The sequence below is a fragment of the Haliotis rufescens genome, unplaced genomic scaffold (genome assembly GCF_023055435.1).
Source record: "Haliotis rufescens isolate VD_foot unplaced genomic scaffold, xgHalRufe1.0.p SCAF_102, whole genome shotgun sequence".
In the NCBI taxonomy this organism is placed as follows: Eukaryota; Metazoa; Mollusca; class Gastropoda; order Lepetellida; family Haliotidae; genus Haliotis; species Haliotis rufescens.
In genome coordinates this window covers 654,062-720,879 of record NW_025963783.1, presented here as the reverse complement: position 1 = coordinate 720,879, position 66,818 = coordinate 654,062, and the positions used below count along the sequence as shown (strand labels likewise).

General features: G+C 39.7%; 7 protein-coding genes across 9 annotated transcripts; 3 read left to right on the top strand and 4 right to left on the bottom strand.

The window, feature by feature from the left end:
- Positions 1-15,930: 15,930 nt before the first annotated feature.
- Positions 15,931-32,937, bottom strand: LOC124119680 (deoxynucleoside triphosphate triphosphohydrolase SAMHD1-like). Of its 2 annotated transcripts, none has more exons than XM_048391929.1 (18): positions 32,919-32,937; positions 26,449-26,488; positions 25,732-25,750; positions 25,419-25,437; positions 25,021-25,181; positions 24,769-24,878; positions 24,545-24,615; positions 23,761-23,898; positions 23,299-23,364; positions 22,924-23,100; positions 21,662-21,753; positions 21,348-21,404; positions 20,717-20,832; positions 19,947-20,056; positions 18,696-18,773; positions 17,917-18,021; positions 16,468-16,590; positions 15,931-16,315 (listed from the first exon to the last, which is right to left on the bottom strand). In XM_048391929.1, the coding sequence occupies exons 2-18, from the start codon at positions 26,474-26,476 to the stop codon at positions 16,259-16,261; spliced, it is 1,527 nt and encodes a 508-aa protein (XP_048247886.1). In that variant the 5' UTR covers positions 26,477-26,488; positions 32,919-32,937; the 3' UTR covers positions 15,931-16,258. The 2 variants fall into 2 exon arrangements, with proteins under 2 accessions (XP_048247886.1, XP_048247887.1); XM_048391930.1 differs by having other exon boundaries at positions 15,935-16,315; positions 19,947-20,050.
- A 2,310-nt stretch (positions 32,938-35,247) lies between these two features.
- Positions 35,248-37,209, top strand: LOC125377873 (protein wech-like). Its single transcript, XM_048391946.1, has one exon. It carries the CDS (start codon positions 35,248-35,250, stop codon positions 36,910-36,912), a length of 1,665 nt encoding a protein of 554 aa, XP_048247903.1. The 3' UTR covers positions 36,913-37,209.
- A 1,642-nt stretch (positions 37,210-38,851) lies between these two features.
- On the bottom strand, positions 38,852-57,651 carry LOC125377863. 2 transcript variants are annotated; one of them, XM_048391926.1, is made up of 4 exons: positions 57,404-57,651; positions 43,595-43,617; positions 42,426-42,717; positions 38,852-41,614 (listed from the first exon to the last, which is right to left on the bottom strand). In XM_048391926.1, the coding sequence occupies exons 3-4, from the start codon at positions 42,715-42,717 to the stop codon at positions 39,990-39,992; spliced, it is 1,917 nt and encodes a 638-aa protein (XP_048247883.1). In that variant the 5' UTR covers positions 43,595-43,617; positions 57,404-57,651; the 3' UTR covers positions 38,852-39,989. The 2 variants fall into 2 exon arrangements, with proteins under 2 accessions (XP_048247883.1, XP_048247882.1); XM_048391925.1 differs by lacking the exon at positions 57,404-57,651 and having other exon boundaries at positions 43,595-43,655.
- LOC125377872 lies at positions 49,528-50,406 on the top strand. The gene has a single exon (XM_048391945.1). The coding sequence runs from the start codon at positions 49,528-49,530 to the stop codon at positions 50,404-50,406; it is 879 nt and encodes a 292-aa protein (XP_048247902.1).
- Positions 51,879-53,647, bottom strand: LOC125377864. The gene has a single exon (XM_048391928.1). The coding sequence runs from the start codon at positions 53,645-53,647 to the stop codon at positions 53,057-53,059; it is 591 nt and encodes a 196-aa protein (XP_048247885.1). The 3' UTR covers positions 51,879-53,056.
- On the bottom strand, positions 53,523-57,498 carry LOC124110334 (E3 ubiquitin-protein ligase TRIM56-like). The gene is made up of 3 exons (XM_048391927.1): positions 57,382-57,498; positions 55,533-55,824; positions 53,523-54,714 (listed from the first exon to the last, which is right to left on the bottom strand). The coding sequence occupies exons 2-3, from the start codon at positions 55,822-55,824 to the stop codon at positions 53,660-53,662; spliced, it is 1,347 nt and encodes a 448-aa protein (XP_048247884.1). The 5' UTR covers positions 57,382-57,498; the 3' UTR covers positions 53,523-53,659.
- A 1,931-nt stretch (positions 57,652-59,582) lies between the features above and the next one.
- On the top strand, positions 59,583-62,761 carry LOC125377871 (E3 ubiquitin-protein ligase TRIM56-like). Its single transcript, XM_048391944.1, has 4 exons — positions 59,583-59,668; positions 60,014-60,137; positions 61,238-61,529; positions 61,698-62,761. Exons 3-4 carry the CDS (start codon positions 61,238-61,240, stop codon positions 62,759-62,761), a joined length of 1,356 nt encoding a protein of 451 aa, XP_048247901.1. The 5' UTR covers positions 59,583-59,668; positions 60,014-60,137.
- The last annotated feature ends 4,057 nt before the right edge of the window (positions 62,762-66,818 follow it).

Below are 66,818 nucleotides of genomic sequence, written 5' to 3'. Positions count from 1 at the left end.
GTTATAGTAATAATGAAAATAAGTGAACTTACCTTATGAACACTGTTTCATTAATCATTTCTCCATATATTCCGTTTGAATTAACCATTCGCTCAGTTCATATTTGGTTTAATCATATTTATTCCATCAATTGTACATGTATTTAGCAAACAAGCCGAGCTGGCTTATGTAAATGCTTCTCCGGATTACATATATCATATATAAACATAAATCAGTCGGGATCAATTAATATATACTGTTAACAAAATCACTAACTTGCCGATCGCTTCCCTATACAGTGTATGACACAAGAAAAAGCTCAGAACATAGCAAATTAGAGTTTAACAATTACTGTTCATATTTCATCTCTTGAGCTCTACAAATGCAATAAATTTATTAAAATTGTCAACGTTTTCAAGTTTCATTATATAGCACCATCTGAAATCTTATATATATTTTTCAACATCCTCAAGTTTTTACTCGTATGAGTTTCGTAATATCTTCGAGTTTTACTGTACATGAAAACAGTTCACGAAGCGAATCGTTGGCGAGTAAATCACACTTCATGATCCTATTGAATTTTCTCACATCCACTTTTTAGTTCTTTGTTTTATCCTCGCGTTTTTCTTGTACGAGTTTCGTAATATCCTCGCGTTTTACTGTACACGAAAACTGTTCACTAAGTGAATCGTTGGTGCGTAAAACACATAACAGTGTTCTATTGAATTTTCTCACAACCACTTTCTTGTTCTTTGTTTTTGAATAACGTTTATATTTTCTGCAGAAGGTATGTTTTCTTCTTGCCACTCTTCTTGCCTTATTTCGAAGTTTTTCTTTTCTTTTATAATAATCATCTATTAACGTCTGAGCTTCCAAACAACGAATTTGTTTTTCCACTAAAGCACTGGTCGATTGTTTGGTTCAGCGGTTTCACTTTGTATTCCAAGTGACCTTAACAAAACCTCTTTAGACGTCATTTTGAAAAAAAAAATTTAATTTCTGTTTTCGAAGTACCCCTTGCTGTACTAAATGTATAGCTTAACTATTCCTCCGCTCTTTTATAACGACTACGCTTTATACTTCTCTATCATACTTTTTTTTTTTGTCCTGTGTGGGAAAAGTAAATTTTATTCATTTTCAAGCTGCAAACATATGTTTCAACACGTGTGGGAAAAGCAAATAACATTAACTTTCAATTTGTATTTCTTATTCTATACAATTAGTAGACCAGAGTCCATTCTTTATCTGTTACTATTTACTAACGGCGACGGTAGGCTGCTATTATTTATCTTATCCATCGAAATCTGACAATTGATACAATGTCAAGATATCCCCAAGCAGAATACGTTCGAATACGATTAATTTGTCACGCACTTTGAATAGCACCGGTGTTCGTTGTGTTAGAAAACCACACAATGTTTTACAGATTCATATATATATATATATATATATATATATATATATATATATATATATATAGTATGCGATTTTTTTTTTTAGTATTCAGCTGTCTTGTCATGCCGTTCGAAATCTCTATTAAATCTGATTGGCCATATAACATCGAATTTTATAACGGAAATATTCTATTAACGTGTGCAATCACCTGAAACCAATTTTGAAATCTTTTTTAATTTATATTTTAGACGAAATTTTAATTTATAGAAATAGCTTTCACGTTCATAACGCTTTGTTAACTAATGATATTTGTTCAATACATTTTACTTTAAACCGGCAGACTGAAGTGTTAACTGTAAATCAGTCAAATGGTCAAGTGCAGCTGTCAGTAGGTGAAATTCGGGATATTATTTCATCTATAAGTCTATTGGGGCATTTTTTCCAAGAACGAGTGTTTCAAAACAAATTCTGAAAAGGTAAGTTTTTATTTTATTATTTAATTTTAACTATAAGCATTGCAATCAGTATTAATAGCACATTGTGTAACGAACGTAAATCTATCACCCATTCACAACTTTATTACATGTTTACGGTATGCAATGAATTTATAAGATTTTAGATGTTTATATATGTTGGCCAGGACAGAATAGGCGGTTGGGGTGAGGAAAAGACTAACTGATAATACATGTTTTACAGCAGTCGCAAGGAAATAATGTCTATACCCTATATTCACTGAAACATTTACATCTCGAACACTCTACAAAATGTTTTCATAGTCGCACACATTCATATACACAATGGATGACCTTTCAACTACAATATTCCATTCAGACGTCACATTCTTTAAATCTAGCAGCGTGCGAACTTTTTTTTTTTTCACTCTGCTTGTGAAAAATGTTCGTTTCGTTTGTTGTGAGAAATCCCACTCGCGCAACTAATAATTTCTTCTTATATATCATCATGTAGTAAACTTAGCTGGAAAAACAACGGTGAAACCGTTCGGCTCCACCAGATGCCTGTAAACGAACGGCTTACCGGTGTAAGGGAGGTAATACACTATTGACAGTGAGGAAACAATGAACGCTGGTTGGCATGAATACATACACCGAAAGACGGGTGAAGCGAGCGACCTGCTCTCGTGATCCAAAGGAGGTAACTCGTATCACACTAGTGGCTCATATCACATTGATAGACCAAGAGAGGGAATAACTACGAATTGAAACATAAAACATACATACATTCTGATTTAAAATATGCTTTTATATCAGAAAACACAGTGAGATGCTCGCGTATGTGACAATAATATCCGCGATGCAATCTACGCCGAAGCAGTCTTTTCCTTTCTCGTCTCACCGAGCATTGTACCCCTCGATGCCTGGAAACAAAGGGTGAATTAATAATAATAATAATAATAATAATAATAATAATAATAATAATAATAATCCAAAGCACTTAAAGCAGATGTAATAATATCATAGTAGAGTGTGCAGTACCAAAACTGATTCCCAAATGGTTGTACACTACTGCTCCCAGATAGTCACCGTTGTGAAATACACTACTTAACGAAGGTTTATGACCGTGAAAATGCAAATACAGTGCTAAAGTCATTATAAACTACTGCATATGCTTTGTTCTGAATGAGAAAGTGTAGTAACCGCGAAATATAACCAATGGCTAACACGTTATATTTATACTCACTCTGCAAGTAGGGTGATTCAGCATGTTGTCACTTTCTCACGGGAAAAACTACTTCATTATGTTGCCTTATTCTTTTCAAATGGTATCAACTGTTACACCCCGCATACAAATGGTATATACATTTACTTCTGACTCGCTATACTTTTACGTACACGATTTTTAATTAGTACGTTTTCTAGATACTCCCCTGTGTGACCAGACAGCAGCCCTATTGACTTATCAAGAACGAATCCACAAAGCAACCACTTGTTACTCTCTCCTTTTTAATCAATATCGAGTTTTTAGTAACACACTCTCTATACGGCTCTTTCATTAAGTGTATCCCTTTTATGTAGTCTTTCATAAAGGAACACCTGTGCTTTTAAAGTGTCACGTTTTCAGAACCATCCCATGGTAAACATTTTCTCAAAAATATTGTATAGCTTGTGTACTCGGTCAAGGTGATTCAGCAGTTCTTAGTACTACCCTATTATACACCTGCTTGTTACATCTGTCTTGAAGCAATCTGAAACTGTTTTTGAATAGCATCCAAACCACTTATGATCATTGTGTGCAGCTATTTACACTTAAGTTTGAACTTATATTTCTATAGAGCTCCAAAATGTATAGTTTTGGAATGAGAAGTCCGTCCACTTTATATTTTTCACCATTTCCGACTGAGGAATTGCCAAGGCAACATCAACCAAAAGTGTACAGGAAACGTTAACCATTAACGTGCATCCTTAGGATAGGAATCTCCAGCAAAAGAGCAAGCAAGTACTCCACTTTTACTGCATACTTACACTTATACATTTGTAAGATTATTTAAAACTTATACACTTGACGTATTATTTAAAACTTAATATCACGACATAATACTTAAAACTGTTAGTAACCATTTTAGTCTAATGCTTAGTTGATGTTCGTTTTGTTTGTTTTCAGGTAACTACCAACTCATACACACTTAGTTGGTGAATACCTATAATGACTATGTACACCACGTGTAGAGACTCCTACTGTGAAAATTGTCACACTTGTTTTGGTTATAAAAGAAATTTAACAAGGCATCAACAAATATGTGGGAAATTTGGGGGGCAATTTTCATGTCAGTATTGTCGAAAATATTTTTCCAGAAAAGATAGTTTAAAACGTCATGTGAAAAGCTGTCAAAAAGTAGACAATCCTTTGGTTTGCCAATGTTCACTGTGCTTTCAACACTTTACACATGAACTTGCTTTTCAATCACACTTACCACATTGCCTAAACATGACTTCACAATATGATTTTTCTTGTCAGATTTGTCATGGTGTTTTCCCAAATTCAAAAGCATTGCAGTTGCATGAGTCTAGAACAGGACATGATATGGGGAGCTGTAGCAAAAGCAAGCTATGTAGAAAAAAACAACATGGCTACAGTTTCCATACCTCCTTACACCTCATCACCACCTCCCATTCCTTCCTCCTACCCCCCACCACCGCCCATCCCCTCCCCTGATGTTTCTCCTTCTTATCCCGATCCTTACTTCATAAACGAGATTTCACAAAATGATGTATCCTGTCAGACTTGTCAGACAATGTTTCCAACTTCAAAAGCATTCCGACTGCATAAGAATAGAACAGGACATGATATGGGGGTGTGGTAGCAAAGGCAAGTTAAGTAGAAAATAACGGCTACAGTATCTGTACAACCATCCAACCCTTCTTTGCCTCCCATTCCCTCCCCACCAGGTACTCCTTCCAATCCTGAACCAGTTGGTGACACTTCTGATCATGCTCGCCCATGTACTAGCGATGTGAGAGAGCATGAGTTTAAAGGACAGGGTGCCTTCACATCAGAATGGTTAAACCTACTGAAGATGAAACAGCTAATATTCATGAGGCCTACTTTCGAAGCACAATGGTCATAGCTACACTGGGAACCAATTTGGCTGATCAATACCTTGAAGCCATGCACAAGATATTGCGTTCACTAGATAATTATCAGGGTGAGCATTCTAATTTAAACGTGGTAGACATTGCAATGATGAAAGTGATCATCGTTAAATTTAAGCCTTTTAAAGGCGGTACATACATCCCTCTTCCCAAAGAAATTGCACACAAAACTAAAAGCATTGTGAATGTAGAAAACAAAGATGAGATGTGTTTTGTCTATAGCATTTTAGCCAAACTGTTTCCCGCTCCCATCATCCAACACGAGTGAAGCATTATCAACCTTTTGTAAACAGATTGAATTTTGATGGGTTTACTTTTCCGATGACACTCAAACAAATCCCACGGTTTGAACGAGTCAATCAGTTGAGTATCAATGTGTATGGCTTGGAAGATAAAACTCTCTATCCACTTTACATAAGCAACGTATCCAACATAGAACCAGACAGACAAATTGATTTGTTGATGCTTTCACAAGAGAACGAGCCCAAAGATTTCGAATGATTCTTAGGCTTAGAGGGTCATGAACTTATGGATGTAGAAACGAAAGCAGACACCCGTTTTTGTTTGATCACTAAGTTGATTTTTTTGGTCAAAAACCCTGAGAAAAAACGTAGTAACCAGTATCATATTTGTAGAAAATGTTTGTGGACATACAGCTCGCAAGAAAGGTTGAATAAGCACAAGGGGTATTGTTTTGTTAAGGCCCAACGTGTCAATATGCCTAAACCCGAGAATCAGTCTATCAGTTTGGTTTACGATCCGAAGCTAAAACAGAAAGAGCTAAATTTCTTATTGTGGCCGATTTTGAAAGTTTGCTGTTGCCAGTCGAAAATCATGCTTCGCGTTTGAACAGACATGCTCCTTGTGCCTATGCTTACAAAGTTGTTTGTACGGGAGGAGCGGTATTCGTAATCTGTTCAAACCTATGTAGGTTCAGATGCAGCAGAACACTTTATTCAAGACATTTTAAGAGAATATGATGAAATTAAGGAGATCTTTGCCAATGTTGTTCCCATGCAATTATCTCATCGGGATAGGGCAACCATAGCAAACACAACTCATGACCATCTCAGCGGTGCTTTTAGACAAGTATTACACAAAAAGTGTAACCTAAATTTCCAGTTGCAAAAAAAAGTGTATCTGATGTTGCACAATTCAGAGCGTTACGATACGCATCTTATTCTTGAAGCAGCGCGTAAATTTGGAGAGAGAAGTATTCAGATCATACCCCATAATTCTGAACAGTTTCTGTCTTTTACTGTGGACAATGATCTGGTCTTCCTAGATTCTTGCAAATTTTTGCAAAGCTCTTTAGATGCTCTGACTAAGAATCAGATGAATAAAGGATTAGACACATTTGTTTTCTTGAAAGAGCAGTTCCCACAGCATGTTGGTATAATGACCCGAAAGCTTCCTTTTCCTTATGAGTACATGGATTCTTGGGAAAAATTAAATGACACACAGTTGCCTCCTAAAGAATCCTTCTACAGTTCCTTGAGTGATGAAGGCATTACTGATGAAGACTATGCATTTGCCCATGAATTGTGACATACATTCGCATGCAACACGATATCTGACTTTACATGGTTGTATGTGGTTGTAGACACACTGTTGTTGGCTGATATTGTTGAAACATTCAGAACTGGATGTTTAGTAGATTATGGACTTGACATCTGTCACTACTATTCCATGCCTGGGTTTTGTATTGATGCAGCACTGAAAGTCACTGGGGTCAAGCTTGATCTCATTACTGATGTAGATAGTCACAATTTTGTGGAAAATTTCATTCAGGGTGGCGTGTCCGTCATCGGTAAGAAATTTGCCGAAAGCAACAATAAATACATGTCTAATTTAAACCCAGAAAAATAAGCATCAGTGCTTCTGTACATGGACTTTAACAGTCTTTATTCTGGAGTTATGCTGGAACCCCTACCTATTGGCAACTATCAGTTCATGTCAGCACAAGATTATGAAACTATTGATTGGGTTACAATAGATACCCAAGAGGATACAGGTTACATTTTGGAAGTGGACTTGCACTATCCTAAACATTTACATAAACTTCATGCTGCTTTCCCCATGGCTCCTACCCATGACAACATTCCCTTTGAGGACTTTTCACCTTATCACAAAGAGTTACTCAGCCAGTTCTATACCCCCCAGTGTCAAAAACCCTCAGGCAAGAAATTGTTTGCTACTTTAAAAGATCGCTTGAACTATGTGGTTCATTTCAAAACTTTGCAACTGTATTTGAGACATGGGCTAGTCCTCCAACACATCATAGGGTGTTAAAGTTCAAGCAAGGTCCCTGGTTGAAACCCTATGTTCAGTTAAATTTGGAAAGACGCAAACACGCAACTGATGCCTGTGACAAGGACCGATATAAACTTATGAATAATTGTGTGTTTGGCAGGTTCAGATGAATAAACGCAAGCGGCAATCCGTGCACTTAGTGACCCAAAGGCAGCAATTACGCAGTTATGTAGCTAAAACCAATTTCAAGCAGGTGAAAGTGTTTTCAGAAGATGTTGTGTCCGTGGAAATGGAGCAAGTGTCTGTCCTTTTAGATCAACCTATCACTGTTTGTTTCAGTATTTTGGATTTAGCCAAAATTTCAAATCCTTTCTTTCTATTATGACGTCATGCAACGGCAATATGGACCAGAACGATTGGACTTGCTCATGACAGACACAGAGAGTCTCTTTTTGCACATTCATGCCCCTCCACACGAGTCTTTGCTTGATCCCTACATATTTATGAAGCAAAATTTGCATTTGTTTGATACTTCCAATTATGATCAGAATGATCCTAAAGGATTGTATTCTAATGAAAATAAAAAAAGTCACAGGAAAGATGAAGGATGAAGCTGCAGGAAAGATCATTTAAGAGTTTGTAGGGTTGAAAAGCAAAATGTATTCCTTTTTGATACAGTCAGATGTGAACACTGTTTCAAACCAAAAGACAGCTAAAGGAATAAAGAAATCTGTCATTGCCAAGCAATTGACCCATAAGAAATACAAAGACAGTCTCCTGGAGAGGAAACCTTTTTATTGTTCCTATTCACTCATTCGCTCTCACAATAACACTTTATACACTGAGTCATTGAGCAAAATAGCATTATCCCCCTTAGATGATAAACGTAATGTACTAGAGGATGGTATACATAGTTTACCCTATGGGTATTCACCAGTCTAAGAGTATCTGGTAATGCTGTTCAAGTTCCGCATTTCAGAGATGGGTGATAGATACAGGTACCCTCCTTTTTTTTCTTTTTTTTTTGCTGAATGTTATCCATTTTAATTTAACAATAATAATTCTAATATCAATAGTAATAATTGCTGTTATCATCACACTTAAGTGTTTCACTCATTTGAGAAAGTCATGGTAGCCTGAAGGAACAGCACCACGATGCATCACAGTAAAACGAATGAGGTCAATAACGTTAGTTCCGATGAATGTCAATAGCCACCAGTAAATAACGCACGCCATTATTCTCCTTGCATGCTGTAACGAGTCATGTCGGTCAAATCTACATCAAACATTTCATGTATAGAATTCACCCGAACTCTCAGCCTTTTGAATCTCTGTTTGGGTGGCTTGTGTAAACTGTAAGCGTCCTGTTTGTTCAGAAAAACGTTTCACAGTGCGGACAAATCTACATCAAACATTTCATTTATAGAATTCACCCGAACGTTTCACAGTGCTCAGTCGGAGATCTGGTTGACGAGCTAATTTCAGAACACTATGAAGTTTCTCAGGACCATAAAAAGCTCCCGGTTCAAGCGGGTTAAAATAGTAACTTTTTAACATCTTCTCCTGTTTCTTTGTTACCACCTTTCTCTGTTGTGGCTTTATGTTGAAATGAGAGAAGCTCTGACAACCTATTTAAGAACAACCATTTGATAACTATCAAAAGAAGACAAACAAAGATGTAAGCATAATTTATGTTTTATTCATAGTATGGACATTGCTAAAGCACACACACACACACACACACACACTTACACTTACACTGGTAAGGTACTAAATGGAAAGCAGGCATTGTGCACAGATGTGGATCATCAGTCACAAGTTTCATCCATTTTCCTATTACCAGTTCATTGTCCGCATCCTCAAGTGCTGCGTTTAAGTATTTATCCACCTGCTCCTGCTCCGTCATGCGACAAGAATGTTCTCCCAAAAAGATTGGATCACCTTCTTCATTAAACAGACAAGGAATACACATTTCACACACGAGCTGGCTGATCGTTTTACTCACTTCTTAAGAGTAAATCAACGTGAGAAGATCCTCTGCTTGTTTCAGTTTTGTATTCATATTGAAGATTTCGTCTTGTTGACAAGATCGCTGTTTAAGCTCGAATGAAAGCTTCAACAGTTAAACACTGCTTAACTTCTATAAAGTTGAATTTCATTAGTGTACTTTGACTTCCTTTAGCGTTTCATTGGTTACTGAGTATTCATCGCACCATACATTCTATGAGTGGTTGAAACGTTAATTCTGGAATGTTGTTGTTAACTTCTCTTGTGTGAAAGGTATTGACCGGCCTCTGTGGTATGCTTCACAAGAATGCTTTTGTTTGTTTCTTTACTCTACGCTCCATAGGAATGCTGCTCCACAGGAATACTTTTGATGGAAATTCAACGCTCCACAGGAATGCTTTTGTTGGAAATTCGACGCTCCACGGGAATGCTTTTGTTGGAAATTCCATGCTCCACAGGACTGCTTTTGTTGGAAATTCCTCGCTCCACAGGAATGCTTTTGTTGGAAATTCCACGCTCCACAGGACTGTTTTTGTCCGGAAGGTAACAGGAATGCTTTTGTTGGAAATTCTATGCTCCACAGGAATGCTTTTGTTGGAAATTCCATGCTCCACAGGAATTTGTTGGAAATTCTATGCTCCGAAGGAATGCTTTTGTTGGTACTCCACGCTCCACAGGAATGCTTTTGTCCGGAAGGTATTACTTTCTATCTACTCCTGGTTTGGGACCATAACATGTTAAAATGGGTGGGGGATACAGATAACTTCGTTGACTATACGCTTGTTTCTTGTAATTTATCATTTGTTTCCATAAAACAAACCGACAGAAAGCTTTACTTTCCACTTCATATGGATGCGACCATGGTGGATCTTTTGTTGGTAAACAATGTATGCTTCTTAAAGAACATTCAACTCTTGACTCATAAACAGAATTGCACCTTTACTTGTGGTTACTTTACAGACAGCTGCCGGGGGGACATGTCATCTTTCTGAGGACTGTTGTTTAGGTTTTGTCTGAGGTCAAAAACTGTACCTGTGTTACCACGATGTCTTTGTTAGTAAACTTCAATCACTACTGACCAATATCTTCTTTATTTGTTGTCAAATGTTTGTTGCATCCGACAACATTGGTATCACCCAGCACCTATGGTCAGTCGTCCCATATGATTTTAAACAGCGCAGCAAATATATTGCAAATATTGGCCAGTTTCCTGCCAATTACTGCATTTATCGTACACTAATCACGTGTGTTAGGTTCCGTTGTTTGGTCAAGTATTAAAATCACAGTCACTATTTTAGTTTAGGTGCTGTTTCTGCTTTACCCTTGCATTATGACCTTTATTGTGTTTGTATTTTCGAAAGACCCCAGCTCGATGTTTTCTTTCTAACGTATCGAGTAGGTGAAAATCACATATCATTAAATTAGGTGGTTTTTCATGCAAAAGGATTTTCTTATTCTGAATTTCCTCCTTCTACCTGTGTCTACCTTCTACGTAGGTACTTCCGAAAACGCCAGGAACATATATTTTGTAAGATAAAGTCATATCGGCGAAAGATTTTGAGCGTTGGAAGGCGAATGTAATTCTAAGTTATACTCAAGATAAAGGGCAAAAGAGACATTATGCAGGACCTCCAACCATACATTGTAGACTTTGCACATTGATACCAATCAGAAATCTGCAATAATTCACACACCAGGCACAATGTAAGCGACGTTATTTACTTTGGGTACTGTTTACATGAGTCACATGTAATGTATAACCTGAAGATAAGTGAACAAGCATGGCTTGTCTGTCAACTAAGTTTAATAATTGGAAGAGTTAAATTAGGTAAAAAATGGCGACGACATATCCTGTTGTCGAATTATATATTTTGCAGAGCTCCGTTCAACTATGATCCTATTTTATATAAATATTGCTTCGTGTTAATTTACCCATAAAAATAACATTGTAAATGTTTGTATGAACATGATAAAAATATATTGGTATGAAAGACAATCTTATCAATTATAAGGAGATCAATTCATAATTTATGTTCAACAGTGATGATTCATGAATTATTTTGTTTGTTCGACAGGATATTTATCAACAGACGGATTTAGCATTGATATTTGAATCTTTAGTTTGTGATACAGTAGAACGGTTAGAGTGGTAAAATCTACTCCTTAAGAATAATTAAGTTCCTGGTAAAAATAATTTGCCAAAACTGGCACCAATGGCACCTCACTGTTAGCAACGTCATCCTTTATAGTTTCTGTTTGTTCGCGGATGAATGTTTACTGTATTGAGGTCGCACATTTGCTAAGTCTACCAATGACAGAAGTGGCGGGCGCAGTAACTCTGGCCAGAAGAATTAAAATTATGCTGTAAAACATATCTTTAAGAACTGAAAAATTGAAACATACATTTCTCTTTTCTGTAAAATTAAATTAAATTTGGTCAATGTGAAAAGCTTATCCTCTGGTCCAAAGACACATTATGGTATTATTGCCAGTCAAACCATTCACATTTCTGTGTGTTGTGTTAACAGTTAGATCCCCGTGAAGATCTGAGTTAGAATTGGTCTTCAGCAACCCATATTTGTCGTAAGAGGCGACTAAAATGATCGGAAGATCATGCTCGCTGAAATGTTTCATGCATGTCGTCATACCGCCAATGCGTAGAGTAATGCGCACTATTTCAATCACTGGTCAAGTCTGGCAAAGAACGCCTTGATATATCTTGAATATTGCTGAATGGGGCGTTAACAACAAACGAACATACAAACATCAAATTTTAGAAGTAACATAGTCCTTGCTGAGCACACTTATATCATTTGAAAACTTGCTGATTGCCCGTGATAAAGTAAGATCACGTGGCCATACAATGAGTGCGGCGTTAAACAGGACATCCATTTAACATTTGGGAGGGGGGCTATTTCTGACATAGAATTTCGTTCTTCAGTTATAACCACCGCTTTCCTCTACAAGGAGGAGATAACTAATTTGTTCCCAGATCAACGTGTCTTGCAGAAACAACCTTAATTATTTTTTACCAGCATTATCTAACAATTTCATACTTTTTATATGAGAATTATCCCTGGTTACTCCGACCCCAATGGCATTGCAATGGTAAAAAATCATACCTTTTTATGATCGAGGAGAGTCGGATTAGAATTAGTCTTCAGCAACCTGTGATTGTCGAAAGGGGCGACTCACGGGATCGGGTGGTCAAGCTTGCTAACTTGGTTGATGCATGGCATCTTATCCAAACTGCGATCCAAAAAGGTCGATGCTCATTTTAGTGACGGGATTGTCTTCTTATGAACTACTAATTGGATATTAACGAAATTTGACTGGAAGCATCCCCAGGTGGTCGGGATTAACAATTGTACAAATGGTAGCGCTGACCCCCAGGTGATTGAGGGGCATAGCCAAATAGGGGTAATTTGGCTATATTGCTTTAAACGACTTCTTCTCTGGAACTTAAAGATAGATATTAATCATTCTTGGTTTGGTTGGAAGAATTCTCCAATGGTGGGGATTCAAATTGGAGAAATGGAGGGGCTGAAAAAAACCACCCTCCAGGGACTAAGGAGCGGGGCTAAAAAGGATGATTTTCCTGGATCATTACATTGAAACAGTTCAAAATTACGAAATATTTGCAGTATTATATACATGTACAATGCAAATGCATATATTGTCATGATTGCGTAAAAATCCGGGTGAGCGATACAGGCCCTATGGACCCCATGTTTACTGGCAGCTGTCATATCGCTGGAATCTTGCTGATAGTGGTGTTAAACAACAAACTAAACATCATACCTTTTAAGGCTTTACCTCACTGCTTTGGGATCTGTCAGTTTTTTTTGCACAAAATAATGAACAACGTTGACGATCACCCAATGATTAGTTCTTCTGACTACATTTGAGAAAAAAAACCCGGTTCCTCGGCCAGTCATCCAAGATAAATTTGTTATGGGTTGTCTTTTAACAAGATAAGGTCAAAGGTCTTTATGTTGTTGTGAATTAGCCTCTTTTATTAACTGCCTAGTGAGTGAGTAAGTATTGCATTTGCTCATCTTAATCATTCCTCCAAGATCACGGCGGGGAACTCCAAATGGGCTTCACATATTATACCCATGTGATGGTCGAGTTCGGGTCCTCGACGTGAAGACAAAACGCTTTTACCATTTGGTTACTCCCAGTGAGCCCAGTGGAAACACCCTGATGACAGCATTGTCATTGTTACAACAGAGATTGTAATTCTCATGTTCTAATTATAACAGAATACATTGGTGATCTTTGGAATAAGGTTCACATCAATTTAACTATGTAAGTGCAACAATCTTGGACAAGACGTTAAACAAAATTTCACCTCACCTCATCTCAATTTGGATCCCTTCGCTAACATTTAGCTCTACTGGGGCATATATATATATATATATATATATATATATATATATATATCATCAACGCCAGAGAATAACGAGTTTCGATTGCCTTCCCTTGAAATCTCTCTGTCAGAATCTTTAAGTAAAATTTGTAACTTGTAGCAACAAGAAAGACAGTGTTTACATCAATTTCAACTTTTTTTATTATATCTAGTCGATGTTTAAGTGTAGATACAAGAGCGTGTATCACGCAATCAACAAATAGAAAGTAGAGGATAAAACAGCTGGGGTTACACGAGGATAAACAAAACAAGAAACTGAAAAACATGATATTATTGAGATGAGTGCTTAATCAAGTCCTTACTACTTAACCATGTGTTCCCGTGTTTTTTTCAGGTGAACAATGGACAAGCCTGTGCATGTGTTTGTGAAGGATGTCACCGTTTCGCGAAAAACCTGGTATCATCTCTATTTGACAGTGATCATAAACACACACACCCACACACACACATATCATTTTCCACCAATTTATCAAGAGGTTGGAATTTGCTAAAAGTATTACAAAGATACAACAAATATATATATAGTGGATAGATAAATCACATTTTAAATTATTCGCAAAGACTTAAAGTTCGGACTTGTTTGGTATGTGTACGTTCGCGAATTTGTCTCTGATTTCCAAAAGTTTGGTCATAATGTTTACATTTAAGGCATGTACTTCCGCATTAAGCATACTACATCAAACATACTACACCAGGTATACTGCATTAAACATACAACATCAAACTTACAACATTTAACAGTACATTGCCACAGAGAAGCGTGTGCATGTGTGGGTGCTGTGTCTACATGGATAAACTGCTGTGACACCAACACTTACATTGCATTGTTGTCAAAACCTTTATTACTGGTATAAGGTAGTTTTTTTGTATTGCTTCTTCCTTGGCCTTAGCTGATGCTGTATGTTCGAAAGGCAATTTGGTAATATAATTAGAATAACAACACTGATTTCTTTTCATCAACCTGGGAGAAGAAATACCACAGAGTTGTGCTTTGACTGGATATATAAGACCGTGTTGTATGTGTGTATCATCGATTACTTAAGGTGGCAGAAATATTTTAATTGTATCATTTTTTTTCTTTCAGAATGATCGAATATACAGTTATAGTGGACTAAAGGTTCAATATTGTATTTGTTACGAGAATAATGATGATCGTGCTTATCTTGTACTGGTTCGTCTTTACATCTTTCATGTCACAGATTTGCAGTCAGGGCTTCAGCTTTCTTACAGGCTGTCGCTAATGTATTAAACCATCTGCTTTATTTATTATCTCACTTGGTACGTCAATGAAAAAGCATAAGAAAAACTATTCGCAACAAAATGATACTTCTTTAAAACAATGTACATGTATGTACCAAGAAAGATGTGAATCCAAGTTTAGGCACAAAAAGAACGATGTAAAGAACACATTAAAGTCTAACAAGCCTGAAAAACTCACATCCCCCGCCAATATGACATGTCGGGTGTGTGCAATGCTATAGCCCCATGTGAACAATGTTCACTGGACCTTTTTGTAAAGAAATATAGTACGTTTTTCAAAGATCTGCTCCGGAAACGAGGACTACCACCATTTTCAGTCTAAATCAAAGGCGTTGCCATGGAACCTCGAAAAATAACTTTTTTTTAAATCTCAAACTATCAAAAGGCACCAGTTCACCACTAGTTCTATCTATGTGCCAAGTTTGGTGAAGAAATATGGTACGGTTTTCCAGATCTGCTCCGGAAACGAGGACTACCACCATTTTCAGTCTAAATCAAAGTCATTGCAATGGAAACTCGAAAAATAACTTTTAAAAAAAATCCAAAAATATCAAAAGGCACCAGTTCACCACTAGACCTATCAAATTCGCAAAATGTGGTGAAGAAAAATGGTACGGTTTTCAAGATCTGCTCCAGAAACGAGGATTACCACAATTTTCAGTCTAAATCAAAGGCGTTGCCATGGAAACTCGAAAAATAACTTTTTTTAAAATCCCAAACTATCAAAAGGCACCAGTTCACCACTAGATCTATCTATGTGCCAAGTTTGGTGAAGAAATATGGTACGGTTTTCCAGATCTGCTCCGGAAACGAGGACTACCACCATTTTCAGTCTAAATCAAAGTCGTTGCAATGGAAACTCGAAAAATAACTTTTTTTAAAATCCCAAACTATCAAAAGGCACCAGTTCACCACTAGATCTATCTATGTGCCAAGTTTGGTGAAGAAATATGGTACGGTTTTCAAGATCTTCTCCGGAAACGAAATGTGACGGAAGGACGGACGGACGGCACCCATTCCTATATCCCCCTTCCACTTCGTGGCGGGGAATAATTAGTCGTGCTGTCAAACGCTTCATGAAACTGATCCGTTTCCTTCAGTGGAATGTGGTCAGTGGCAGAGATTTAGATTAGATCAGCATGCAGATGTCAACCAACTCTTACATATCTATCACCATTAAGGCACCAGCTAGGAATAAATACATAAAAAACACTATTATAATAATATGTGAAGATTGAATGTTACACATTAAATAGCACTAAGCCTTTGAAGGCCTTCGGATATCACCGTCACACGGCTTCTGTATTGTGAGGGCATTCCCATTTCACTGGTTGGAGACTCCTGGCATCTGGACTTGTTGTCCTGAATTTTCCGGGAACTCCTCAAACAAAAGATTTCAGTGGAAAGGTTACACAGTTAAAGTGGACATATTCTCCATTCAATGTAACATAGCCAAAACAGTAATCATGGATATAGCACATCGGTTCTAAATATGTAACCTGATGAATGATACAGACGTTCACCCAAATTTACCTCCATTTTTCGCTCATCGGACCAACGCTTGAAACGTCTGGCAATTTCTACCTCGAACTCCTTCTGTTTGGAATAGATAGAAATTCCACGCTCTTGAAATCTTTTTGGAAGCATCCGTGATATCTAGAAAATAAGTATAATTATTTCATCAACAATGATATATGCCTATTTGATAGTTTACTAAAAACAAGTTGTTTGAACAATTGAATGATTATAATTAGAAACACATGTACAGCCAGTCCCAAATTATAAGGTCGAACATTTATTTTAAGTTATAAGTGTTACATGAACAATATATTCATTCTTCTTGTAAACAATTTAGTCTCCGTTGCTCTATTTTTAGTAAAAAATACTTCTAGTATTCCATTTCGGTTTAAGATATTCTACATATAATGGCATTTTAAAAATATACATAAACTAGCGACAAAAAATAAGGGTACTATTCATTTGAATGTAGCTATCGTTCAGGTGTACATTTACAATACCGTGACGATGCACCTGAATGCAACATTTAATCACAATGATTTTTACATCATGGAGGAACAGCACGTAGAAGCCAAAGTGTGTACTCATTTCTCGGAAATCACAAATCTTAATGCAATGCAAATGACATATACACATGCTCAAAATGCCTCTGACACAATATGTCACTGAACAGACAATTTGAAGAGACAGGTCGATTTTGGGTACGACAGAGAGTGTCGGGGTTGGGGGAGGGTAGGAGAGGACGTGAATATCCCAATCTCCTGAATCTTTGGCAAATCAAAAATTGTAATTACTCGACTCTGGGAAACATACCGTCAAACGAGGGGGGTTGCAATAGGCGTGGCAGACCTAAACTTGACACCTTGACAAGATCGTCTTACTGCATTAATTGCACTACGCATTAGATTCAAATTTGCTCCTGTTATCACAAGTTAATTTAACAGGAGAGCGAATTTCAACTTCTGCCGTTAAAGTAGCGGCGAGAGGTATGCCAGGGCAACACGTCGTGACCATGATCGGTATGGGGGCGTGTGTTATGGTGTTGGGTGGTCTTCCCACCTGACAGCCGAACTGATTTGGTGACTGTGAAAAAACATTTGTCTGACCGTTGATATGTTGACGAAAATTTGCGTCCTGTTGTTAAAGACTCCCACGAGAAGTCATACAGACAATGGATTGGCCTGCTAAGTCCCCTGATATGTCCCCAAAAGAGCAGCTGTTGGATGTTCTCGGGCAGAGAGTGGAGCACAGACCCAGCATCGGGTACCACTTCAGGCTGATTTACGGGCAATACCAAGAGCAACCATACGCATGTTAATCAACAGTATGACATCAAGGTGTCGTGCATGTATAAGCCCAACGTGGTGAACATACAAGATTAACTTTGCAGACATTTCTCGTAATTACACCCTTAGTATCATTTCCCTTATTTTTTGTCTGTAGTATAACAAAGGGTCAACATACCTCATCAGCCGGCAAAGTGAAAGCCTTTGCAGGTTCGAATTTTCTATAAAACCATGCTTTTGTTAATGGATCATCTTTTTTCTTTCCATAATCGAAAGACGTCAGCTACAAAATAAACCAATATGAATCTTTCCAAATTCTGCAAGAGTGATCACTTTGCATTACGTTCACCTCTTGTTAGATCAAGTTACCCATTGTCCCCAAATATATGGAGTTATTTTCCAGAGATTAAGAACACAAACAAACGAAGATTCCATCAGATTTCATGAATGCGTCTACTCTACATACATATGGCCACCATATGTAAGTGGAAACAACCACCCAAACACACGTGACAGAGATGAATATCTCACAGCAGCAGCGGCACACTACGTCATAAAAAACGATATAAGACTACGTCCAGGAATTCAGCGGCTCCATATATGACCAAAAACAAAAGGTTCCATGAGGCGACAATGAAGAGAGTAAAGATATTAAATTTGTGTAATTAACTTCTGCACCATAACTGAACACCAATTTTCGCCATCTTATCTCGGCAAATTCAAATAACAATCATTAAGTGGAGACGGCAAAAAGGTTTTCACAGATTCCATTGATTGAATCAACCAATAAATATTTTTCCCTTGCGATTTTGGAAATTCAATGTGGAAAACATGTTTGACTAAAACTCGCATACACTCGGAAAACGAAAGTGAAACAGTAACATAAACATTAACTGGAGATAACCATACCAGACAGCCATCAACTATTTCGAACATGGGATGGTAAGTTGTACTTACAACGATTTCAAACTGTTTGTCATCCCAGGTCGCCATTGTAGGACTACAGATTTTTTCCCTAATACCTGGAATGTCATCCTGAAAGTAAAATGGGCAGTTACCCTTTTACTCAAATTATAAAGGAACAGGCCCCCGGTACAAGTAAATGTGCTTCAACGAAATGTACATACTACAAATGGGGATTGTACAATATAAATGTTCACTGCTTTTTCTTCACACAAAACTAATGCTCACTCATTTGAGCTCTGCAAAAAGTTACAGTTGATATATAGCTTAATTGTAAGCGACTCTGGTCAGGGTCTTATTATCCCCCGCCCCAACGTGTGTCCCGAAATCGCTTCCGGAGCATAACTCAAAACCCATTCAATACTTTCTTACAAAGCTTTGCATGTTTACCAGACACATACTGAGCTGGTGCCTTTTGCTATTTAGGAATTTTAGAAATCTTTATTTTTTTACGTTTTCATGGCAACAAGTTGGACTTAGGTTCTATAGGGTAGAGTTCGTTTCTGGAGCATAACTCTAAACCCATTCAATACTTTCTAACAAAACTTTGCATGTTTACCAGACACATACATATATGGTGCCTCTGCTATTTAGGAATTATATAATTTTATTTTTTTAACGTTTCCAAGGCAACAAGTTGGACTCAGACAACAATAAGGGTAAGGTTCGATTCCTGATGAGTGAGTGAGTACGGTTTTACGCCGCTTTTAGCAATATTTCAGCAATATCACGGCATTGTACCCATGTCGGGAATCGAACTCGGGTCTTCGGCATGACGATCGAACGCTTTAACCACTTGGCTACCTGACCGCCCATGGTTCCGGATGAAATTTTCCACATCTATCAGACACTTGCTGAATTGTTGCCTTTTGCTATTTATGAATTTTAGAAAACATTGCATGTCTATATATAAAGCACAAACTGAACTGGTGCCATTTGATATTCAGGAGTTTTAGAAATGTTATTTTAGAAGTTCCATTGCAGTTATTTTGACATGGGCTAAGAGAAATGTTGGGTCCTGGTTTGGGACCATAACGTGTTAAAATGGGCGGGGGATATAGATGACTTCATCGACTATACGCTTGTTTATAATCATTGATGCCGTGCACCAGGTTGGGTAACAACCAGTACCTAACGTGACCAGGGGATTGGATCACTGAAGTTAGGCTCTGTTGACAGGTGCTCCATCCACTATACAATGGAGGCAGTTTGTGAGATAACTGAGGTACAAAACTATCATCATACTTGTGTAAAAGGGTCAGCAGCAGACAGGGTGTATTGGCCAACACACTTGTACAAATCTCTTGTGCGGAGTCTTCTGATGATTGTTCTTGCTTGTTCAAGGGTGTCTGGAACTGATCCACATGCTGTTATATGTAACGCGTACAATTTTGCGACTGGTGGTCAAAACACCTTCATTTGTGATAATAAGATCCATATATTATGTTCGCTTCCAGGTCATTCTGATCACAGTGTCATCACACTAAAACAAGTAGAACATGTTTTACATAGAGTAATAAATGTGCTTACACATTCGGATAGTTTGGTCACGTTGAACATCTCAATTGTGTCTGGAATATTATCACAACCCAGTGAACCATAACCAGGCCATGGACAGCCTCCACTTGAGCTCAGCATGGCATCTTACTTTTTCTGCCTTGCTTAAATTCAGCAGCTCATTTCAGAACAGTTGAATATGAAGGGCAGTCATCCCAATTTGTACAGTTCATGTCTACAAGTTTATAATTTTGTGTCATGCCCTTTCTATATACGTACTGTTGCTCAGTTTATTTCCCCCTGGGAAATTCTCTAGTTGACTTCACGGAAACAGACGGACTTTACGCAAAGCAATATTTGTTTCAATTTCCCCATCGTACACAACATTATATTTTAATCATTTAAGAGTTTCATTCTGTTATTGCATATTACATATATATCATGCATTATATGCATATGCGAGGAGGGAATTCTTTGACATCCATTTAGAATTGTAACGACACTAAAATGGTATTCACGAGAATCATTCTCCGTCCCCAGGTTTATAGGATCTTCCACGAACTGTAAGATGCTGTCATTGAGATGGGAGTAGGCTGCCATGTCATTGATACATTCTGATATTTTTTGTTGTTTGCTGAAACAAAACACATTACATAAGTCTTGTTTTCTGATTTCGGAAAGTTATGAAGCATTGACATCGTTGTATATTTCCACTCAAATTTTTGCATTTCGATGTTTTACCTTGTATGATGGTGAATAGGATATATTTTAAGCACAGGGTTGGTTGGTTGATTTGTTGATTTACGCCACACACAGCAATATTCCAGCCATAGGACGGCGGTCTGTAAATAATCGAGTCAGGACCAGACAATGATTGATATCGTGAGTATTGATCCATGCAATTGGGATCGATGACATGCATCAATCAAGTCAGCGAGCCTGACCACCCGATCCCGTTAGTCGCCTTTAACGGCAAGCGATTCTACCCCGGATCTTCACGGATCCAAATCACAGGGAGATACATATGGAATCATATTAACAGTGTTGTAAAGCGATTACATCTATACAAATTATTATCCAATACAAGTAATCACATTCGGTTCTTCATAAAATCACATTCAAACAAATGCAATCGGAAGCTTCAGTTACCCATTACTTCCTGTTATCCGCACAGTTTCGTCAGCGAGCCTGAGCGCATCAACAATCCTGAAAATACACATGTTCAAAGTATGGTTGCAATTTATAATGTCAAGGTTGCCGCTTAATATGAAACGAGCTACATGTTCAAACGATAGGTATTTGAGTGCATTCGATACATAATCCTACGTTCCTTACATGTTCTTTTTATTTTGCTTGATTTGTCAGTATGTTTAGATGTACCATGACGTCTGTACACAAGCACCTGAGGCCTAAAGGAACTGAAAAACAATGATTGAAACGTGAAGATGTATGACTGTACATACATGAGTTCCACTCCACGGGTAACTTGGTGCTGGTATGCTCTTCGGTGTAACGTCTCCCGAGTGTGAAACATGTCGTACAGGTTGTAGGCCTCCTGCAGTCAACACAAACGGAACATGAATCTGGTCACACGGTTAGCTCACCTGCACAGCTTAGGCGTCCGGCGTCTGTTAATTTGCTTCTGTGAAACTCGTACCAAAAGGAAAACGTTTATGGTATCTTCAAGTGGCATTTAAGAAAGTTGCTGTATCAATACAATGAGTATCAAGCACTATATCTATAAACTATGGTGATGTTTACTGAAATTGCGATGACTAAAGCGACAAAACCCTTTCCATCTTCATTGGAGATCCCTGCCAAAAGCAGAGTTGGTTGTATGATTCCGACTTTACCATGAATACATGTTTCTGATTAAAGAATAAAGAAGCTGAACTCCATAAGTCAACGTTTGACGGACGTGGTGGTCACACTTCCTTCTCCGTGTTCTGTCAACATATAGCCCCCTCCAATCATACCATTATTTGTTCTGAACAATAATAGCAAACTAAGTTTTCACTGTTGTGATGACGTTCTTTTAAAAGTGAACAGTATCAAATACGAATTAATGGATAGTAAACATCTCCCGTTCCAAAGAGTCATGGAAGATGTCTGGACCTATTCATTATTTGCAGAGTCTCTAAATCTACAAATCCGTTTTGATGAAACCATTCATGGTGAAAGATGCACCAAGGGGAGATTTATTAATGAGTATGCTTAATAGTCACAAAGCCGAGTGATAAAACATTTCAGGAAGATGTAGCTGTTGTAGTCGGCGATAATAGGACACTTTACACTCTTGTAAATTTTACTATTTCGACTGACATTCTCCATTTAATATATTGCAGCAGGTATCAGAGGTCAATACTGGATCATAATAATGGCCATATAAATATGGCAATGAAGCATTATTCTCTGTGTTTCTACAGCTGTAGAACATTGTGTGGTTATTTTTAAGATAGGTGTTAACAGTAACAATCGTTCAGAATCAGCGCTACATTCGACGTGCAACGGTATCGGGATGGGTGTTAAAAGTTATAAATACAGAAAAAACCGAGGGCTTAATGTTTCGTTCCGATTACAAAATATTTGTACAATACCTTACAACCTGTTGTTGTTGGTGGTGGCTTTGACCGGAAAATTCAGTTACGTCACGTGACTTGATCTACCAGTTTTTGGTTATGTCCCTCAACACTTAGGCTATAGCCAATGCAGATTGATGGATTACCTTGTCTCTTGCACAGATCCGTGGCACTTTGCCGCCTTCTTCTTCGACGAAGATTATACGCGCCAGCTTCATGTACCTGTCGTGGTCGAAGTTGTTTTTTATGCCCAGCATGTGACAGTCGCGAGCAAAGTAGTCCCACTTGTCTACGTCAATTCCCGTTTCGGCGTTGTTGACAATCTAGTGATAAGATTTATTTGTTATATACTTATGTTAAAATCTTAAATTTCTAAAAAAAAGAGGGACTTATCACAATGGTCAAGTGTCGGAAAGTCTGCTTTTTTCTGGTAACTTTATATTTAAGCATTTATATTATTATCAACAAACCAGTTAAGCTAATATTACCGTAAATATTGATCTTGGTATTAAAATACTCACTTCATAAAGGAAAGGTTTTTCCCCCCTCATTTCGTGCACACCTCCTTTTGGCTCTCCCGCAGAATTCTAAAACATGACGACAAGGGATAAAGTGGTGGGGTGGGGTGACGTGAGATTAATGTCGGGGTCAAGAGTATTGCACTGATATAGTGACATACTATGTGTGTTTGTAGAGGTTGGTTACACTAGACTGATGCCACTATTATAGTGATAGCCCACTGAGATACCATTGCACAGTTAAACATGGATCTCTCACTCAGGCACACTATACTGACTGAGCTGACCAGTGTTTTTTTGTCCATATAATGCCAAGTGCCGTATTTTGATATGGCAAAGCCGGGTCCGCCCTTCTCATTTCCTGGCACACGCTCGATCAGGGTTAGGTTAGGGTACATACAAATGGTAAGAATGGTAAAGAACCCTTGATCATGCTACCTCCCTATGGAAGGAACAATACTTAACCTTCCTGCCTAAGATGAGGTCCTTTATGAGCTCGAGATGACCACGAGTCCCATTTTCATCAAATTTCTTAAAGGCTTCCTTCACATCCTCATTGGTGTTGATGAGGTGATCCAGCATATCGACTGAGGCATGCTCATGCTGAAATCATTGAAGTAAGCAAAACAAATTCTTTAATTTTGCTCATATACTCATTGTCTGTTCTGTGTGTGTTCATACACTCTCTAACAATAATTGCCGTACTTAATTATATGTCTTGTCTGTTCATATGTTCATCTGTTACATATTGTTGATTGTTTTAATGCCTTTATTAACATGCTTTCATGGCTGAAATGTGTTTTCACTCTTCTCACCACATCAGTGATTGTGTTTTGTGTAATGTCACTTTGTTCATTTAATTAATATCCCAACTTGTCTCAATGCTGGAGGACAGACCAACGAAACACAGGGTTTCTGCATATCCTCCGAAAAGTGGCTGCCACAATACATATCACAGTCAGTGTGAGTCTAGTCATATAATTAAAACATAAACAATGTGTTGTATGAAAAGGTGTACCATTTCAAATCATATTAAGATGTGTAATTTGGTGAAGAGCATCATCACATAGCAAACTGTTATTTAAGCTTCATGTTGTACTTAAGCGTGCTGATCTTTGGATTTTCATCATTTACAAATAAATTTATAGTAAGTATTTTTTAACAACGCCTCCTGTTAACGTTAACTGTTTAATGCAGGAATAGTCACATCCATCCCGTGACAGAAATGACCCCAGAGAACATTATTTACCTTCCACTCGCTGCCTGGCACCACACGAGGTATAAACAAGTTGTCAAAGACGTGTGAGAATGGGCCGTGTCCTTAAAAAACAAAAACGTACATCTAGTGCACATATTCGTGTCGTGTCAGTATCTTTCTGTTGATAGAAATGTTATTAACTTTCTTTCCTCTTTGAAACAACCTATTACGAGATCTACGCTTATTGTGATTTTGGAAAAAGGTTAACTAATTACCGAGATCGTGGCACAGTCCTGCTATTTCAATGCACGTGATTTCATCGTCCTTCAAATCTGGATATTCCTGTTGCAGAATCCGAGCAAATGTTCCAGCCAGATAGTAAGTTCTGTTGTAACAAACACAGAAAAGAAAGAAATACAACGCCGACTTGTTATGCTGTGTACGCAAGTAATTCATGTCCTGAGAATATGCTCTAGAAATGTTTTAATGGGCCTTACTTGTGACATCGCCATTGTGATATTACTTACCCGATGCTGTGCTCAAACCTGTTGTGTGCTGCGCCCGGATATACAAAGTAACCTCCCCCAAGTTGCTTCAAATACCTCAACCTCTGAAACTGCGGGGTGTCTATTATCTTCACACACAAACCCGTCACCGTTATAGTCCCATGAACAGGGTCCTTGAAGATCTAATAATAAAATAAAGTTGATCATGTGTGTTTCTTTGGCTTCAACCATAGATTGTATATGTTCTTAAAATGTCCGTTGATCGTTACCAATTTAGATCATTTATCATCCAATGGTTATAAAAAATCTCCCGAATGCAGTCTCCAAATGTTTTCGTATGTCTAGGACGCCTACTCCGTAATGAAAACTCACTGACATATAAAAATGTAAGGTACTCTGCCTGAGGTATCAATGCCTACCTTTGAACCGGACTCTTTTCTGCAGAAAGAAAACATTCACATATGTATAATACATGTGCATGCATAAACTGTTATTTGCTCATTTAATCTCAAAAGCATGTCGGCACGACTTCAAATGAATTTGTTACGTGTCTTCGTATTTACTTTGACAGTATACATCAAATAATGAACAGATTTCATAGAAAGTGAAAATATAATGCTGGTACAAAACTGCCATGCATTATTGTTAAGAGGACAGGTTAGGTTAAATGTAACATTGAACTAATTTACATAACTAAAAACATGAGTATATACACAAGCAAATAATACTCACACTGGGCCACGTGGTATACCTGTAAGTAATGATGACACAATTAATCGAATTTTCTAGTCAGTGAGTGAGTGAGTCTAGTTTTACGCCCCTTTTCGCAATATTCCAGCAATATCAGGGCGGGGGATACCAGAAAGTAAGTAGATGTAGCCAATGATCTTTTTATTGACACAACAGTTTATCTTATAGCACCATATGAAACTTGATCCCTCTTGGAGTATTTTGAAATGGCAAAAAATATTTTCCAAGACAATGACAGTTCCGTCCTTTAAATAAAGCAACAAAATCCTTTCCAAATTCAAGTCGATGGTACGATTCCGACTATACCATGAGCGTGTGTTTATGAAGCACTCTCAAATAGTAATGATACAAGGGGTTAAGTCAACTTAAATAACAGACGCACACATGCAGATCCATCTTACTGCGGACCTGTACACAGATAGCGTTAAAGTCTATCTGCATCACGGCAATGTGTTAACAATTGATTTCGCACAAAACGATCAATAGCATGACCAACGATCCATGCTGTAGGACCTGGGTGACTGACAGCAAATGTCACTCATTGGAGCCACTTTTAGTCGGCCCTTGCAACCAACGTGTGGTACAAAGGCCTTGAATGTTTCAACATGATAATGCACATACTTTCAGCTTTTCTGTCCGTTTGTTATTACTGTGCACATTGTTGCTTAGAACTTAGTTCCTTTTCAATTTATGACTCACCAGATTGATCTTCTTGAGGCGTAGACATGTTTTCATCTATCTGAAATTACATTGTGAACAGTGAATATTGTACAGAGTGCTTTGTATATGGTGCATTTCATTGGGAAGATTTTAGGAAGTCCCTTGTGTTACGTAAAGTGTGTAGTAAGCAATGGCCTGTGTACATTGTAGGTAATAAAGTGTACATTGTATGGTGAACAATGTAAAACGTACTGATTCAAGGGGAATACCAGATTGAAAAGCAGAGGTTAACCTAGTCCTGCACCATGGCCGTGGAGAATATATTTATTTTATTAAAAAATTAATCTGGAAATGCATACAAAAGCAAGTCTAGCCAGCTCAAGCTAGCTCTATTCCACAGTATCTGAAATCAGCATAGGGAATTTTGTTTTTTTTAGAGTCAAGAAGGATATTGTGTAATATAATATTTCAGAGACTAAATGTTAGTCTAAGGATAACCAAGAAACTGGTTGAAACCAAATTATGGAATCAGTAAACGACCACACACGGCATTAGTTATAATAACCACCAGCAGCAACAAGTAACCGGCCCTAGAATTACTGTTAATGAACTCACGAGTGTTCAGGATATTGGCAAGATTTATAATTCTAAAAACTTTAATTCTAAATATGTTTAAGGGTGTTTTAAGTCGTAACATGTTTAGATTATGGGGATGGTGCGTATAGGTGCTGTTTAGGTTATGAGGCGATAGCTCCTTCATGTATTAAGACGCTACGGGTGTTCAGATAGAACACACCAAATATGCTTACCTTATAGAATTGAAACACATTCCTTAACATGTCTAGTATAACGTCCTAACACATTACAGTGTTCTTTAAGTAGCGCATTATACTAATTTGATAAGTCATATTCGCTAATCTTCAGCATCTTCGTGCAATCTACCAGTCCGGATAATAAATTCGTTTTTTACTATCCTTCTGGATTGACGTGATATCGCCAGTAATTGCATAGAGATTGCATAGGTCAATATTTTTTTATCATGGCAGTATTGTTTTCTCAAAAAGCTTCAAGCTTTTAAGTGTCAGTGTCAGTGTGTTCCACAATCTGATTGGTCAGCCTCATTGATTATCTTTTGATTCCCACAAATCCACATATGCCTCTCAACTGCGTATGAATAAATGTACGGTACTATTTCTCAAGACATCTGTCGACCACATCGTGCACGTGCTGCCTGTGAAGTGGGCGAGAGAACGAAAAACAGGGTCCGGTAATGGCGATGTGTCACTTCTGGACGTAATAAACCGCCCTTACATAGAAACTAATGTGGATTTTTAGTGTCTTAAATGAATAAAGCAGTGCGGATTTTTCTGCTCACTTCCTTTATGTAGTATCAAGAGCCACAATGTTGCGATTGTATATATGCCGGATTGGCTTTCGAATAATTCCCACCAAATATTTTAGAAAAATATCAAACATTACAAAATGTTCAGGCCAAATTATAAGGATACATTTGCAATATATACTGCATTAATTCAGTACTAAATATCGTTGTTAGCGTCCATGTTACAAGTGGCAATAATTAGACATACTCCTTGATATACTTTTTATTACTATGAAGAATTGCCTCGGTATTAAAAACGTACATTGTAATTATTAACATTACTTTCTTTTAAATGTAAGTGTGTATTTTATCCATGTTTCTCAGTGGTATTTGTATTAAATTACAAAATAATGTATTTTGTTAAAAAATGTTGACTTGGGTTTATTGAATACCGCACACAGTTTCTTCTCATCGGTACAGAGTACACATCTCTATGGGTGGTGTCAAAGATTCGTTAAGTTGCATATATAGTTTGCTTCGTTACCGTAAATATTCCGATATATGGAAATATTCATTGACAATTAATACACATTTTCTATTTTGATGACCAGTCGGGGACCAAACTGGAATAGAGCGACCTTAAATGTACACAGTCAAAAATCGTAATAAACCGTAGCCAATGTCTAGTTCTTACAGAATTCACAATGATGCATTCCAACTGCTGTCGTGTTATATACTTTGTTACCTAGTCCAGTATTATTTTAACCCCTTAAAAACAACTATTCACCTTTTCCTTAATGATAAATACCATCTGAAAGTTTAAATACTCCTACTACGCGCGTTTTTTAAAAATTGTTCTTTAAAATATTTTCAAAATTATTATTACTTGAAAATTATTTTGTATGTACTATTTTCTTTTTGTTTTGTTCTTCAGATATTGGATACTCTTTTGGTATGTAAACAATCATTGTTGTTGGTAATAAGCATATAATCATTTTTTATACATTGATACCATACATCATATGCTAGCTCTTTGGATACCCAAATTTGAATAAAGTTTCCAAATGGTTTCTCAAGCCGCGACTATATAATATGGCAGGTTATTACAGTGATATATATAGAAAAAGAAATTCACGTTGTTTTCGACTTGGTCACAACATGAGAGATATAAAGGGCTCTCTTACATTTCCTTCTTTCAATTCAGCATGTATTTTGAATTCTGTTTCTGCAAACAGAGCTTTGAAATTTATGTATTTAATTGCGGGATTTTAAGTAAAAAATAAAAATACAATCGAATACTAATAACAACCGACCGAAATTTCAATGTACATGTTATGTGTTACTATATACTTGAAATAATTATATATGATTGTTATATTTCATTGAGATAAAAGAAAAACGTGCCAAAATACATTGTATACAGTCGTGTACAAGGTCGTGCCATGTTGTTTATTACAGCATCTATTTTATCATATATACGTTTTAGTATCAGAGACATATGTGTCGAAATAAAAAAAATAAATTTAAAAATAATCAATTCAGATTAAGACTTATCAGTCTCGTTAAACATTAGAGACACTATCATTTGTTGTTATTTTATATCACTCCAAAATGGATTTCAGCGAGGTAAATCATTACATGAAAAAGATATCTGTATTTTTTTGAGTACGAATATATCGATTGGGTAAATATTTGTGTTGGTGTGCTACATGGGACGTCCAAGGGATGCAGATGGAAAGACTCGCGTGGACAGAACTCAAGTCGAGCATCCTAAAGGGACGGATGTTGTTTGTCAAGTATGGTGATGGTTTCGTGTATAAATGATTCCATACTTTGACTTCATTTCGCTCATTCACATCTGCAGGAGCCCACTCGCCTAAACTTCTGTGTACGGTGTGATTGTAATTGTACACTAGATCGGACAGCACGTCCACATAGCGCTCGGTGTTCTTGTGTGTCAGATACCTCGCTATGTGTGACCTCAACGTTCGAATGACTCTATCGGCGTAATTCGCTTTAATGTCTTCGTTCTGAGTGACAAACAGTTTGATAGACTGGCGCTCTATAAAATCCTGGAATGCCCCTTTAAATTTCGTACTCTGATGGTTTGTGGCTTGCGACCGTGCGACAGGATGCCTTTGCATGCCTCGACAGTGGACTCGGGTTTCTTGTTTTTTAAAGGGGCTACCCATAGATAGCGCCACAATACATAGACATGGTTCTATCTATTTTCAAAATAGCACGTTCTGAAGTAAAACTGTGTACATCATGTTACACGGTTAAAACTCAAACCGTACGGTTTATTTGTCATCACGTTAAAAGGAAACGCTAGCATTGAAACATCAACAATGCAAGTCGTGACAGAGCTGAATAAGTGAACGCCCTCTATACAAATGGTTCACAATAGTACGCAGCGCGGGTGATTCAAAATCCGGCTGCCTTCAGCGTTGTAGTCAATGCAGGGTGACGTGACTACCTCGTTCTTGCGCGCTAAATTTAATTTTTTTTCCATACAGGTTGTCTAACGTTCATGGTGTACAACGTGTAGACCGTACAAGATGAATTTGATCCAGCTAGGAGTACATGTTTTTCCTACATTATCCGGCGTATATAAAGTTGACACAACCCGTCTCTATTGTGGTATGATGTACTTTCAACACACACCTTCCAGAACAAAGCAGCCCAAATGATCCTGAAATGGTATGAAAATACCAGCTGAGCTACATTAGGCTGAGTGCACACTCCTCGTATAAAGTGCGTATTCCAATGAAAGTTTTTAACTAACGCTAAATTTTCTGCTATTTATTTATTATACTCAGATACGTATGATAGATAAAGGGATACTGTTCCCTTCAACCCAATCGCCGCAGTTTGACAGTGTTTTACAAAACCGTAAGTTTACTGACACTTCTACCATAGTAGAAAGGAGCATGTGTCTTGAAATTGACACTGTACATATAATAACTCCATTTACACAAACAACATTGACACCGGCTATATGTATTTACTACACACATTGCTTTTTAAATCGCCTTTCAATACACCGGGGCACTGGAGCCCGGCACGCGAGCCAGACACGCACCACGCACACATTTATACACTGCTAACCGCCTTACTGCCGAGAACTCGCGACAGGTACCCATGTGCACAAAGAATAAAAACACATAACAGACAAATCAACATTTGTATTCACCATCAAACTATGCTTGAAATGATGAGATGCGGTATGTGGTTGTTCCCCATCGTCTAACTTCTTCATTCTCAGGAAGACACTTACAACAACCATCCTTAGTCTCAAAAACCAACAGACGGCTGTCCAAAAGCAGACGAACTTTTTTCTTATTCGCATCTAACCCGTTGAAGCGGGGGAACCGCTAGCAGACGACTAACGGGAAACCGCTAGCAGACGACGAGCACCTGTCTCAACACCTTCACTCTGCTTGTATCAATACCATTCTTTGTCCCCTTTGTTACCACATCTTTAGGGAGGTTGCAACGGTCTAACGCACTTTCAAGTACCCCCCTCCACTCGCTCACGCTTCATCGCTTTCCTTTGAAATTTGGGGGGTAAATGCTATTGTTGTCATGAACTACTAAGTTTTCCTCTACTAGTGTCCAAGAGTCGGGCCGGGCCAAGACGGGCAAACGTCATTGGCTAATTACTCCATTATCGACGACCATACCTACATATTATTGATGCAACAGACATACATGACATTTATGAACATCCACACACAAAAAACGAACAGCATAATGAAGTAATTGCCAGTAAATCGCTTGAACATAATAAAGTCGAGCTGTGTGTAAGCAGGGCTGGCTTATGTTACAATCGTTAAACGAAATAGGATTTGAAACGTATCAAAAACTACCAACTATCGTGATACAAGTTTCCATCTGTTGGCGAAGCGTTTACATGTATAGAATAGAACTATATGTCAATAAACACCACTTCAAAATGATGTTCATCGTATTCAAAGCAGAAACGTTGGTTAATTTGAAGGTATTTTCCCCATACTCTCAACTCTCAAGTGTTCGGTCCGACTAAACCCGGTGTGTCCAAATCAACTTATACCTTACAAATCACGATATGAGCGACACTCACGTTTTCGGTCACCAGAATGCATTACGTCATAAAAAATATTGCAATATCTCATGATACCTGACGTGAACAATACAAATCAATATTTTAACCGATAGACAAGCAGCTACATCATAATGTCGTCATTAAGTTTCTTCACGTCAGGTTTTTATATGAAGGGATTTGGGACATTTTCAACTAATTCAAACAATCGGTCGTCTGAAATCCTGAAGGAAAAGGGTAAATATTCACATGGACGACCCGGTACAATTCAATCCACAATTGAATGAATTCTGCCAGTGCTGAACAAAGTATGAAAATAACATGAATGAGTAATTGGATGCCGCAGACACGTGTAGATATAAATGATCATATCATACATTTCAAGTTGTATAATGCCCTTTTGTCAAGGACACCGCCTCCTTGGTAGAGCGCCCGCCCCGAGAGCGGAAGGTCCGGGTTTCGATCCTCGACCGCTTCATACCAAAAGACGTTAAAATATGGTACTTGTTGTTACCCTGTCTGACGCTCGGCATTAAGGGGCTAAAACAAGGACTGGTTGGCTCGGAATCAGTGTACTGTGTCTGAGTAAGGTATTCATGTTAAACTGCGGCATGGTGTCTCAGTGAGCTAGCACTATAAATCGGCATCACACACACACACACACACACACACACACACACACACACACGTACATGCACGTCGCTATATAAGTACAATAATCTTGGACGCGACGTTAAACCCCATTTCACCTCACCTTTTGTCAAGGAGACAAAAATGTTAATCACTTAATATACATACATATACACAATAAATCTGTTTATTAATTACTTAACCCTAAACGTCTCCAGACACTAAACACTATACACATGTACAACACACTTAACACCATACACAACCCACTTAACACCATACACAACACACTAATTGGTTCTCATAATGGACTCTAACTTCCGCAAATACTTTTCTATAATAATGGAAAGGTTTTTTTCAACTTTTTTTGACTGCTCTTTGAACAATAATTCAGCAGTATAACTGCTTATCAGCTTAATGTCTGAGAATGGGCCCTGTTTGTAACTTATAGTAATTTTAATATTGAAATATACATACCTTCACACGATAGTGGCTCAAATTACAACATGCGCTTCAACATCCACTAGCATTCCTTTGTTTCAGGATATTTGGTACAGCATTTAAACCATTTCACAAAAATTGAACTTGTAAATACTCAGTTTCATTGTATTCCCGACATATGACAACACTTCCGCCCACCAAATATCGCCTCAGGTGCAATATGTGTGCAGTCATACAAAGACTTGCACAATACAAATGTTATACTGCATTAACTATCGATATTGCAACATATGGTGACCACCTAGCTCAGAAAGTCGTTATGTACACAATATACTTAGCTGTGTGAGAGCGTTTATGCATGAGCAGCCTGTGTCAGTGTACAGCCCCGCCTCTTAGAATACCGAGACAGACAGTCAGTCCAGCAGAATGGCTGGAGGAGACATCTGACGAAGCTAAAGGTATTTTGTTGATGACTGAGCAAGTATGTTGTCTGGTGCTACATCATAGTGAAGTGGTGTTTTCTTTGTTTCTGTGTCGAGGTATAATTTCTGTTTGTTGTATTGTACGTGGTCTTCCTATTGGACAGCATTTTCTGACATTACTAGTAGTGACACAGGACTGAAACTGGATCATCAGGTTCATGGTTACAGCTCTTCTTAACATGTATCAATCAATACTTCAATTACAAACATCTGACAGTCTTGCAAACCGTGACAGGTGCCTTTCATTGACAATATCTAGATACATATATTATTCTCATGACATTATCTCAATAATCATTGGTCACGTTCATGTTTTCATAGCAACTGAGACTGTCTCCATGGTCTAGTGGATAGAGTGCCTGGCCAGACAGCAGAAGGTCTGTGGTCTGATCCCCTGCCACATCATAAACAAGTCTGACCCTTGGCATTAAGGAGTTAAGACAAGAACTGGTCGGCTTGGAGTCAGTATATTGTGTCGGAGTGTGGTATTCATGTTAAGGGGGCACGGGTGGCCCAGACGTCTAAGGCGCGGTGATTCGCTGTGCACAGTTGCGTCCCTTGGGCACGTCGGAAACCTATGATTGTGGGTTCGAATCCCGGTTCGCCCTGATTATGTTTCTAGGATTGTCAGAACCATACCCATGCTCATGGGTTTTACCGAAGTGGTAAACGTCTGAGAACTGCATCACTTCGGGCATTCCTCCCACATCAAGCTGACACGCCTCATATAACTGGAATACTGTTAAAAGCAGCATTACACCCAATTCACTCACTCACTTTTCATGTTAAAATGCGGTATGGTGTCTCAATGCATAGTGGGCTAGCAACATGAAACCGGCATTAAGTACAAGCAACCACATACATAAACACACATACAGAAACACATTCACATCTAGTCTCTCTCTCTATCTTACACACACACACACACACACACACACACACACACACACACACACACACACACACACACACACTTTACACATGCATCCAATAAACACACAGACACACACGTGCACCTTAAGGGATTCGCGCAATAACGCTATAACGCAATAACGCGTTCCAAAACATAATTTTGTCTTTGTATTGTGGAGTGATTATTTGGGAACTGTGAAATGACACTGAGCTATTTTCAAGCATTAATATTTTCATCCACAAAACTGTAACTCACGAACTGAGCTCTCACTTACTGACCGCTTTTATATGTTGTTCAACATTGTTGTCATTGATAGGCATTGGAACATGAACATGTGTCGGAGGCACATAACAAACTACTTCATGATTTTAAAGATCGTTGTATCATATCTACTCTCTGTGAGTACATTATTGATAAAACTGCCCGTATATCAATCAAAAAAAAAATTGGTTCTTATGGATGAAAAGGTGTATGACGTTAAGTTGAGAATGCTAATATTTTTATTTTAACATTTTAGATGGCAGTGCACCGACAATTGACAGACAACTTCTTGACGTGCAGCATCTGCATGGACGTCTTTGATGACCCCTGTACACTTGTGTGTTATCACACATTTTGTCGGAAATGTGTCGTTAGCTACACTGAAACCAGACCAGAAGCCATCAGTGTCAAGTCTCTCCTCTGTCCATTCTGTCGGAAGATGACCAAAGTAGCCGACTCAAACAGGCCAGTTGAAGAGTGGGCACAGGAGGTGAAACCCAGCTTTTTGATTCAGGGTCTCTTGGATTCATTTAATCCCAAGACAAAAGGTATTTCCGAATAGGCTACCAGTGTTGAACTCATCCTAACATAGCTACGTTCTTCATATCCCTGGTTTGTGAATTCCTCGTATGTACATTGAAAGGTTAAAGGTTATTTCTTAATATTGTAGTTCTATTGTTGAAAAATAACTGCTTACACATTTGTATGTATGCTTGCAGATACGCCGAAGTGCATCCTATGTAGTGATGAAGGAGCGGCACCTCCAGCCACTGCTTGGTGTGCTGACTGTGACATCTGTCTTTGTGAGGGATGCCAGCAGGCTCACAGACGTATTCCTGCCACTCGTCACCATGACGTATCTGACCTGTCCACAGAGGTCAAAATCAACCAAAGACGCAAACCATTCTGTAAGCAACATCCAGATCAAAGCATGCAGTTCTACTGCAAAGATTGTAAGAAACTGCAATGTCAATCCTGTTGCATCTTGTATCACAGAAAGTGTGAGGCAATTCTACCGTTTGAATCCGTTATGCCAGAACTGATCAGCTGTGTTACAGGAGTTAAGGAAAGACTAGCGTCTCATTTACAAGCAACAAAGAGTTTGCTTACAGATTTAGAAACCAAACGGACTGAGGTAATAAAGAACAGAATCACCGTTCAGTGTCAGATCCGATCTACAATCCAGAGAGTCACAGAAGCCATAAAGAAGAAGGAACGACAACTCCTGGACCAACTGGATGACGCCACTGAGAAACATATCGAGCGACTGAAAACTGAAATGAAGTCTGAAGAGATGGCCAAGCAGATGATAAGTCATCACTCTGTGATGATAGACAGAGCTCTGGAGTCTGGAAGTGAAATGGACATCTATGAGATGTACCTGTGGTGTGAGTCAGAGGAGTTTCCTACAGTATACGACCCAAATTCAGATATAAAATATGAACTGAGAGAGAAAGTATGTTTTAAGCATGATTGTGAAGAGATCTGTAACAATATACACGAGGTAAGCTTGGGTGAAATTAATACCATATATGAAGATGTGTTTGATTCTACATCGACATCAGTTCTGCACGACACAGTGGACATACAAACAGAAGATGAGACAAGTTTACCTCATGTTTATGACGTGGCAGTGTTCAATGAAGGCGGTACAGACACCATAGTTGTAACTGATAATAACAACAAGTGCGTCAAATCCTTCTACACACGCAATACTCAACCCTGTCAGAGTAAGCTCTCTGTTCAGAGCCCCCCTCGGCGGATTGCAAAACTTAATGCCCATCACATGGCTGTGACCCTTCCCGAGACAAGGGGGATAATACTAATTGAAGTGAAACCTGACCTTGTTCTTCAATCATACATTTCAACAAGGAAGAAGTACTTTGGTCTGACGGCCCTGACACCGACTACCCTGGCAGCAGGATCCGGGTCGCCTCCCTGTGTGGACATCCTGGACATGGCGGGGAATGTGTTGAGGACGCTGAATCGTGTCACAGATGGGGGAACCCTTGTATCAGATCCTTTATTCCTATCTACCACCAGTCAAGGTTACATCCTGGTGTCATGCAGTCATGCCCCAAGAAGTCATGTGCTATGTATGACACCAAACGGAGATGTTGTGTTTAATTATGTACCCACAGGACAACATCGAGCAATGAATCCATGTGGCATCACTGGAACAAACACAGGCGACATGCTTGTTGTTGACGACATGTCAAACAAAGTGGTTCATTTGAGTAGTTCAGGCACTTGGTTGAGAGACGTACTGACGTCAAGGGATGGCATCACTTTCCCTTATGGTCTGTACGTCACCAACCGCCACTGTGTGATGGTCTACAGGTTCATAACACGCACCAAACCAAGATGTACATGAAGGGTGGTCTCGGTGAATGAACGACTGAATGATTTTGTATAGATCTCCCTTTGAATAGTGTTTCAGTTATATATATAACGAGATTGAGAAACACAACCAGTGTGAAGTCAATGTAGGTGTGTTTACTCCTACTTCCGTGGTCCGAAAACTGACTGTGTTCGATCCTGATGATGAGGTAATGATAGATGCACAGGGGACGCAAGCGCATTGTTATGAAACAATATGTTTACGAACCAATAACTTTTTCTAAAGAAAAATTAAATCATATTGTTCACCTGTGTCCCCTTTTGTATTGACATGTGCATAAAAACTATTGTATTTACAGTGTTGTTTAATTTTGCCATTTATCGCTCGGTTGTTTTGACGTGATTCGATTACTTCCATTTCTTTTATAAGGGGATAAAACGAGGCTGACAGGTTGGACGGTAGGTTGATTAACGTCGCACTCCACTTTTCCAGCTACAAGACGCCGGTCTGCAGGTCAAGTGGGTGAGTGCGGCGATAAACAACAAACAAACAAACAAATCACTAATACCTCACGAATCTGTATCCAACGGAGTCAAACTGTCACGTCAAAATGAGAAAAGCTTCATTTCTTCATAACACCTTAATATATTAGTCACCTCTTGCTACTGTTTACTGTTTGTTGGTTGGTTGGACGGTAGGTTCATTAACGCCGCTCTCAACACTCTTCAAGCTACAAGACGGCGGTCTGAAGTTCCAGTGATTAACATGACCATTGATCGATTGGAATACGGTGACATGCATCAACCAAGTCAGCGACCCTGACCACCCTATCCCGTTTGTCAACTCTTACAAGCATGGGTTTCTGAAGATTCAAACACAGATCTTCCAGAAGGCGCGGGAGGGGTTGGCCGTAAAGGTGGGGTAGACGAGTAGTTAAAGCTTGGCTTGTCACGCCAGATGCTTGGGTCCTAGTGCCTGCATGGAAACAATGTATAAAGCCCATCTCTTACTCTGCCAAACATTCAAACAGTTGATGACGTCACTGTTGTTCCCGGCAATGAAACACGGGTGAAAACTGAACCATAACATCTCGCATTGAGAGACAAAACAGAATCTGAGATATACCAATAAACACAAATACCCCTGGTAAATCAAATGTGAAATGAATGGACATTGTCATATATAATTGGTGACTTTTTTCATTGAAACATATCTGCCATTAGAGAAACTACAGCCTGCTTCTACGCGGATGTCGCACTTGCATCTATAGGCTTAGCAATCTTAATCACAAGTCTCTTCTGCACCAAATAAACGGTTTAAAATAAGATATGGAAACATTTGCCATTTATATTTTTTTGATCAAGGCAGAATATTATTTCGAGAACAGAGACATATATGCTATGTAGGATTCTGTTGGCAATTCATGACACACCCGTAGCCAATCATATACCGTTTTACCGATTGATACAAACTGATAATTTAGAGAAATAACCTTTGGGCAACGAAGAAGTACGTGTTATCTGTGCCAAGTGGTATAAAGTGAGTTCAGAGCCTTGGCGAGGTACTAATACTGTCGATGAAACGGATGTATTTTCCATAGTTTTGATAGATAACCATGGCTTCACGACTGTTTCGTGGGATTATGTCGGCAGTGTTGTGGTTGGTGTCGACGAACAGACACATTCGCTCAGATTTTCTAAACTTGTCCTTGGATGAATGAACAAAACAGCATCAATATATATGGAAACAATATGTATTTGTAAGTAACGGGGGGAACATGAGATTTTAACCACCATTTCTCCCTTTACATCACACAGCGTTAACTGATGTTTGTTACAAAGACATGCGTCGTGTTCAAAGAAAAGAATCAACCGCGGAAACGATCTCTTTTCACATCTTTTAACATAAATTCCCGTCGTAGAACGGGTTCCATAGTGGTGTGGTGTGTGTTATGTATTCATTTAAACAAGAAAAAAATTGTACAAAGGTAGTGACTGCACTTTTGTTATGACAGAAATGTAAACACCTGGATATGCATGTAAATTTTTACAAATACACTTAAACTGACAGGAAGTGGTTAATGGTTTAATTATCAGAGTTTTATTGTATTTACAAATATATGATTATATACTTCACGAGGCAATAAGGCTTAACTTTCCAGCAGTCGCCAATTGTTGTTGTTTTTTTCGTCGCAGCACTCGGCAATATTCCAGCTATATGAGGGTGGTCTGTAATTAATCGAGTCTGGTCAGAAAGTCCAGTGATTGACATTATGAGCATCGATCTATGTATTTGGGATACGATGACATGCACTCAACCAGGTCACCTGATCCATTAGGTCGCCTCCAACAACTGGCACGCGTTGTTGGTGACCTTTGCTCGTTCCCAAAATCCGCCCTCCCCGCTAACTTAAATATACACGTTATACATGCACATTCAATAACGGAATATTTGTGTGACGGGTGACAATTCCAGTTCTGTGCATTCATTGTTCACATATACCACACTGATGTCTCTCAGCTCCACATCAATGTCAGACACAAACATCGCGAACACCTGGTGTGGGCACAATAAAACTGCGCACCCCCAACCACTGCCTCACATAATAGTTCTTAAACGTTCTTCATTCTTTTAAGAAGCAGAATCGGTGCCCTTAATTTGAAGGTTAAAATTAACGTATCGGTTTTATTAGTTTCAACAAAATCAGTTAATCCACTAACGTGTCACTGGATTTTCTGGTTCATCGATCACTTGATTGTCTGGTTTGTTTACAGGCCGCCGTCTCACGATACGAGTACAGCATTGCCGCGTCAGGGACAAATACCTCCTTATTCATTAAAATTGTGTGATTGGCGAGTGCTACCGATAGGGCCAGGCATGCTTACCCTTTTCGCGAACACCTGGAGTCATCACTCAATATCAGTGGTCCATTCATATAAATTTCATAACTATTTAGCACTTTACGTCAAATTTTAACTGTTTCGGTGGACACTCTAGAAAGATTGTTCTCTTATTTACATAAACTATTGTCACTCAGATGGTGACGGATTCTATCAGGAACAATCGTTATGCATCCACATCTTAGGTGTTTCTTGTAAATCTGTAGATCTTTACACAGTCATAATCGGTGACATACAGGTGCTGACTTTCAGACAGGTAGAGACTATGCGGATAAAACCATCACGTGACGTCAACACTTCCCTCACAAACGTCCCAGAAGCGCTGAGTTGAAACACACAATTTACATTGCATTCTATAACCAGGATATGTCCTGTGTTGGTTTCAGTGATTCCACGAAGGCAAGGCCACTGCTGGATAGGCTGATACCTGAACACAACATCTCCATGAGGAGTTAAACAGAGGACTCTGCCAGCTTCCTCTTCACAGCAAGACACGAGGATGTTACCCTGCCTGGTGGTACTGAGAAAGTAAGGATCTGATACAAGTATCTCTCCATCTGTGACAGGATCCAGGGTCCTCAACACAATCCCCGCCATGTCCAGGATGTCCACACAGGGAGGAGACACGGATCCTGCTGCCAGGGTTGTCGGTGTCAGGGATGTCAGACCCACATACCCCTTCCTTGTAGAGATGGATGATTGAAGAACCAGTTCAGGCTTCACTTCTACTATTATTATCTCTTTACTGTTAAGGATAGTCACAGCCATTTTATTGTTGTTTAATTTTGCAATACATAAAGGGGCGCTTTGTACACCCAGCTTACTCTGACATGACTTCTTGTTTCTTTTGTAGAAGGATTTCACACACTTGTGGCCATAATCTGTTACAACTATGGTGTCTGTGTTGTCAACAACAAATACTGCCACGTCAAAAGCATAGGGTTTCTTCTTATCATCTTCTACCTGTATGTCCACTGTGTCATACAGAACTGCTGTAGATGTAGAATCAAAAACATCTTCAAACATGATATCAATCACACCCAAGTGTAGATCGTTTAGTTCCTCACACATCAGATGACGATCGTGTATGAAACAAGCCTTGCCCCCAGATACATCCTTCATACCTGACTCTGGGACACACACAGTGGCTGCCTCCTCCGACTCACTCCACAGATACATCTCACAGATGTCCACGTCACTCTCAGACTCCAGAGCTCTGCCCAGCAACTCCGAGTGTTGACGAATCATCTGCCTGGCCATCTCCTCACGCTTCATGTCTCCTTTCAGCTGTCCTATTTGTTTCTCTGTGACGTCATCTATCTGTTCCAGGAGTTGTCTTTCCTTCTTCTTTATCAAGTCAATGGCGGTGTGGGTTGCTGATCGGACCTGAGACTGAAGGCTGGACTTGTTCTCGTTAATTTCAGTACATTGTGCTTCCTTCTTTGCAAGGCGAGTGTTTGATGTTGCTAAATCAGTCTCTAGTTTCTGCTTTACAGTTTGAAGAGTGTTTTGCATTTCAGGCAACACAGATTCAAGCGAGACAATGGACTCACACTTTCTGTGATACAAGAGGCAACACGATTGACATTGTAGTTTTTTACAGTCCTTGCAGTAGAACTGCATCCTCTGATCTGGATGTTCTTTACACATGGGTTTCCGTCTTTTCTTCACCTTGACATCCCTTGACAAGTCAGATACGTCATGGTGACGGAAGGCAGGATTACGAGCATAGGCCTTAAGACATCCACCACACAGCGAGACTTCACAGTCAGAACACCAAGATGTAGCCAGAGTTGCCTCCCCATCATCATGACATGAGTTGCAGTTATTTGTTACTAAAAAAGAAATATACACATGTATTATGTCAACATGATTCATATTTAAGGTTGTTTACAGAGAAATATAGGTTATGTTAGGATGTACTTAGAAAGTGCTTCACATGAACAGAAAATATGAATATAAGAGCACCTTTTTGCGTCATCTTTATAAAGACATTTATCCTTTCCTTTATCAGTACCCATTTAAGGGGCACCAGTGACGCAGTTTTCTAAATCTGCATGTCTGCATCCCACAAATCCCAGAGTCGTCCTCATTATGTTTCATGGTATGTCGGCACCATTCTTGTGCTCGTGGGTTTCACCCAAGTGACATTTGACATCGGATCAAGTTTTCCACACTCATCAAACTGACATGCGATGCTATAACTGGAATACTCAAATACACATTTCTTGTTTAGGTTGGTTCATTTTGGTTTTCCAACATAGAAAATACAGTACCTGTTAATAAAACGTACCTATCAACTCGTAATAAAAAGTCGATACAACAATAAATTGAAAAATGTATTTTTGTGTTCGTATGCAATAAGAAAGGCGTTAACATTATGTGGCATTGTTACCAGACAAGGTCAATAACATTACTTCAAAATCATGAGAATCAAAACTTTGTCTCAGAAGCAAACGAGCAAATATGTTACAGGATTGACTGCAGGCCTAATAGTGTGCCACTGAAAGAAATGACAGAGCTATTCAAGGACAAGAACGAGTCTGTCATAGATGGGACAATACTGTTGCCTGTGTTGAAGATGAATTAAAACTATATGGATTGAGTGGAAGTCCAACCACCATGGTCTCTGGTGTATACTTATACCTTGACTGCAGGGAGCGAAGGAATCCATGAGACCCTGAATCAAGAAGCTGGGTTTCACCTCCTGTGCCCACTCTTCAACTGGCCTGTTTGAGTTGACTACTTTGGTCATCTTACGACAGAATGGACAGAGGAGAGACTTGGCACTGATGGCTTCTGGTCTGGTTTCAGTGTAGCTAACGACACATTTCCGACAAAATGTGTGATAACACACAAGTGTACAGGGGTCATCAAAGACGTCCATGCAGATGCTGCAAGTCAGGAAATTGTCTGTCAATGTCTTGTGCATCGCCATCTGTAATAGTAAAACATATTTATGAACAAACAATTTTAGATTTTGACCCTTTTGTGAATTACATAGTTTCAGTTGAGGTGAAGTGAAAGACTTATCATCATAATTTTAAGTAATGACTTGTCCAGCTCCAACAAAGCTAATTACTACACTTACACTGTGACAGACTAATACATCGTCTTTGTAATATTTTATTACACATAACAGTTCTCTCTTCTTAAATAAAAACAATTAATTTTCGTGATGCTGATTTCAGAGGGATTGTTAGAGCTGGCTAGAACTGTTTTTATATGAAACTAGACAGGTTTTGTTTTTATAAAATGCATATATTCCACAGTCATGGTGCAGGACCATATTCAAGACTACTTGAATAGTAGACCATAACGAAAGGGGGGGGGGGGGGGGGGGGGGGTGGGGTTTCCAGGGCCCCCCTCCTCTTCCTTTTAAAAACAAATTGTGTAGGCAGTAAACTTATCTGAACGAGGATTTGGATATGTTGGACCCCTCCCCAGACAGAATGCTTGATCCGCCCTACTATTCTAGGAATAGATGGACTCGTGTAGTGTAAATTACACTGACATCTGTTACTTTAATAAAAACAAGTTTTGACAATGGATCTGGATCGATATTGCTGACATTTTGCTGTTGCAATGTTCAAAATAAACTATAACTCAATCTTATAAACAGCACGCAGGGACCATACGACCATGTACAACCAGGACGTATGAAGCTATTTTCACCCCTTCCATATACCTGTGGCATGTCACAATGATCAAGTATATACGGGACGTCACACTGATCAAGTATATACTGGACGTCACACTGATCAAGTTTATGCGGGACGTCAAACAAACTTGCATGTTGCCAATGCTCACATTACCTTTAATTGTCAGTAGTTTTAACCTCTCATTCTTCCTGTCTACCTGACGCCATGTCGGCTGTGTCGATTGTGACGTGTTAAGAGGCGGTTTGCTCAATTGGTATGCGTTGTCTGATGCGCACATACTGGTAACCAGTCTAGTCGCTGCAGGTAAAACATTGATCGCGACTGACATGGAGGGACGTGTCCAGAGTAAACTCCACAACAGTACTTCGTTTTCTTGATGTTTGTCGTCTATTTATTGTTTATCAGTTATCTGTAATTTATTGAACTATTTGAAAGAATTGGCTTATTTGATTCCTATATGATCATCCTACATTTTCTGTGCATGAATCACATGAGTCAAAAGTAATGTAAAGAATATTTGATTCCATTCAGTTTGGCTCAATTCCCCACTGGGAGCTCAGTTGTGTAAGGCGCGTAATAGACTGTGCAGAGTTGCTTCCCTTAGACCATGCCTGATGTCGTCAGTTCGTATCACAGTTTCGCCCTGATTGTTTCTTGGGTTGTCAGCACCATACCTGTGCACGTGGGTTTGACCCAAGTTGCAAACGTCTATTTACTACATCGAGTCCGGCCACAAACACTCTGTCGACGTGATGTAACTGAAATACTGTTAATTAAGCGGTGTTAAAGTGTATCAGCGAGTGAGTTTTGGTAAACTTTGAAAGGTGGTTCCGTTGAACAGGTGGGGAAACTACAGGCACGGGCATGGTGCGGGCAGCAAAAACATCATAATCAAGGCAAAGGTGGAATTCTCGACCACGATTATAGGATCCTGGCATGAAGCAAAGTACAGCAACTCTGCACAGCTAACTTTTGAGCCTTCAACCCCCCCCCCCCCCCCCCCCCCCCCCCCCCACACACACACACGTACGTTCATCAATCGTAATACCAAAGGAGATCAGCTGTTACAAGTCTAATTGAGTAAACATTCTTTTAACTTTAACTTCTCTGTGTCTGCGGTCAATGTAATTATGGTGAAACTAATTACCCTAAACTCATAAAGGCTGTTGTTTTGTTTTACCAGGGACTCTAACTGAGACAGTATCCAGGGTTTAGATAAATAAAGAGAAAGGCCCACTCTCTGATAATAGCCTTTGAGGCAATATATTCGACGTATGTTGATGTCATCTGACATTGTCATTTAATATGTGTAATACAGCAACAAAATCTCGCAGTGCAGAGTCCATGCGTCCCTCCTCTTCTAAGTACAGATTCCAAGACGCTCAACACAAGTTGCAGAAGCGGGCACAGTTGGCGGACGCCCAGTCTTTGTACACTGGCGCACACGAGTGAGTGTAGGAGTCACAGTTGCTCCACTTGTCGACACAGGTCGCCGGCAGCGTGTGACGTACTGTAGCCCCTGGCAGGATGACATTTAAAACACTGTAGGACTACGAAATACTTTTTGACATTGTAATTGGTAAGAAACTTCATGTTGTGGAACGGACTGGAAAGAGAAAACTCCTCGGCCCATTATTTACTGGGATATTATGTCCTTCACGCTTTACAATAAACAATGCACGCCACACGTTAAGTATTCTACACTAAACACTATATAAACAATCGGCCAAAAGAATCTCAACAAATGAAATTTAAAAAAATTGAAAACGCAAGTTGAAACTAAATCAATGCAAACATATCGTCCTAATAATGCTCTATGCAGAAGGTGATGCACGTCCACAGCATTAACGGATCGCCTCTGTGGTCTAGTGGTAGAGCGTCAGCCAGGAGAGTGGAATGTTCGGGTTTCGATCCCCGGGAGCGTCATACCAAAAGACGTTAAAAGATGGTACTTGTTGTTACTCTGCCTGGCACTCGGCGTTCAGGGGCTAAAACAAGGACTGGTCGGCTCGGAGATAAACACACTACACCCCAAACTATACACATTACACACTACACATCACACACCACACACATTTTGCAACTTAGCACAATATCTACACACTACACCCCAAACAACATACACCACACACCACACACCACACACATTAAACAATGCACTGTATCTTCTACACACTACACACTACACACCGACGTCCCGTATCCCTCGTGTGAGAACAAAATGTCAGTTTATAATATGTCAGTATTTGATGTAAGGAGTAGCAGAACTGGACTTTAATGGATGCCTACCAGTAAATGCCCTTGTTGGTCGTGTTACCGCCACTGTCGTCTCGTCTGGAGTTGGAATCACGTAGACATTTAGAATGATCCTGAGTAGAGAGATTGGGGTATCGGGGGGAGAGGTAGAGAGAGTGGGATATGGGGCGAGAGAGAGAGGGAGAGAGAGAGAGAGCGAGAGAGAGAGAGAGAGAGAGAGAGAGAGAGAGAGAGAGACAGAGACAGACAGACAAAAAGATAGAAGGAAAGCCAGTGAAAGAATGGTAGGTAGTTCATGTGGAGAGACAATTATCACATACATAAGACGTTAGCTTTACAACATCAGTTGTAGGTGCGAGCCACCTTGACACGTCATGTCAGTCTTAGACTCATTCTAATATTCCTGAGATGTGGCTTATTACATAATCTAGGAACTATCTTCATTGACTCCAGACTTTAAGCATTGACTCCTGAAAACCACATTCATGAAACCGGTTGAGTAAATTATACAGCTCATCTTAGGACATTTGTATTTTACTTATACTGAAATCAGACCAGAATGACATGATTATCCACACATGAATACACATGTACATGTGTACAGGTAGTATCAGTGCATCGTAGTGAGCTGACACAGGCGGCAAGTCTTGGCGCAGTTCAGCAACCCCCACCTCTGTTGTGTGTCCGACTTGCAGACAGACTTATAGATGCTACATGTTGTGAGTTTGTCCTCACAGACGGGAGTAGGCGGTGTTGTGGTCGTCGTCGGTGCTGTCGTTGCTTAAATCGTCAAGATGGGACTTTTCACATTTCAATTATTGAATTAGCTAAATGGCTAATATGAGACAATGAGTGTTTTTTGTTCTGATCGCCCTCTGCAAGGAAAAGCGACACAACCTTGCCATATTCACAGGAAATCTCGGCTGAAATGACTACATCATGAGCATGTGTTATATTCTGATGGTGGAAGGTCTTAGCGAAAAGTCTGGCGAATCCTGCCCCAACCGTCAAAAACACATGCAAAGGCAAGTCAACTGTTCACATAACAAACACGGGAACATGTTACAAGTCAAAACAAGGAATTGCATTGGACATCATTATCGTCACCGATGCGTCAAATTTGGAAATGTCCTTCATATATCTACCATAGAACGTTTTGAACGCTTCATGAGGCCATGAATGTGGTAACCTTGATCAAACAACTTGTGAGCAAGAGTCGTATCACGCTCTTGGTACAAAGAACATGCTCGATTGTTCCTCAAAAGCTGTGAGATGTAAACACCAAAAACTGGAGCTGCAGGAATATTGCAATACAGTCTTGAGATGAATGTTTTGCGCTCTGAATCTTTATGCATAGATCTAAACATGAAACAGATGAGGCGGTTTAATTATGGTTCAGGTGGGTAAATCAGTGGAAGGGAATTGGCTACTTGATGGTTATTGAAGGATATCAGATCATCGATATACCTGAGGCATTAATTGAACTTCCTGGCCAAATAACATTATGTTGACTTTCCTAATGAAAGAAGAGTGTACTATTTATTTGCATAAAGGAAGAGATCAGTAAGAAGAGGAGCACAATTGGCACACGTGGGGATGCCTTCTTCTTACCTAAATCTTACAAAAGGTTTACATAGATGTTATCAACAAGGAAGTCCAGCATCTCACACATTGTTTCTCAGGAGACTTCAGATGGCATTTGCCTTCATTTTTTGACAAAATGTCTTGAACCTCTGAAGATGGACGTGTGACTTTACCTTTTGTCACCACGTTTTGCAACAAAAGCCCCATGGATAGAGAAGTTAAGACAAAGAATGTATGTGTTAGCGACGGTCGGGATATGTTTGGTAGAAAGATATAATAAATCAGCATATTTCATCCAAAATATATCCTATAAAGTACTGTTGAATTTTTATCCGCATCACGTTGGAATTATTAAGGCCACCTTTGAATATCAATACCGGGCCACATGTACGGTCACGGGGGGCGCGGGTGCCCCAGTCGTCTAAGGGGATGCAGTTCCCTGTGCAGAGTTGCATCCCTTGGGCACGCCAGAAACCTTTGATTGGGGATTCGAATCCCGGTTCGCCCCAATTATGTTTCTAGGTTTGTCAGCACCGTACCCGTGCTCGTGGGTTTCACAGAAGAGGTAAAGGTCTGAGATCTGCATCACTTCGGGCTTTCCTCCCAAATTAACTGACGCGTGATATAACTGGAATACTGTTAAAACTGGCGTTAATCCCAACTCACTCACTCACTATTCACGTTAAACTGCGGCATGGTGTCTCAGTTGGCTAGCTATATGAAACCGACATTAATTAAGTCCAAGCAGCCACACACATACACACATAAACACACATTCAAATCCATTCTCTCCCTCTCTTTTTTTCTCTCTCTCTCTCACACACACACACACACACACACACACACACACACACACACACACACACACACACACACACACACACACACACACACACACACACACACACGCGCACATTTTACACATGCATCCAATAAACACACAGACACACACACATCCACCTTAAGGGATTCACGCAATAACGCTTTCCAAAACATAACTTTGCTTTTGTAGCGTGGAGTGATTATTTGGGAACTGTGAAATGACACTGAGCTATTTTCAAGCATTAATATTTTCATCCACAAAACTGTAACTCATGAACTGACCAATCACGTATTGACTGCTTTTATATGTGGTTAAGGATTGTAGTCATAATTAGGCATTGGAACATGGACATGTGCTGGAGGTACATGAGCACACAACAAGCTACCTCATGTCTTGTAATGATCTTGTATCCATATCTACTCTCTGTGAGTTCATTATTGAAAAACTGCCCGTATATCAATCAAAAACAAAAATGGGTTCTTATGGATGAAAAGGTGTATGATGTTAAGTTGAGAATGCCAATATTTTTATTTTAACATTTTAGATGGCAGTGCATCGACAATTGACAGACAAGTTCTTGACGTGCAGCATCTGCATGGACGTCTTTGATGAACCCTGTACACTTGTGTGTTATCACACATTTTGTCGGAAATGTGTCGTTAGCTACACTAAAACCAGACCAGAAGCCATCAGTGCCAAGTCTCTCCTCTGTCCATTCTGTCGAAAGATGACCAAAGTAGTCAACTCAAACAGGCCAGTTGAAGAGTGGGCACAGGAGGTGAAACCCAGCTTTTTGATTCAGGGTCTCTTGGATTCATTTAATCCCAAGACAAAAGGTATTTCCGAATAGGCTACCAGTGCTGAACTCATCCTAACATATTTACGTTGTTCATATCCCTGGTTTGTGAATTCCTCGTATGTACATTGAAAGGTTAAAGGTTATTTCGTAATATTATAGTTCTATTGTTGAAAAATAACTGACACATTTGTATGTATACTTGCAGATACCCCGAAGTGCATCCTATGCAGTGATGAAGGAGCGGCACCTCCAGCCACTGCTTGGTGTGCTGACTGTGACATCAGTCTTTGTGAGGGATGCCAGAAGGCTCACAGACGTATTCCTGCCACTCGTCACCATGACGTATCTGACCTGTCCACAGAGGTCAAAATCAACCAAAGACGCAAACCATTCTGTAAGCAACATCCAGATCAAAGCATGCAGTTCTACTGCAAAGATTGTAAGAAACTGCAATGTCAATCCTGTTGCATCTTGTATCACAGAAAGTGTGAGGCAATTCTACCGTTTGAATCTGTTATAAAATATGAACTGAGAGAGAAAGTATGTTTTATGAATGATTGTGAAGAGATCTGTAACAATATACACGAGGTAAGCTTGGGTGAAATTAAGACCATATATGAAGATATGTTTCATTCTACATCGACATTAGTTCTGCACGACACAGTGGACATACAAACAGAAGATGAGACAAGTTTACCTCATGTTTATGACGTGGCAGTGTTCAATGAAGGTGGTACAGACACCATAGCTGTAACTGATAATAACAACAAGTGCGTCAAATCCTTCTACACACGCAATACTCAACCATTTCAGAGTAAGCTCTCTGTTCAGAGCCCCCCTCGGCGGATTGCAAAACTTAGTGCCCATCACATTGCCGTGACCCTTCCCGAGACAAGGGAGATAATAGTGATTGAAGTGAACCCTGACCTTGTTCTTCAATCATACATTTCAACGAGGAAGAAGTACTTTGGTCTGACAGCCCTGACTCCGACTACCCTGGCAGCAGGATCCGGGTCGCCTCCCTGTGTGGACATCCTGGACATAGCGGGGAATGTATTGAGGACGCTGAATCGTGTCACAGATGGGGGAATCCTTGTATCAGATCCTTTATTCCTATCTACCACCAGTCAAGGTTACATCCTGGTGTCTTGCAGTCATGCCCCAAGAAGTCATTTGCTATGTATGACACCAAACGGAGATGTTGTGTTTAATTATGTACCCACAGGACAACACCGAGCAATGAATCCATGCGGCATCACTGGAACAAACACAGGCGACATGCTTGTTGTTGACGACATGTCAAACAAAGTGGTTCATTTGAGTAGTTCAGGCACATGGTTGAGAGACGTACTGACGTCAAGGGATGGCATCACTTTCCCTTATGGCCTGTACTTTGATAAGCTGAGGCATCTGTACGTCACCAACCGCCACTGTGTGATGGTCTACAGGTTCTACGCACCAAACCAAGAGGACATGAAGAGTGATCTCGGTCATTTTGAATAGTGTAGGCGTGTTTACTGCTACTTCCGTGGTCCGAGGGCTGTGACTGTGTTCGATCCTGATGATGAGGTGACAGATGATGATAGATGCACAGAGGACGAAAGCGCATTGTAATGAAACAACATGTTTACGAAACATTAACTTTTGGAAGGTAAAATAAAATCATTTTGTTAAGCTGTGTCCCCCTTTGTATTGACATGTGCATAACAACTATTGTATTTAAAGTGTTGTATATTTTGGCTTTGGCGTGATTCGATTACTATTTTGAGGTGATAAAACAAGGCTGACTGTGTGCAGCCACGTTATACTGCGGCGTGGTATCTCAGTGGGCTAGAACTATAAAGCCGGCATTATGGGACGAGAATGTTATATTGGTGGGGGATGTGGGAGGCTGTGATGGGTACACGGATGGGTAGTAGATGGGTGAAGGAGGGGTAGACTAGTAGTTAGAGCGTTCACAGGTCACAGGTCCTAGTCCCCGCATGGATTCAATGTATGAAGCCCATTTCTGGTGTCCCCCGTGGCCTAAAATCATAGTAACATAATGTTTACTGTTGTATGCGTGACTACTTCTTACTCTGCCAAACATTAAACAGCTGATGACGTCACTGTTGTTCCCGACAACGAAACACGGGTGAAAACTGGGTTCACATTAACACAAATAACACCTTACATCGAATGTCTCAACAGAATTTGAGAAAAAGCAATAAACACCCCTGGAAAATCAAATGTGCAATTGAAGAAGGAACACTGTCATATGTAATTGGTGACTTTTTAATTGAAACATACCTGCAATTAGAGAAACTACAACCTGCTTCTACGCGGATGTGACCCTTGCATCTGTAGGTTTAGCACCCTTAATCACAAGCATATTCTACGTCAAATAAACGGAAACATTTGCCATTTATATGTGTATGATCTGGGCAGAATATTATTTCGAGAACAGAAGCATATATGCTGTGTAGGATTCTGTTTACAATTCACGAAACATCCGTAACCGATCATATACCGTTTTACCGGTGAAGCAAACTTATTATTTACAGAAATAACCTTTGGGCAACGAGAAAGTACGTGTTATCTGTTCCCAGTGGCATATAGTGAGTGCAGAGCCTTGGCGAGGTACTAATACAGTCGATGAAACGGATGTTTTTCTGTAAACTATTTTCCATACTTCTGATAGATAACCATGGCATTCACGACTGTTTCATGGGATAATAAGTATATGTAAATTAACAAGCTTGTCGGCAGTGTTGTGATCGCTCATGTTTTCTAAACTTGTCCTTGGATGAATGAACAAAACAGCATCAATATATATGGAAACAATATGTATTTGTAAGTAACGAGGTCACATGAGATTTTAACCACCATTTCTCCCTTCACATCACAAAGCGTTTACTGATGTTTGTTACAAAGACATGCGTCGTGTTCCACGGAGAAACCAAGTGCTGAAACGATCCCTTTTCACATCTTTTAACATAAATTCCCGTCGTAGAACGGGTTCCATAGTGGTGTGGTGTGTGTTATGTATTCATTTAAACAAGAAAGACAATCTGTACAAAGGTAGTGTCAGCACTTTTATTATGACAGAAATGTAAACACCTGGATATGCATGTAAATGGTTATAAAAACACTTAAACTGACAGGAAGTGGTTAATGGTTTAATTATCAGAGTTTTATTGTATTTACAAATATATGATTATATACTTCACGAGGCAAAAAGGCTTTACTTTCCAGCAGTTGCTTACATGCCACAAAAAAATGCGCTCCAATTGTCTGTTTGTTGTTCGTCGCAGCACTCGGCAATATTCAAGCTATATGACGTTGGTCTGTAATTAATCGAGTCTGGTCAGAAAGTCCAGTGATTGACAGCATGAGCATCGATCTATGTATTTGGGATACGATGACATACAATCAACCAGGTCACTTGATCCATTAAGTCGCCTCGAACAACTGGCACACGTTGTTGGTGACCTTTGCTCTTTGCCGAAATCCGCCCTCCCCTCCCCGCTAACTTAAATATACACGTAATACATCCGCATTCAGTAACGGAATATTTGTTTGACGGGTGACAATTCCAGTTCTGTGCATTCATTGTTCACATACACCTCACAGCTCCACATCATTGTCACAAACATCGCGAACACCTGGTGTGGGCACAATAAAACTGCGCACCCCCCAACCACTGACCCACATAATAGTTCTTAAACGTTTTAATTCGTAGGTTAAAATTAACGTATCGGTTTTATTAGTTTTAACAAAATCAGTTAATGCACTAACGTGTCACTGGAATTTCTGGTTCATCGATCACTTGATTTTCTGGTTTGTTTACAGGCCGCCGTCTCACGATACGAGTACAGCTGTGCCGCGTCAGGGACAAATACTTCTTTTGTCATGAAAATTGTGTGATTGGCGAAAGCTACCGATAGGGCCGGACATGCTTACCCTTTTCGCGAACACCTGGTGTCATCACTCAATATCAGTGTTCCATTCATATAAATTTCATAACTATTTTGCACTTCACGTCAAATTTTAATCTGTTTCGGCGGACAGTCTGGACTGATGTTCTCTTGTATTGGAAATTCATATTTACATAAACTATTGTCACACAGATGGTGACGGATTCTTTCAGGAACAATCGTTATGCATCCACATCTTAGGTGTTTCTTGTAAATCTGTAGATCTTCAAACAGTCATCATCGATGACATACAGGTGCTGACTTTCACACAGGCAGAGACTATGCGGAGATGTAATACCATCACGTGACGTCAACACTTTCCTCACAAACGTCCCAGAAGCGCTGAGTTGAAACACACAATTTGCATTGAGATATATAACCAGGATATGTCCTGTGTTGGTTTCAGTGATTCCACGAAGGGAAGGCCACGGCTGTGTAGGCTGATACCTGAACACAACATCTCCATGAGGAGTCAGACAGAGGACACTGCGAGCTCCGTATTCCCCGCAAGACATGAGGATGTTACCCTGCCTGGTGGTACTGAGGAACCAAGGATCTGATACAAGTTTCTCTCCATCTGTGACAGGATCCGGGGTCTTCAACACATTCCCCGCCATGTCCAAGATATCCACACAGGGAGGATCCAGTGATCCTGCTGCCAAGGTTGTCGGTGTCAGGGATGTCAGACCCACATACACCTTCCTTGTAGAGATGGATGATTGAAGAACCAGTTCAGGCTTCACTTCTACTATTATTATTTCCTTAGTGCCATGGAGAGTCACAGCCATTTTATTATTGTTTCATTTTGCAATACATAGAGGAGCGCTTTGTACCCCCAGCTTACTCTGACATGACTTCTTGTTTCTTTTGTAGAAGGATTTCACACACTTGTTGTCATAATCTGTGACAACTATGGTGTCTGTGTTGTCGACAACAAACACTGCCACGTCAAAAGGACTGGGTTTTTCCTTATCATCTTCTGCCTGCATGTCCACTGTGTCATACAGAACTGCTGTAGATGTAGAATCAAAAACATCTTCAACAATGATATCAATCACACCCAAGTGTAGATCGTTTAGTTTCCCACACATCAGATGACGATCGTGTATGAAACAAGCCTTGCCCCCAGATACATCCTCCATACCTGACTCTGGGACAGACACAGTGGCTGCCTCCTCCGACTCACTCCACAGATACATCTCACAGATGTCCACGTCACTCTCAGACTCCAGAGCTCTGCCCAGCAACTCCGAGTGTTGACGAATCATCTGCCTGGCAATCGCCTCACGCTTCATGTCTCCTTTCAGCTGTCCTATTTGTTTCTCTGTGATGACATCTATTTGCTCCAAGAGTTGTCTCTCCTTCTTCTTTATCAAGTCAATGGCGGTGTGGGTTGCTGATCGGACCTGAGACTGAAGGCTTGACTTGTTCTCATTAATTTCAGTACATTGTGCTCCCTTCTTTGCAAGGCGAGTGTTTGATGTTGCTAAATCAGTCTCTAGTTTCTGTTTTACAGTTTGAAGAGTGTTTTGCATTTCAGGCAACACAGATTCAAGCGAGACAATGGACTCACACTTTCTGTGATACAAGGTGCAACACGATTGACATTGTAGTTTCTTACAGTCCTTGCAGTAGAACTGCATCCTCTGATCTGGATGTTCTTTACACAGAGGTTTGCGTCTTTTCTTCACCTTGACATCCCTTGACATGTCCGATACGTCATGGTGACGGGAGGAAGGATTACGAACATGGGCCTTAAGACATCCACCACACAGCGAGACTTCACAGTCAGAACACCAAGATGTAGCTGGAGTTGCCTCCCCATCATCATCACATAAGTTGCAGTTATTTGTTCCTAAAAAGAAATATACACATGTATTATGTTGACATGGTTTATATTTAAGGTTGTTTACAGAGAAATATAGGTTATGTTAGGATGTACTTAGAAAGTGCTTCACATGAATAGGAAATATGAATATTAGAGCACCTATTTGCGTCATCTTTATAAAGACATTTATCCTTTCCTTTATCAGTACCCATTTAAGGGGCACCAGTGGCGCGCCCTTCTTAATCTGCATGTCTGCATCCTACAAATCCAAGAGTCGCCCTCATTATGTTCATGGTATGTCCGCACCATTATTGTGCTCGTGGGTTTCACCAAAGTGACATTTGACATCGGATCAAGTTTTCCACACTCATCAAACTGACATGCGATGCTATAACTGGAATACTCAAGTACACATTTCACGTTTAGGTTGGTTCATTTTGGTTTTCCAACATAGAAAATACAGTACCTGTTAATAAAACGTACCTATCAACTGGTAATAAAAAGTCGATACAACAATAAATTGAAAAATGTATTTTTGTGTTCGTATGCAATAAGAAAGGCGTTAACATTACGTGGCATTGTGACCAGACAAGGTCAATGACATTACTTCAAAATCATGAGAATCAATACTTTGTCTAAGAAGCAAACGAGCAAATATGTTACAGGATTAACTGCAGGCCTAATAGTGTGCCACTGAAAGAAATGACAGAGATATTCAAGTAATGTTAGGACAAAAACGAGTATGTCATAGATGGGTAAATACTGTTGCCTGTGTTGAAGATGAATTAAAACCATATGGATTGAGTGGAAGTGCAACCACCATGGTCTCTGGTGTATACTTATACCTTGACTGCAGGGAGCGAAGGAATCCATGAGACCCTGAATCAAGAAGCTTGGTTTCACCTCCTGTGCCCACTCTTCAACTGGCCTGTTTGAGTCGGCTACTTTAGTCATCTTACGACAGAATGGACAGAGGAGAGACTTGGCACTGATGGCTTCTGGTCTGGTTTCAGTGTAGCTAACGACACATTTCCGACAAAATGTGTGATAACACACAAGTGTACAGGGGTCATCAAATACGTCCATGCAGATGCTGCAAGTCAGGAAATTGTCTGTCAATGTCCTGTGCATCGCCATCTGTAATAGTAAAACATATTTATGAACAAACAATTTAGATTTTGACCCTTTTGTGAATTATATATTTTCAGTTGAGGTGAAGTAAAAGATTTATCATCATAATTTCAAGTAATTACTCGTCCAGCTCCAACAAAGCCAATTACTACACTAACACTGAGACAGACTAATACATCGTCTTTGTAATATTTTATTACACATAACATTTCTCTCTTCTTAAATAAAAACAATTAATGTTCCTGATGCTGATTTCATAGGGATTGTTAGAGCTGGCTAGAATTGTTTTTATATAAAACTAAATAGGTTTTGTTTTTATAAAATACATATATTCCACAGTCATGGTGCAGGACCATATTCAAGACTACTTTAGTAGTAGACCATTAATGATCTTCTAATTGTAATTTGACATAAGTTTGCCTTGCTCTTTCTGGACTCTGTTATAGCTCACGTGATTCTTTTATTGAAAGAGGCATTGTGCAAATATTTTAAGAGAACTTAGATTTTGTACAAGTTGCAACAAATGATGTCAAAATGTATAATTAGTTCAGAAAATAGTATCTAAATCACTACTTTTACCACAATGGACATGTAAACAAATTTTGCAAAATATTGCACAGAATCCATAATAATATAGTTGTTCATTTGTTATGCTTTGAGAACTGGTAACAACCCGGCCTTTGGCCTCAACCGTATCATGAAAACATACTGATTGATTTGTTGACTGATTGGCTGGTTGGTTGGTTGGTTTCAGGACATCGCAAGTTTACGACAAGTTTCAGTATTGTGTAACACCCCATGCATGAACCACCGCCAGCTCAATCATGTTGAAACTTCCGTAAAATGCTTATATATGGCCATGACTCATTCCAGTACATTTGCATAACGAAAGTAGAATCTTTGATTCTGTTGGCTGACCCAGGGAGGGGTGGGGGGTGTCCAAAGGTCCCCCTCCTCTTTCTTTTAAAGACAAATTGTGTAGGCAGTAAACTTATCTGAACGAAGATTTGGATATGTTGGACCCCTCCCCAGAAATGCTTGATCCGCCCTTCTATTCTAGGAATAGATGGACTCGTGTTGTGTAAATAACACTGACATCTGTTGCTTTAAATAAAAACAAGTTTTGACAATGGATCTGGATCTATATTGCTGACACTTTGCTGATGCAACGTTCAAAATAAACTGTAACTAAATCTTATAATAAAGCCCACGCAGAAACTATACGACCATGTACATCCAGGAAGTATGAAGCTATTTTCACCCCTTCCATACACCTGTGGCATGTCACACTCATCAAGTATATACGGGACGTCGCACTGATCAAATATATACTGGACGTCACACTGATCAAGTATATACGGGACGACACACTGATCAAGTATATACGGGACGACACACTGATCAAGTATATACGGGACGTCGCACTGATCAAGTATATACTGGACGTCGCACTGATCAAGTATATACTGGACGTCACACTCATCAAGTATATACGGGACGACACACTGATCAAGTATATGCGGGACGTCAAACAAACTTCCATGTTGCCAATGCTCCCATTACCTTTACTTGTCAGTGGTTTAACCTCTCATTCTTCCAGTCTGCCCGACGCCATGTCGACTGTGTCCTGGCGTGTCGAGGGGCGGGTCGGTCAGCTGCTATGCGTTATCTGATGCACACATACTGGTATCCAGCCTAGTCACTGCAGGTGAAACACTGATAGCGACTGACATGCAGGGACGCGTCCAGTGTATACTCCACAACAGTGTTTCGTTTTCCTGATGTTTGTTTTTGTCGTCTATTTATTGTTCATCAGTGTATCTGTAATTTATTGAACTATTTGAAAGAATTGACTTATTCGATTCCGATATGATCATCCTACATTTCCTATGCATGAATCACATGAGTCAAAAGTAATGTAAAGAATATTTGATTCCATTCAGTTTGGCTCAGTTCCCCACTAGGAGCTCAGTTGTGTAAGGCGCGTAATAGACTGTGCAGAGTTGCTTCCCTTAGACCATGCCTGATGTCGTCAGTTCGGATCACAGATTCGCCCTGATTGTTTCTAGGGTTGTCAGCACCATACCTGTGCACGTGGGTTTCACCACAGTTGCAAACGTCTATTAACTACATCGAGTCCGACCACAAACACTCTGCCGGCCATATGTAACTGAAATACTGTTAATTAAGCGCTGTTAAAGTCTTTCAGCGAGTGAGTTTTGGTAAACTTTGAAAGCTGTTTCAGTTAAACAGGTGTGGAAACTACAGGCACGGTAAGGTGCGGGCAGCAAAAACATCATAATCAAGGCAAAGCTGGAATTCCGCACAGCAACTCTGCACAGCTAACTTTTGAGCCTTCGATCCTTTGGCAGCGTCATAGCACAACACGTTAAAAGATAACACTTGTTGTTTCCCTGCCTGGCGCTCGATGTTTAGGGAATAAAACAAGGAGTGACTGGTTGGGTTTCATTACACTGCATGCGGGTATCCATTACAAACTGCAGCAAAGTGCTTCCCTTCCCCCCTCTCCCATGTGTTTACAGCAACAAAATCTCGCAGTGCAGACTCTATGCGTCTCTCCTCTTCTCGGTACAGATTCCAAGACGCTCAGCACAAGTTGCAGAAGCGGGCACAGTTGGCGGACGCCCAGTCTTTGTACACTGGCGCACACGAGTGAGGGTAGGAGTCACAGTTGCTCCACTTGTCGACACAGGTCGCCGGCAGCGCGTGACGTACTGTTGCCCCTGGCAGTGAAACAGGATGACATTGAAACACTAGGAATACGAAATACTTGTAGACATTGTACTTGGTAAAACTCACCAGCACATTATATACACGCTATACAGTATACACTACACCCCACACGTTATTTATTCTACATTAAACAGTGATATAAACCTGCGGCCAAAACAAACTTTACAAATTTATAAATGAAATTGCAATAAATTAAAAACACAAGTTCAAACCAAATCAATGCAAACACATCGTCCAAACAATGCTCTATGCAGAAAGTGATACACGTCCACACGGGTTGTACTAGTATGTAAAGGCAGCTTGTGGTCACCTTGGTTTACAAGGGTTCATTTTTGTAAATTGTTAACACGTCTATGTCTTTCAATAATTGTACCCTCTTTGAGCTTACTATTGATGACAGGAGTTTTTTTATGAAACTGCATGTTGAGATATGAGCGACACTCATGTTTTCGGTCACCAGAATGCATTACGTCATAAACAATATTGCAATTCTCATGATACCTGACGTGAACAATACAAATCAATATTGAACCGATAGACAAGCAGCTACATCATAATGTCGTCATTAAATTTTATTGACTGCTCTTTGAACAATAATTCAGCAATATAACTGCTTATCAGCTTAATGTCTGAGAATGGGCCCTGTTTGTAACTTATAGTAATTGTAATATTGAAATATACATACCTTCACACGATAGTGGCCCAAATTACAACATGCGCTTCAACATCCACTAGCATTCCTTTGTTTCAGGATATTTGGTAAAGCATTTAAACCCTTTCGCAAAATGGAATCTGTTGCATGAACTCAAAAGTTGAACTTGTAAATACTCAGTTTGATTGAATTCCCGACATATTACTACACTTCCGCCCACCAAACATCGCCTCAGGTGCAATATGTGTGCAGTCATACAAAAAACATGCACAATACAAATGTTATACTGCATTAACTATCGATATTGCAACATATGGTGACCAGCTAGCTGCGTGAGAGCGTTTATGAGCAGCCTGTGTCAGTGTACAGCCCCGCCTCTTACAATACCGAGACAGACAGTCAGTCCAGCAGAATGGTTGGAGGAGACATCTGACGAAGCTAAAGGTATTTTCTTGATTACCGAGCAAGTATGTTGTCTGGTGCTACATCATAGTGAAGTGGTATTTTCTTTGTTTCTGTGTCGAGGTATAATTTCTGTTTGTTGTATTGTACATTGTCTTCCTATTGGACAGCATTTTCTGACATTACTATTAGTGACACAGGACTGAAACTGGATCATCAGGTTCATGGTTACAGCTCTTCTAAACATGTATCAATCAATACTTCAATTACAAACATCTGACTGTCTTGCAAACCGTGACAGGTGCCTTTCATTGACAATATCTAGGTACATATATTATTCTCATGACATTATCTCAATAATCATTGGTCATGTTTATGTTTTCATAGCAACTGAGACTGTCTCCGTGGTCTAGTGGATAGAGCGACTGCCCAGACAGCAGAAGGTCTGTAGTCCGATCCCCGGCCACATGCTCGGCATTAAGGAGCTAAGACAAGAACTGGTTGGCTTGGAGTCAGTATATTGTGTCGGAGTGTGGAATTCATGTTAAAGGGGCACGGGTGGCCCAGTCATCTAAGGCGCCGTGATTCGCTGTGCACAGTAGCGTCCCTTGGGCACGTCAGAAACTTATGATTGTGGGTTCGAATCCCGGTTCGCCCCGATTATGTTTCTAGGATTGTCAGCACCATACCCATGCTCGTGGGTTTTACCGAAGTGGTAAACGTCTGAGATCTGCATCACTTCGGGAATTCCTCCCACATTAAGCTGACACGCCTGATATAACTGGAATACTGTTAAAAGCAGCGTTACACCCAACTCACTCACTCACTTTCATGTTAAAATGCGGTATGGTGTCTCAATGCATAGTGGGCTAGCAACATGAAACCGGCATTAAGTACAAGCAGCCACATACATAAACACACATACAGAAACACATTCACATCTAGTCTCTCTCTGTGTGTCTTACACACACACACACACACACACACACACACACACACACACACACACACACACACACACACACACACACACACACACACACACACACACACACACACACACACATCCAGTCTCTCTCTCTCTCTGTCTTACACACACACACATACACACACACACACACTCACACACACACACACTTTACACATGCATCCAATAAACACATGCATCCAATAAACACACAGACACACATGTGCACCCTAAGGGATTCGCGCAATAACGCAATAACGCGTTCCAAAACATAACTTTGTCTTTGTATTGTGGAGTGATTATTTGGGAACTGTGAAATGACACTGAGCTATTTTCAAGCATTAATATTTTCATCCACAAAACTGTAACTCACGAACTGAGCTCCCACTTACTGACCGCTTTTATATGTTGTTCAACATTGTTGTCATTGATAGACAGTGGAACATGAACATGTGTCGGAGCAACATGAGCACATAACAAACTACTTCATGTCTTTAAAGATCGTTGTATCATATCTACTCTCTGTGAGTTCATTTTTGATAAAACTGCCCGTATATCAATCAAAAACAAAAATAGGTTCTTATGGATTAAAAGGTGTATGATGTTAAGTTGAGAATGCCAATATTTTTATTTTAACATTTTAGATGGCAGTGCACCGACAATTGACAGACAACTTCTTGACGTGCAGCATCTGCATGGACGTCTTTGATGACCCCTGTACACTTGTGTGTTATCACACATTTTGTCGGAAATGTGTCATTAGCTACACTAAAACCAGACCAGAAGCCATCAGTGCCAAGTCTCTCCTCTGTCCATTCTGTAGAAAGATGACCAAAGTAGCCGACTCAAACAGGCCAGTTGAAGAGTGGGCACAGGAGGTGAAACCAAGCTTTTTGATTCAGGGTCTCTTGGATTCATTTAATCCCAAGACAAAAGGTATTTCCGAATAGGCTACCAGTGTTGAACTCATCCTAACATAGCTACATTGTTCATATCCCCGGTTTGTGAATTCCTCGTCTGTACATTGAAAGGTTAAAGGTTATTTCGTAATATTATAGTTCTTGTGTTGAAAAATAACTGACACATTTGTATGTATACTTGCAGATACCCCGAAGTGCATCCTATGTAGTGATGAAGGAGCGGCACCTCCAGCCACTGCTTGGTGTGCTGACTGTAACATCAGTCTTTGTGAGGGATGCCAGAAGGCTCACAGACGTATTCCTGCCACTCGTCACCATGACGTATCTGACCTGTCCACAGAGGTCAAAATCAACCAAAGACGCAAACCATTCTGTAAGCAACATCCAGATCAAAGCATGCAGTTCTACTGCAAAGATTGTAAGAAACTGCAATGTCAATCCTGTTGCATCTTGTATCACAGAAAGTGTGAGGCAATTCTACCGTTTGAATCCGTTATGCCAGAACTGATCAGCTGTGTTACAGGAGTTAAGGAAAGACTAGCGTCTCATTTACAAGCAACAGAGAGTTTGCTAACAGATTTAGAAACCAAACGGACTGAGGTAATAAAGAACAGAGTCACCGTTCAGTGTCAGATCCGATCCACAATCCAGACAGTCACAGAAGCCATAAAGAAGAAGGAACGACAACTCCTGGACCAACTGGATGACGCCACTGAGAAACATATCGAGCGACTGAAAACTGAAATGAAGTCTGAAGAGATGGCCAAGCAGATGATAAGTCATCACTCTGTGATGATAGACAGAGCTCTGGAGTCTGGAAGTGAAATGGACATCTATGAGATGTACCTGTGGTGTGAGTCAGAGGAGTTTCCTACAGTATACGACTCAGATTCAGATATAAAATATGAACTGAGAGAGAAAGTATGTTTTAAGCATGATTGTGAAGAGATCTGTAACAATATAAACGAGGTAAGCTTGGGTGAAATTGATACCATATATGAAGATGTGTTTGATTCTACATCGACATCAGTTCTGCACGACACAGTGGACATACAAACAGAAGATGAGACAAGTTTACCTCATGTTTATGACGTGGCAGTGTTCAATGAAGGCGGTACAGACACCATAGTTGTAACTGATAATAACAACAAGTGCGTCAAATCCTTCTACACACGCAATACTCAACCCTGTCAGAGTAAGCTCTCTGTTCAGAGCCCCCCTCGGCGGATTGCAAAACTTAATGCTTAATCACTGGAACTGGAACAAACACAGGCGACATGCTTGTTGTTGACGACATGTCAAACAAAGTGGTTCATTTGAGCAGTTCAGGCATAACATCACCATAATATGTAAGCATAACCACCTTAATTGTTTGATCACAGACATTGGTATAAGTGACATACCAAAAATGCCACATAAAATGCCAGCTTGTTAACTGAAGAAATTTGTCCAAACCACGCATCAGAACGTTTGGCTTCACTCTATAACCTGAAGACATGCCCGTCCCTTTTTTCAATAAAAGTCCGTACAAAGAGAGAGCTATTCCTGGCTCCAGAAATTATACCTCCAAATCCCTGTCTCAAAGATTTACCATAATCCTTAATACAATAAATAAATTTCTTTATAGATATTCACAGAAAGAATTAGAGTGAAAGTGAAATCAATACCATGTGAATTCCACAATCTCAGAAAACAGCAAAAATCAGTTCTGTCAACACATTTGATTTGTCAACTTTGTATATCACTACCCCACATGACAAACTTAAGGAAAAACTGCATTCCTTGATCCATACAAAACGTGGTCACATATCTGTCTTCAGAGGTTCAGGGCAATTTGTCAATAACGGAAGCAAATGTCATCTGAAGTTTACTGAGAAAACAATGTGTGTGAATGCTGGACTTCCTCATTGATAACATTCCCATGGGCACTAATTGTGCTTCAGGTATATCGATGATCTTTAATTGTTCATTAACCATCACCGCCTCCGTGGTCTTGTGGTAGAGCGTCCGCCCGGAGAGCGGAAGGTCCAGGGTTCGATCCCCCGCCGCGTCATACCAAAAGACGTTAAAAGATGGTACTTGTTGTTACCCTGTCTGGCGCTCGGGATTAAGGGTCTAAAACAAGGACTGGTCGGCTCGGAGTCAGTATACTGTGTCTGAGTAGGGTATTCATGTTAAACTGCGGCATGGTATCTCAGTGAGCTAGCACTATAAATCGGCATCAGTCCGGACTAGTACAAGCAGCCACACACACACACACACGTGCATGCACGTCGCTATATAAGTGCAATAATCTTGGACGCGACGTTAAACCCAATTTCACCTCACCTCACCTCAATAACCACTATCCTTCCACTGATTTACCCCCCTGAATTAGAAATAATGGAGACCAGTGAGATCGGCTCATCTGGTTCATATTTAGATCTTTGTATAAAGATTCTGGGCGATAAAACACTCACCAAAAGGCTGTGTAAGAGGGATGACTCCAACTTTCAAATATTGTCTAGCAATATTCCTGCAGCTTCAGCCTTTGGTGTCTACATTTCACAGCTTTTGAGGAACAATCGGACATGCTCTTACTACAAAAGTGTCATAAGACTCTTGTTCTGAAGTTGTTTGATCTAGGTCACACTATTCAAGGCCTCGGCAAAGCTTTCAAAGATTTATGGTAGACTTAGGATTTATGTGGAGGACATTTCCAAATGTGACGCATCAGTGACAAGAATGTTGTCCAATGCAATTCCCTATTTTGACATGTACCATATGTTCCCGTATCTTATTTTTCCGGAGGAAAGTGACTTGCCTTTGCATGTGTTTGTGACAGGGGCCACTGGTGGGGCAGGCTAATGATATCCAGTCAGATCGCTGTCCGTATCTCGTATAGCTTCACAAAAATGGCGACCACCATAGGCGACGACGTCGTATGACGAAAACATTCGCGATTTCTTCCGTGAGACAAAAACATAAACAATCGTTTGTGGGTTTTAGAGATGAGAAAAACATATTCGTGTCAACAAAGACTGACAGCAGTAAATTACTTCCATACGAATGTGAAACGTTCTCTGACTATCGATATATGCGATACACCATACAGTCCCTATATAGACGTTGTGCGGGCACTGTTAAACAGATTTTGTCCATAGCTACTTTAATGTCATCAAAAGACAGCAATACATCATCAAACTGTATAATGGACTACATAAGTCGAGGGATATCACAGTATTAGTGTGTAGACAGTTTGACACGCTTTTCTGTTTAACGATGCGCGTCGTAACGTAATGTTTGCTTGAATCGATGAATGTACAAAGATTACTACACGACAGACATGAATTCATCAATCTGATTCTTACACACTCCAACATCGCACCATTTGAGCATCGAATTCTCATGATCACCTTGGCGACTAACGGGATCAGGTGGTCAGGCTCGCTGACTTGGTTGATGCATGTCATGGTATCCAAATTGCATGGATCGATGCTCATGATATCAATCACTCTATTCTCTGGTCCGATTATTTACAGACCGCCGTCATATAGCTGGAATATTGGTGAGTGCGGCGATAAACAACAAACAAGCAACATTACACATCGGTTATTTGTGACGTCATCCGGCATTCTGCCTACTGCCCATACCTACTGACCCCCCACAATAAAACTCTCTGCCATATCTGTGGATTATCAAGGCGACCAAGACAATGCAAACTAGAAAAAACAAAGAATTGACACTCAAAAACCGTAAAAACTCGGCACAGACGCAGGTGAATTTGACCGAAGCACGAGTAACTTATGAATTGCAATCAGGAAAGTAGCACGTTCTAATCTGACCTTAGGTCATTACCATAGAGTAGCCAGTCACGGGCCTGGAATTCGATCTCATACATATGTATTATACCAGTTATCTCAAATGGGTTTCTCACCCACTGGTTTGTAAGAAGTCAGGTTTCTATTGCACTACAGGGGATCTACGTTTTGTACATTTCATTGACTATATTTTTCATACTTTGAAGTAACACAACACTTGCTTACAGGTAGTAAACACATGAGGTTGGAATGTATACAATATATGTGGTTGGAGGAATAACACGATATCAGCAAGCTTGTTGATCGCACCCTACACCCAATGCTCAGTAAATTCACATATGTTTTTTATGAACGCTTCACTCAATACATTGACGTTACATCTCCTGGAAGCGCAAGTAAAATACATCGTGCGGCGTTTCGATTACGATTGATTTTTGTTTGTTCTTTAACGCCACACTCAGCAACATTCCAGCTATATGACGAGGGTCTGTAAATAATCGAGTCTGGACCAGAAAATCCAGTAATTCACATCATGAGTATCGATCCACCCATTTGGGATATGATGACATGCATCAACCAAGTCAGCGAGCCTGACCACCTGATCGCCTCTTACGACAAGCATAGTCACCTTTTACGCAAGTATGGGTTGCTGAAGACCTGGTCTACGGAATGGTGGTACACAGTGATATACGGACAACACCTTTACTTCAAGTTAGAGGCCACAGGCCCAGAGAACATAACATTACAGGAATACAATTACTCATAAAGTGACTTTTACAATTTCACTGCATTCAATATGAATTTTGATAGCTGTACAGAAGTAGGTTTATGATTAGATGACATCTGGCTAACACAGGATTCCAGTGAGGGATTTACAAAGTATTTAGGATCAATGGATCAATATCTTAAATCATTAAGCAGGGCATACAAGTGCAAAATAATATTCATTTTCCCCTTGACTAATATTTAATCGGAGACAATATCTACATTCTGGATCGACGCCTTTGCGTCTGCCCCAACCATCAACTGATGACAGCCACATATCAATCTTGACAACGCTTGTTTCAGTAGTGCAGAGTCGACCTGTGTAAGATATACTTCGGTCTGTAAAACTGATTTGAAGGTTGAATATGCCATTAGCTTTGGATTTGATTATATTGATGAATACCATCGTTGGATGTTGTAATCAGATACACGTTGCTTAAACTGAGATATAAAAAGATAAACATTTCCAACATCTTGCATAATCCAGGCGTAGCCAAAGCCAAAGCCAAACTGGAATAAGATATGTTTTATTTTAGTGGCCCAGGAAGTTCTGTTTACGCAATCCAATCCATACAGCATTAGTGACGTTTGCTTCGGAAGTCGGCCATTATTCACTGTGACTAGTTTATCCAAATATTTTACACATTTTGTCACATAGGTGAGAATATATAGGTGAGAAATAATAGAGGTCGACTACTTTCTCCAAGAACAGCATCATTACAAGAAATCAGAGGCAGATA

Coding starts and splice junctions, on each gene's coding strand:
- LOC125377872 (XM_048391945.1), top strand. CDS start 49,528: ATGTTTCATTCTACATCGACATTAGTTCTGCACGACACAGTGGACATA.
- LOC125377863 (XM_048391926.1), bottom strand. CDS start 42,717: ATGGCGATGCACAAGACATTGACAGACAATTTCCTGACTTGCAGCATC. Junction 41,615..42,425: donor CTTCGCTCCCTGCAGTCAAG/GTATAAGTATAC, acceptor TTTCTTTTTTAG/TAACAAATAACTGCAACTCA.
- LOC125377871 (XM_048391944.1), top strand. CDS start 61,238: ATGGCAGTGCACCGACAATTGACAGACAACTTCTTGACGTGCAGCATC. Junction 61,530..61,697: donor ATTTAATCCCAAGACAAAAG/GTATTTCCGAAT, acceptor GTATACTTGCAG/ATACCCCGAAGTGCATCCTA.
- LOC124119680 (XM_048391929.1), bottom strand. CDS start 26,476: ATGTCTACGCCTCAAGAAGATCAATCTG. Junction 20,057..20,716: donor GGGGACGGAGAATGATTCTC/GTGAATACCATT, acceptor CATGTGGATCAG/TTCCAGACACCCTTGAACAA. Junction 16,591..17,916: donor TCACTTTGCCGGCTGATGAG/GTATGTTGACCC, acceptor CTTATTTTCTAG/ATATCACGGATGCTTCCAAA.
- LOC125377873 (XM_048391946.1), top strand. CDS start 35,248: ATGCTTGCAGATACGCCGAAGTGCATCCTATGTAGTGATGAAGGAGCG.
- LOC124110334 (XM_048391927.1), bottom strand. CDS start 55,824: ATGGCGATGCACAGGACATTGACAGACAATTTCCTGACTTGCAGCATC. Junction 54,715..55,532: donor CTTCGCTCCCTGCAGTCAAG/GTATAAGTATAC, acceptor ATTTCTTTTTAG/GAACAAATAACTGCAACTTA.
- LOC125377864 (XM_048391928.1), bottom strand. CDS start 53,647: ATGGCTGTGACTCTCCATGGCACTAAGGAAATAATAATAGTAGAAGTG.